Raw genomic sequence first — 72,089 nt, 5'->3', positions numbered from 1 at the left:
GGCAGCCCTGCCTGTAGCTATGGGTTGATGTGCTTGCATAGGGGTGGTATGGGCAAAGAGCAATACCTACAGTGGATTTCAGTTCACATCTCAGGAGGATGTAACTAGAAACCTGCGTTAAGTGCAGAATTTGGGCTTACTATGGGCTGTAGTTGAATATCATAGGGTATTGCAACCAGTGGTAATCTTTGCAGCTAATTGAATATATGTTTACTATCTTCTCTTTCACTTTCCTATCTTGAGTATGAGTTTCCTATCATCACTAGACCATAGTCAGACCCTAGTTAGAGATGTCTCCAGAATGTAGGGATGTTATACTGCATGTTTCTTAGTACCACTAACTCTTCTAGTAGTAGGTATGTAAGTGGAGAGTGAGTGAGTGAGTTCCAGTAGAGATGGGGAGTCATGTGGTACAAAGTATAAGGGAGTAATTCAAAGATGTATTTCAACTCTGCATATGGGTGAAAATATTCCTTTTATTATTCATTTTTAGTTCTTGCAGTTTGGAGCAACATACACTCACTTTCCATCCAACTTTGCATTTTTCCTTAGAAATTTTAAAGATACACAATTGGTATAATTTAAAACTGCCAGGTTCTTCTTATTCAGTACTGCCAAGTAGAGCACTATACATTGGAGGCTCCACATAGGGTCCTCACCTGTTTTCTGAAAATAAAAGGCTGCCAAGTCAGATTTCTACCCAAAACTAATAGCTTCCTGTATGCTCTCTTGTTAATGCCCATGGTATTTTCAAAAAGGCTGAGTGTTCATGATGGAGGAAAATTGACTGCTGCTCAATCTAAGCAAAACAAGGTGAGCATTAAATTTAGATAATAGAACTGCATGGAACCATTATAGTCACTGGAAACCCCACAGATCCATGTTCATCCAAGATAATTATAATAGCTTTTTCTAATTCAGCTCTTTGAATTAAATTTTTTATCTTGAGTGTAGTTATGGTTTAATGATAGCAGGGGTGCATATATATTATCATGTGCATATACTCCTGTGCTTTGGTTGTAGTTTTGGTTCAAATTCATCATCATATTTTGGTTAAACCACACTCAAGTTTTTTGGTTTTGAGTAATTTTTTTAGTTTGGTTTAAAAATGATGAAAAAAAAACAATAATCATAAAACGCTAAAATCATGTTATTTTTGCAATCCAAAACCCAAAATTTAGATTTAAAATCTGAAATCTGAGCCATGGGAAGTCTAAATCGGGACTCACTTTGAATGAGGTCTCCTTGGGAGATCCGGACTGGGTTTTAATTATGATTAGATTAACAAAATTCATATGGATTAGGATTTCTGAAAAACAGAACCGTACATCTCTAATTATAATAACTAAATTACAGAAATGGAAATGTTCATGCAAAAGTAGAATTAAATGGAAAATTGTAAACACATTTTCAGCAAGGCTATGTAAACAAATCCCAACTTTTGTTTAGTAGATGTATGACAAACATGATCTTTTTCAAAAGTGGTACCAAATTCTGAAAAGTATTGTGTTTTCCAGTCTTGAGTTTATAAAGTAAAACTTCAGCCTGCTATGCCTAGAGTGGCAAATTGGATGCATCAGATAGCAACTTATTTACAGGAAAGACATGCACACATAAGTGCAGTGGCAGTGGTAAGGGCAAAGAACCTTCTTCTATGAGGCATAAAACTTGTTTATTGCATATCCAAACTGTGCAGTTAATTTATAGGAAGATGATGAAAACAAAGATGTTTAACCTGCAACAATGCTTATAGCAACAAAGGTGAACAAAGAGTGTAGGAGCCTCACCACAAAAGTCCTAACCATTCAAAGGCTATGCCAGAATTGATTGGTCACAAGAGATCTAGATCTCTTGTAAGGAAGATTGATCTGGACAATTTTTAAAAACTGTGGCAGTTGTAGAGGTACAAGTACCACCATATCTGTGTGGTTTTCAAAGCATGCACATGCTTTTAGAACTACACGTGCTACCATGCCCTTGCAACTATGACTCACTGAAATATGCATGGCTTACTGTCTCATGGGAAAACTCTATAGAAATAAACACACTTTCGCTGATGAAGAGTGACATATAAACCTGTTTGTGGAGTGCATTATCTGTGAATTTACAATGTACATGCTTCCAGAACCAAGTGTAGGCATTTCACAGGCATCTTCCCTGAGGCATGTACTATACAATGGGTCTTTCTCAAGTAGGCAAAGCTAAGGCAGAGTGTGTCAACAGAACTGTGAGCTTTGCAAATGTAGTAAATATATGTGTTATATGTGTTCAGCCGAGTCATGTGCCTAGTACAGGCCACCACAACTGCACCCTGGTGTTGATTATGGTGGCAAACTAGCTAATAAGTAAGGAATATATGATTGCAAAGATACACACATAGACTCAATTCTGCAGTAATTACAGTCAGCTTGTGTTCAATTTTACATCAGGCCCACATACAGTATGCTATCTTAAAAATATATTCTTCTAACTTACACTCTTGCCATGATCATCGTGTTGAAGGTGATGACTGGTGTAACTTTAATCTGGTCTATGGCATGTTCAATATGTGATTCTCAAAATACACACACAAAGACCTAATTTGCTGCCCAAATTTTATATTTGCATTCAGACCACAAAGAATGTGCTTTATTTTTTTCCAAGGATCATTTTATAAGGAAAACGTATATGTAGTATTGTAATTCTGATTTTAATGTTTGGAAATGTAAATTGATCCCAAAGCTGTAGCCACATTGTGCTCCTCACTTTAATATAAAAAGACGTTTTATAAATAAACCAAAATAAAAAGTCTTCTAAACAAAAACTATATGTGCCTTGTGTGGGCACAGAACGGTACTGTAAGTAACAATTTGTAACATTGGGTAACATTGATGTTAGCATATGACCAACCCACAAAATGCCAAAATACAATAGCAGATGTACAAAAGAGAAAAATATTTACTGACTGTAATTGGGAGATCACAATGAAATTGCATATTTATAATTTATCATAGTATGTGGCTTGCTCTCTTAGTGACCCGCATAGCATTCCTAGTTATCCCACTGATAGCTCCTGTTAACCAAATAGAACACTGGGGGTAATTCTGAGTTGATCGCAGCAGGAACTTTGTTAGCCGTTGGGCAAAACCATCTGCACTGCAGGGGAGGCAGATATAACATGTGCAGAGAGAGTTAGATTTGGTTGGGTTATTTTGTTTCTGTGCAGGGTAAATACTGGCTGCTTTATTTTTACACTGCAATGTAGATTTCAGATTGAACACACCACACCCAAATCTAACTCTCTCTGCACATGTTATATCTGCCTCCCCTGCAGTGCACATGCAACTGCTAACAAAGTTCCTGCTGCGGTCAACTCAGAATTACCCCCACTGTTAGTTCCACAGTCTCTGGACAGTTACAACACATATCCTTCTTCACCCTGACAAATGGCAGAATAGAGCTTTTCCACATAGAATAAACTCCACTAATTTCACAATAAGCAATAAATCTACTTTATTATTTTTAAAAGGAAGAATGCATCAAAACATCCAACACTGATGGAAAATATCTTAATATTAATTGAAGGCAATTTATTTCCTTAAAATGAGTATAAAATCATATATTAGTACAAACAAGTAAGAAAAGTAATTTATAAATTAATTTATAGAATTGAAAGTGAATATAAAATGAAATTATGTTAAATAGCTGCCTCCCCCCTCACCTTAGAATTACGATCTGCAGATCTATGTGCTGCAGATGAAACCATCACTGTGCATTCTGGGCTTATCTACAAAACAGGTGAGGCACTGTACAAACTTCACCTTTGGTAGTGATAGTTCCTCCACAGTGTATGCCATTGTGGAACAAGATGTGGGTATTTGGGAGGGGACTGGTGTAAGTTCTAATACACCTTGTTTTATACAGAAGAACAGAACCCTCCAATCTAACCATGATAATATGAAGGAACGTGTACTTAATCATTGGCGATATAAAAACCAATAAAGCAATGCCTGACAGTGCCATAACTGATAGCTCTTCATCACCTACAAACTTGAATACAAGAGCAAAGAACATTCTCAATTCCAGAGATAACAGCCAGAGAAAATCTAATAATTGTATTCTGTACTTTTTTTGGGCTGAAATTATTTATTTATTAACCAGTTATTTTTATAGCGCACACATATTTTGCAGCGCTTTACAGAGAATATTTGCCATTCGTATCAGTTCTTGCCCCAGTGGAGCTTACAGTCTATATTCTCTACCACATGTACACACACACACACACACACACACACACACACACACACACACACACACACACACACACACACCCACACCAACACCCTATGGTTAATTTTTGTTCCAGTATATTTTTGGATTGTAGGAGGAAACCGGAGTACCCAGAGGAAACCCACGTAAGCATGGGAAGAATACACAAACTCCTCACAGTTAGGTCTGTGGTGGGAAAAAGAACCCATGACCTCAGTGCTGTGAGGCAGTAATGCTAACCATTACACCATCCATGCTGACATGACAATGTTTAGTAGCCTACAGTATTTCATATGTGAACAAAGGATCAGTCAGGGTTACCAAAGAACACAGTTCGTAATATTGTTCAAGATAAAGGGGCCGATGTATCAAACCATGGAGATAAAGTGCAGATGTGTTCACTTAGAACTTTGGTGCATCACATTGTGACATAGCATGCTCATTCACAGCACAGGGGCCCCCATTCAAAGGGGTAAATTTACTAAGCTCCCGATTTTGACCGAGATGCCGTTTTTTCATCAAAGTGTCATCTCGGTAATTTACTAAACTCAAATCACGGCAGTGATGTGGTCATTCGTAATATTTTGGAAGTTCAAGTTAAAAATCACGAATGAATACACCATCGGTCAAATTACGCCTGTTTAGATATGAATCTCGGTCATTTACTAACCATTCGTAATTGTAATTGCTGCCGTGAAAATGCATTTGCGGCCGTGAAAAATTACAAATCGTAAAAAATTCCTAAAAAAAAACGCGCCAGCATTTGAAAAGCGTGTTTACATGTGTACTCAATTATCCATTACTCACACCTGAATGTTTGGCCCTATAAAAGTGTTCCAGGCACATTTTGAATTTCTCTCACTCTGAAATGGCGGCTGTGGTGTGTGCCAATGAATTTATGTTTGCTGTGGGATACCTTAGACTGCTCCATGAGGCTTCCAGGAATCAGGCCCAGGTAAGTGAACATGGTCAACAGGTTGTCCAGGTGCCGCGGAGGCTGCGCCAGCCTCGTTTTTTTAGAGGGCGTTTAAACTTAAACGCATTGTCCGATGATAGGGTCATACAGATGTTCCGCCTAAATAGAACCAACATTTTCCACCTGTATGACCTTGTCAAACTGGGCCTAGACCCTGAGACAGCACGCTCTCGCTCTGTCTCAGGCCTACACAAACTCCTGGCTGTGTTACACTTTATGGCTACTGGGAGCTTCCAGGCTGTGGCAGGCGACGTCATTGGTATCTCACAGCCCACCTTTTCAAGATATTTGAATCAGGTGAGTCTAAAAATACATAGGCGGTTATGTCTAAGTGTTGCTTCTGTAAGTACAAACAACACAGTATTGTATAGAATACCTAACATGACACTCACCTTAGCTTCTTTAATGTCCACTCAGGTTTTGGATGTGTTGGATCCACACATTAATGCCTCAATCTGCTTCCCTACCGAGGAGTCGGAGTGGCGTGCTGTCAGGGTAGCTTTCTATGAGCTTGCTGGCATGCCCAATGTGCTGGGGGCCATAGATTGCACACACGTTCAGCTGAGATCACCTAGGGGCCGGCAATACATATATACGAATAGACATCTGGCACAATCAACTAATGTCCAGGTGGTCTGTGATGCAAACTTTAAAATTATGAGTGTTGTTGCATGTTACCCTGGTGGCTGCCATGACTCCTTCATCCTCAGTCAGTCATCGCTCTTCGATAAATTTGAGGCCGGACAAATGCCTGATGGCTGGCTGTTGGGTATGTTTAAAATGTTTTGTGTGTATGTCTTTTAACCACAAACTCTACTTTTGAGTAGGGGAAAGAATAATCTAACACATGTACTAATGTTGACTATATCTGTTTTTCAGGTGATGGGGGTTACGGCTGCTACTCTTGGCTCCTTACTCCATTGTCCCAACCTGATTCTCCTGCTGAACAGAGTTACAATCATGCACATAAGGCTACGCGGAATGTGATAGAAAGATGTTTTGGTGTGCTGAAGTCACGGTTTCGGTGTCTGGATAAATCTGCAGGCCTTTTGTTGTATAGTCCCTCAAAGGTGACTAGAATTGTGTTCTGCTGCTGTTTTCTCCATAATCTGTGTTTAAGTCAACATCTGGCACATGATGAGGGAGAAAGCAGTCAGCAAGCAGAGGAGTTAGAACCATCTGGTGACAGTGTGAGTACATATGTAGGGAGGCAGGTATGGCAAGAAGTGATCCAGCGGTATTTTTCTGGTAAGTTTTTGTAGGATGTAATTATCCTTGACTAAACACTTTGCAATACTTTCTATTGTGTGTTTTGTTACTTACTGTTTGTTGTTTATAGTGGTGTGTACATTGTACTTAGTTTATGTTCTAAATACATTTTCAGTCATTACCCATGAAAAACATACATACATACATAGTAGCTTCTACAATGTTTGAGACGGACACAGGAAGTTGTGTGTTTGTCAAATCAAAATTTTTATTTAGAAAATCACATTTGGCAAAATTGTTATTTTTTTCGCTTGTGTGTGCTGGGTGCTGTGCTTTGTGCTGGCTCACTGGCACGTGCTCTGGAGGAACGCCGAACAGGGGAGGTTACTGGCGTTTGGATAGGGGTCGTAGTCCCAGAGCTGGAGGTCACTTGTTGAGCTGCCATCAATGTTATGTTGTTGCTCAAATTATTAATGCTAGCATTCAGTTGTGTGTTGGTTGCAGTGTGGCTGGCTACAATCCGGGATAACGACTCATTCACAACCTGGTTGTGCTGAATGAGTTGAACGAGTGCCTGCTGATGGCGCTGTTGCTCATCAATGATGCGCGTTAAATGAGCCAGCATTTGGTTGTTGTCAGCCCTTATTTGCTCCATCGATGTTGCGATTCGGCCTACTTGTACAATCAGTCTGCCCGAGTTGCGACTAATGCGCGGTAGATGATGGGGCAGACTGGCAAGGTGTTGGGTATGTGCGGTCAGGCTGGCATTGCTTTGGGCCTGTTGGCTTGTCCAACTGGCCCAAAAGTCATCTGGTATTTGTGTTTGGGGTGGAGCTTGTGCCAGTTGTGGACTCATGGAGGCTTGGGGGATATCCTGCAGCTGTATTGGCTGGCTCGGGTCAACAGGTGTAAGTTGCAGTGTGATGGTTGCCTGTTGGTCTTGTCCCTGCTGGTCCACGTCGGCCATCAAGCTGGGCTCTGTATGGGGAGGCAAACATGCAATGTTTATTTTTTAAATAATTTATTTGCTAGTTGTACACATTACTACATTCATAATACTCCATTTTTCAAGTTTTTAGAGTTGTTTTTCTAAACTTATAATGTGTTTTTTCGCCAAAAACATATATACCATCACAGGCGTGCACATAGACAGACTTGAGTAATCCTCACCTAACTACCTCCCCTCCACAGCATTACAGTGTTATGTCACCTCCCCTGTCCACGATATAGACTGCTTACCTGGATAGTCCAGAGGAGCGGAGCAAGTAAGCAGTCTACATACCGGACAGGGGAGATGTGTGAACACTATAATGTTGTGGAGGGTTTTTTTATTTTTAAATTATTTTTGGATTTTATATTTATTTTAATGTGCACATGTGTGGGCTAAATTTTTACAAATGTATGTTCTTTTTTAAAAATGATGTTGCCGATATCAACCACTAAGACCTTGAAAAATTAAGCATTTTCACCTTTAGCAATTGAAGACGTAACATCACATTGCTTGTTATGGCAAACATGTAATCTCAACTCCAACTCACAACATAGTAACTGTACTGTGTAGATTATTGGCGATGTGTTTAGTTTCTGTTTGGACTCACCAGATAACTGAGGTGATCGGGGCTCATCACTCTGTGGACTCGCCAATAGTGCCAGTGGTGGCTGGGGTGACACTGCAGAAATGCGCCGCCTGGGTGGGGAAGATGGAGCCGCAGATTCCGTGCCAAGATGTCGTGTCTTACTTGGCCTCCTGGGTAAGTGGCCCGAGCCCTGTGATGGGCGCCTTACAGGAGGTCGGCTTACAGAAGCAGAACCTATGAGAATATATAAACATTAATATTTTGTACTTCTATGTGTTTGCAGAATATGTGACTACAGTGAAGTCTTACCTGCAATCCCAGCATCATCCTGAGTTGTCTGAGGCCTGTCTGGCCGGCTGGTCTGTCGGACTGTTGAAAAAGTGGAGCAAACATTATTACCATGCTTTGTGTAAAAATTACAACTGCAAAGCCTTAGTGTACTGTAACCATCTATTAGGTATTCGAAAATAAACTAATTTCTGCTTAAGATCTTCGTGCTTCCTTAATTTGTGGTGTATATCAAAATGTACATGGTGTTGCACAAAATAAATCTGTTACATTTGAGAATTATGCGTCAGATATTGCATAGATTGACTACTTGCAAATGTTATTAAAATGTAATTTTGAATTAATAGAACCTTTTTTAGGAAGTAAATAAATCAAATATTAAAAAATACAATTAGATACAACACCGATGTCCAAGCAATATGGCAAAATTATTATGGCAAATACACATACCAGCAGGCATTGCACCTGTTTTAGCGCAATTTTTTTTAAAAAATACAGCCAAGGCAAGATGGAAAATGCAATTTCTAAACACAAACACACCTTAAGGGTGCATAGCCCTGCAATATCTGACCAACAATTTTTGCATCCTTTACCCTTAAAAAATGATTAAAAAAAAAATTAGAGGACATTTAAATAAAAATATAACAAATCAAACTCACCATCCTGCGTGGGTCGGTCCGAATCCCGGACATGAGTAGCAGACACCACTTCTGCAGGAATCAATGCCCGCACAGGCTCCTCCCACTCCCGATAGGTTGCCCGGAAAGGGGGGCCACCTCCGGTTTTTCGGGCTGATTTTGCCTCTTTGGCCATCTTGGCCTTGACACGCCGCTTTATGTCATAGAACCTCTTGCGACACGTGTCCTCAGTCCGCCTCACCACACCCTCACTATTGACGGCAACTATTACTTGCCCCCACAGGACAGACTTCCTGCGGGAGGACACCTTGCCAGCATCCTGACCAAACAATTGGCGATGGTGCTTCATCAGCTCACGCACCAACGCCATGTTTTCAGCATAGCTGAACTTAATATTCCTGCCAGTCTTGGTAGTGGTGCGTGGCTGCGGAGCCACAACACCATCACTATCACTGGAGAATACAGCAACAGGCACCCCCTCCTCCTCCTCCTCACTAACCTCCTCCCTCTAACTACCCCCCTCCACCTCACTAACAGCCTCCACCTCACTACCAGCCTCCACCTCACTACCAGCCTCCACCTCACTAACCTCCGCCACCACACTGACCTCTGAGTCTGACATGATGACAAACGACAAAAAACACTGAAAAATCAAAACACAAAACACACTCCTCCACTACTACTACTACTACACACCACACAGCCAACACACACGCTCACTCACTCACAAACAATGACAAAAGACTTTAAAAAAAAAACAAGGACAAAAAAGTTGACAAACTGAGAAAAAACAATACTACAAATATGACAAGACTACTTACACACACAGTACAGCACTCAACAATCACAAAACTCCTCTCCAAATCCTCCAAAAACTCCACCAAACTCACCAACTCCAAATACACCTTCCTCTCTCCTCTCCACTAGCTAAACCCACGAGGTGCGGTGTGTTTGGGGCGGTTTTATAGTAATATGCACAGACACTCCTCCTTCACGAATACAACCAATCACGGACGCGTGACAAAAACGAAACTTAGGACTAAAAACGCGGCAGCAATTTCTAAATCACTGCCGTAACAGACATGTGACGCAGTCGTAATAAAAACCAAAAACGCGGCCGCGAAACTACAAACGCGGCCGCATTATACAGCAGAAAACCACGAATGACATCGACATCGGAACAAAAGAAAAACACGAATACGACAGCTTAGTAAATTAGTCGTAATCAATTCAAAAAGTTGCAATTTTACACTGTCGATGTCATTCGTGATTGAACTTTGACCTGAATCTGGAAAATACGAATCTTAGTAAATTTCCCCCAAAGTGTATGTAAAGTGGGTGCATGCATACATGCACTCCTGCTATCCCGTGATGTGCATGCCATGATGTTTACGCATCTCGCCAACAATGCAAACAGACACATCTGTACCAACTAATCAGATTTTTGGCTGACACTAATAGGAAGTAATGGGGCAAAATGAAAAAAGCAATAAAAATCCCTGTAGATATCGCTTCTCGATATGTAATAATTCTGCCTGCAAGTTCTAAGAGCAGGCTAGATTATGTTACTTAAGAAAAAGAAAGATGAAACTCTTTGTTGGGGCACACTTATAAGGTTATTATTTAAAACATGGCTTTTAATAGTAATTTTTAAGAAATGAACTCACAAACAACAATTGCGACACTGATAAGTATAACACTCTTTAAATTATGAGGTGGGTAGTAAACTCATCAATTCAAAATCCACAAAGTTAATAGAGGGCCCCAATGTGAGTACAGCCCATAGTACATTTCCAAATAGCAGTAGGATGTTGCAATCGATTTTATGTGTGGAAAAATCACTCTTGGATTATGCAAAGATAAAGCAAACAATCTGTCAGCAATATATTAATAATCCATTCCAATTCAAGATAAGATAGAATAGAATTTAAATAGCAAGGAAGTGTGCATATGGTAGAAACAAGCTTCTACTTTTGACCGTCTTATCATTTTGACATTGGATGGCCAATGAGAGTGCTTGTGATGTTTGTACCTATATACACTAAGAGAGCCGGCATCTCCTGTCGACCTTAACTTTTATGCACACCTACAGTGCTAAGAACTCAGCAATCACCCCTACCCCACAAGCTCGCTGCCTAGGTGTCATTCTTGACTCTGAACTGTCCTTTGTTACCCACATTCAATCTGTCTCAAGATCATGTTACATACATCTAAGAAACATATCCAAAATACGCCCTTATCTTACACAAGACACAGCAAAAACTCTAATCCATGCTCTCATTATCTCCCGCATTGATTATTGTAATAGTCTCCTGACCGGTCTTCCCAAACATAAGCTCTCACCACTACAATCCATTTTGAATGCAGCTGCGAGGCTAATCTTCCTTGCCAGGCGTTCATCGTCTGCAGATCCGCTCTGTCAGTCCCTCCATTGGTTACCGGTATTCTACCGTATTAAATATAAAATACTTTTACTCACATACAAGGCTATTAACCAAACTGCACCAACATACATCTCTTCACTCATCTCAAAATATCTCCCTACCCGACCTCTCCGCTCTGCACAAGACCTCGCCTCTCATCCACACGCATTACTTGTTCACACTCAAAATTACAGGACTTTATCCGGGCTTCACCCACTCTGTGGAATGCCCTCCCACGCACAGTAAGACTCGCCTCTAGTCTCCAAACCTTTAAATGTTCCCTGAAAACTCACCTCTTCAGACAAGCCTACCAAATTCCAGACCCACCCACATAACCTTCAGTGCTTCCCTATCTAATTACATCCTCTGTAGAGTATTCATAACATCACTTATCATGTCTTTCTTTAGTCTCACACCCTCCTGACACTTGGATAACTTTGTGGGGTATCATCATACAACCCATTAAGAACCTAGCAATCTGGTGGACCATTATGCAATAGGTAAGCATCAATCCTTGTGTATCTATGCCTATTTCCCTATAGATTGTAAGCTTGCGAGCAGGGCCTTCCTACCTCTCTGTCTGTTTTTACCCAGTTTTGTTCTATTACTGTTGTTCCAATTGTAAAGCGCAACGGAATATGCTGCGCTATATAAGAAACTGTTAATAAATAAATAAATAAAATAAGTATTCCTAGATGGTCTCCCATTCCCATACTGATAAAGCTTCCAAGATGAGATGTGGTTGGGCATACTCAGTGTGGTATGACTGTAGGTAGAGGATATTAACAAGATAGTCAAGGAGAGTACAGAAAAAGTTTGTGAAGATATTAAAAAGAAAAATACCATGGAGAGAATTAAAGTGGAAAGATATAAAGTACCAACCATCAGCTTCTAACTGCCCTGTTCGAAAAATGACAGAAGGTGATTGGTTGGCACTTTAGCTACCTCCTTTTTTTCTTTCTCTAAGGTTTTATACTTCCTACCCTCCAAAAAAAAGTATGGTATGGAAAATGCATAATTGTCTCCTTTGGGAGAAACACACATGACCTTGAATGCTAAAAAGTAGTTCCGAAAAAGAGAAATATCATGTTTATTGTACACCTAGCATTGTTGTTGTACAGTGGGCTGTGTGCAAATCACTACAGGATTCCTGAGACCTGTAGAAGTCCTGCAATGTCCCCCTTATCAACTGACCGAGGCCCCTGGTGGGCCCCTTCAACTAGCTGGGCCCGGGCAAATTATTACTGCTCCCCCCTTCTCAATGCCTCTGTACAGCTGGATCTTTAAATCACCTGGAATAAATTAAGTTAAATAAAAACACACACACCAAATTAAATCAAATTTTATTATAAACACACATCCACACAAAAGCTCTTTCTCTACTTTATTAGTCACCTATGGCTTGGAAAATAAACTAACCAATAAAAATGTCACCACTGAGCAAGAAGCTGCATTTCTGAGGTCAGACCATGAGGAATCACCACTGCAATTATTGAGATGCCACTTGCTTATAGCTTAGCTTATGCAATTTGCGTAAATTAAAACAATTACGCATTTTACATAATATGCACAGTTGCAAGTATCAAGATATCTCTGTATCTGCAAATTATGCAGTTGGATGTTTTTTATTGATGCAATTTCTGTCTACATTATTGGCGTAAATTCTGTCGAACTGTACATGAGCCCCGGAATGCCTTTTTTTATCTTGCATAAACAAATGACAAATGTTCCCTGTTATTGGTAAAGTACTGTAGCTCATTCCAGCAAGGTTGAACAAACACACAAACCTGTTAAATCAGTTCCACAACTAATGTAACAAGAAACAAAGGGGGTAATTCCAAGTTGATCACAGCAGGAAATTTTTTAGCAGTTGGGCAAAACCATGTGCACTGCAGGGGGGGCAGATATAACATTTGCAGAGAGAGTTAGATTTGGGTGGGTTATTTTGTTTCTGTGCAGGGTAAATACTGGCTGTTTTATTTTTACACTGCAATTTAGTTTTCAGATTGAACTCAATACACCCAAATCTATCTCTCTCTGCACATGTTATATCTGCCTCCCCTGCAGTGCACATGGGGGGTAATTCCAAGTTGATCGCAGCAGGAAATGTTTTAGCAGTTGGGCAAAACCATGTGCACTGCAGGGGGGGGGGGCAGATATAACATTTGCAGAGAGAGTTAGATTTGGGTGGATTATTTTGTTTCTGTGCAGGGTAAATACTGGCTGCTTTATTTTTACACTGCAATTTAGATTGCAGATTGAACTCACCACACCCAAATCTATCTCTCTCTGCACATGTTATATCTGCCCCCCCCCGCCCCCCCTGCAGTGCACATGGTTTTGTCCAACTGCTAAAAAATTTCCTGCTGCGATCAACTTGGAATTACCCCCATGGTTTTGCCCAACTGCTAAAAATTTCCTGCGGAGATCAACTTGGAATTACCCCCAAAGTTCTAGTGCTGTGCTTAACTAATGTACCAATAATTGTTAAGCAGCTTGTTATTTCCTTTTTCAGATTCAACAATACTTACTCTTTGTGTTAGGACTCTAGTACCTAATATACTGCAATTACAGTTAGCTACATAGAAAACTCATTTCATTGTTTTCCAGAATAATGCTGAATCAAAATTATATTGCTTTATAAACTGCATCATGTTTTACACTGTCTAAATATTTAAAATAAAATGTTTTCTATATTACATAGTTAAAAAGAATTTTGTGACAGACAACAAATTAAACTTATGTAGTTTTATTGTTTATAATGTTGCTTAATTTTTGTTCTTATTTAAATGTTTCAATATAAAGAGAAAATTACATTATAATCATTAAAGTGCTGCTGATCTCAAAAAAATCAGCAAAATCCAAACACATTATTTAAACTGAGAGGAAAAATGTAGTTATAGTGGGCAAAAATGTTTCTTTTATCCACCTGACTTTCTTCATGTCATTAAAGGATAATGCCACCTCAAAAAGTATAACAAGCCCCCAAGGTTATTATTTACAATAGAATAAGTACCCAGCAGCTAACCCATTGTCCACTTCCCACTGCAGCAACCCAAAAGGACCCTACACACTGGGCAATTGGCCACTGAGGTGCCCAACAGATAATACAGCTGCCAGAAAACGAGCCAGTACCAATGATGAACGAGTGCGAGGTTGTGCATCGTTCATCATTGGTGCATACACACTGAAAGATATGAACGATATCTCATTCATGAACGAGATTGTTCATATCTTTCAGTGTAATTGGTAAATGTTTATGGCCCATAATTCCTATCAATAAAAAGCCACATATACACATGGTTGTTTGACACCATATTTGCCCATCACCTAACTACTGACCACAAAGCAGCAGCTCTCCTTGCTACTATGTTATTTTCAATGGTAGTTACATCTATGGCTATCATAATCTATGTTCCTGCAGATATGACAATTATCAGAAATACATATAATGATCTTGCACGGGATAATACAAATTTAAATGCCTTACAGATGCTACAAGTGATGGGTATATTGATGGAATTATGGATTGGGGAGTTTAATATAAAATACAACACTGGTGCTAAAATTTGAGCTGTCATGCCAAAAATATCTTAGTCCATCCCCATTATTACATACTGTAATCAAGGAGTTCGGGAGTAGAGTGCTTATCTTCCCAGAATACAGGCACCAAATGGACCTGAATTAATACTGGAGATTGGTACAGACTTCTGCATAAACCATGTGTCAGGTTTTTTGGGTGACATTAAGAGTACCTGGCTGAAATGTACATGACATTTCTTTTGTGGAAGTAATTATCGATGACAATTGATAAGCACAGGATGCTGAGTGTAGCTTTTTCCACCGGACAGCCGCAGGGTTATCTATTTTATTCTATTTTAATCTTAACAGGTTTTAACCCATCCTTCCCCACATCAGCTCCCATTGTTATAAACTGGACTCTGACTTTTATATTGCTGAACTCATTTCTTATACTGTCCCCACCATTGCTTCAATCACTGCATTTTATGCACTGTATTCTGCTCTGCTCTTACATTTTCTTCCTGTGATACCTACTGTATAGCTCTACTGAGTCTCCATCAGTCAGCATGTGGCACCATGGTTCCAGCCTGGATTGTGTACAAACTGTAACTCTGTTCACTGTATTTACTATATTTTCTGCTTTGTATAATGTACTTCCACTCCACTGTATACTGTACCTAGTTGGGAATGATGTACTTCACGTGTATCTATTCATAACACTAAATGCCCCCTGCTGCCTAACTCTAACCCCCTGCAGGCTAACCTTAATTGCCCCCCTAGTACCTAACCCTAACCCAAGTACTTACCATCAGGATTCATTGGGATTCTGGCTGCCAGGATTGTGCTGTCAATATTCTGACTGTTGGGATCCCGACTGCCAGGATTCTGACCACATCCCCTTTTCAACTGCTCTCAATGATTTTTGTTATTTTGCAATAAACAAGCATTTCATCTTGGATCTGGGTTGCATTTCATCTTGGATTTGGGTTAAAATCTATAAGGCAACAGTGTCTAGGTTGACAGTCAAAAAGTCGACCTCATATGGCCAACTTGCATTACAGATGGAGCCACGCTATTCGTTGCTCCGTCTGTGCCTGGGTGTGCCCGCCTAAGAGTGCCCATCACTGTGTCTGGGGCATGCACATGTCAGAGACACGCACATGACCCATTCACCTTAATAGGAGCGTCTCTGTGCACTCCCGTAGTGGGGCTAGGCACCGGATTGCCTAGTCCTACTGGAAGTGCATGCCTGCGATGGAGCCGCACTAGATGACTGCAGCTTCATCTGTAGGCCGACAGGGCCAAATGGTCAACAGGTAAAAAGTATATAGTGCTTAATGATGACAGGTACAAAATGTTGACATGGTCAAAAGGTTGACATGACAATGGTCGACAAATAAATGCTTGACAATTTTTTATCATTTCCGTGATTTACTATCCATGTTGACTCCACATGGACATGTTGGAATAGTAACTCATCTGAAACGTGGGAAGCAAACACATTTCCACTAATTGTACTTAGACCAGAAGTGACGTTGCCGCTCACAACTGTCATTGGACTCCAGGTTGCCATGGTTCCCCCGGATACACTGAAAAACAGTGAACAGGATCCCCGGAGCATAGCTTAGGACCATGGGACAATTGGATGATGAATGTATAGGGTCCAGCTATACCCGGTAGTAAAGATTGGGCAGCAGCAGTTTAAATATCAGGAACAGAATCCTGATTACCACACACTCACTTTGAAATTTTCCCCAGGCAGGGATTGAAATGCGTTGGTGTTGGAAAGCTGATGATCCAGATGGCAACACGAGGGACACTAATACCTCTCAGTTGGATTGGTTGTAGTGCCCAGGATTCCTGCAAATACTAAACTCATTTACAACTGTTTTTTTACACACTGGTAATTGCCTTTTGTTCAGCCACTTTGGATACCTGCCATTCATGTGGATATTGTTTATTGTGTTTTAATGTCTTCATTATGCTATATGTTTGTGCCATAGTATATTAATTTGTACTTCACTATGTACATTATTCTCCTTTTTCATGAGTATTGATATGTAGTTGAACAAAGTGACTGCACAACAATTGTATACAACATTCGGTACACTTGAGACTGTGTCAGCACCAGTTAAGCCTATATTTTCCTTATTTTGGTATGCATGATTTAGTGATGGGTTAAGGATACCTTTTGGAAACTTGACTAGATAGGCTGCATTTTGCACACATCAGGACTTCACAACCTTCAGTTTCCAGTTGACCTAATGACTGCCTAGCTAAAATTATAGAACTTCTACCACTTAGCTCTTTGGTATGATTCCTTCATATATTTTATTTGTAAAGAATATTGCCATACCAAATGGAACTGGAAAAGCTCTTTGCTGTACTCGGATGGAATTGCCCAGAAGGATAAGCAACCCAAAAATGTATGGAATTTAACAGCTGTTAAAGTATTTTTCTTAGCAATTTCTCTAGTTTATTAGTCTTATCACTGCCTAGAGTAAACAAGGGACTCCTAGGAACACATGGATTCCATAGAAACAACAGTCTTTTAACCTAATGAAATGTTTCCTCACCTATGATCTCATACTGCAGTATTTCAACTCAGGAGTCTATTCACAAAGCAGTGAAAAGAGAGATGTGAGCTTGTGGAAAAGTTGCCCATGGCAACCAATCAGCTGCTCTGTACAAATGTACAATATGCAAATTATAGATGTTACTTCAATGCTGATTGGTTCCCATAGGCAACTTCTCCACTGGCTCACTACTCCACACTTTTCATTGCTTCATGTATTGACCACTCAATGTTGACACATCCAATAGTTTAGCATTAGCCTTACTCTCCCACCCAGCTGACAACAAGACCTTCTGTCACATTTCCACCTTATTTTCAAAGAGGTACACTTCCAGTTAAGTAAAATGTAAAGTGTAAAACTGTGGATTTGTAGCCATCTCCAATGCCCTCAGAGTTGGTGCATTTTCTAGAGTGCCAATTTTAACTCTTACCTGAACATAATAACCTTTATTTATGGGGCAGAAGTTAAACATTCAGCAAGCATGGTGGGTACTATTCCTAATTAGGTTTGGCTTTATCACTGTGCTAGCTGTTCTACCTGTTCTTCTCTCTGGAGATTCTGATTTTCACAGTTGTAAACATAAATGAGTGTTAAAAATTTGGTGAATCTTTATAGGTGTAAATTCACATGGGAGTTTCTGATTTTCATGGGTTAGTAAATCTATAGAGATGTAAATCTGAGACGTCTTAATGTAAGTAAATATTGATCCATGGTTCTTGGCGTTACCCGAGGAACACCCATAGCAGATATGGTAAAAAGTGACAGGACCATTTAGTAGTTTATGAAATTCTACACACTGGCGGTGCAATCCAAATGTTCATCCAATTGTCCATTTGGGCGTTATTGTTCACGCAACGCAAGCCACGCATTAGTAATGATGTCATTATGTCAACCCCCTTTTCATCCCCTTAAGGGAGGTTTATTAAAATTCTAATTATGCAGTTGTCCTATTTACAACCTGAAGAATACCTGTGTTAAATTTCAGCTTCCTAACATATCGGAAAAGTAAGATAATTAGTGATGAGTCAGTCAGTGACAGAGTGAGGGCATTCGCATTTATAAATATATATGTATTTATATATATATAGATAGATAGATAAATACAACATTGAGACAGATGAATTCTTCCAAGAGTTTTGTACTGGAAGTTTCTACCCAAGGGCGTTTCTACAGAGGAGGGGGCCCGTGTTCACCTCTGGGTGGGCCACCTCCTCTGTACGGTGCATTGTGCCAGAGTCTACTGCACATGCGCAGGTCTCTGAAAACATGGCGCCCGTTATGATCCGGAGACCAATTTGGCTACCAATCATGCGCGGTGGCCATTTTGCCAGCGATTTCCACTGCGATTACAGCTCCCGCGCTGGACTCCGGAAAGGTAAGTATTAAAATGGGTTCAATGGGTGCAATGGGTGCGGTGTGGGTCCCCCCAGGACCCAGGGGCCTGTGTACACCACACCCATTGCACCCATTATAGAAACACTAATGTTTCTACCTCTTCTCTTTCAGGGTTTGAAACAGCAGCACTCAAAGTGCTGAAGGTACCCAAATCAATGTACTTAGTTGTGTCCAAACCCAATATGAAAGTTTAGTCATTCCTTATCAATCAGGATAGCTTTCTTACACTCTGACCGTTGTGAAGCTGTTCTGTTGGTCTAGTTACTGTAAATTTTTCCATTCACATTGTAGCTCCTTGCATAGTATGGCAATATATTTATTTTGATTAAATATTTTTTCAGTCAGTGCTTTTCTTTTTTAAATACAGGTATTTTCAAAAATTCCAGAAGGATCCAAGGAACCATTGATGACAGTCTATATGCAAATGGAAAATGTAAATTTTCTGAAAATAAATGGGCTATATTCCAACTGCACATAGTATTGGAGTTTTGCAATAGTATGATACTATACACTACACTACAAATGTCATCATCCTCTTTTATTGAAATCAAAAATGGTGTCTTTACTCCACCTCAGTTCTGTGGTATGCAGTATGTGTACCGATTAGTGTCATATTGAGCAAGCTGCTAGCAAAAATGTCTCTAGTGATTAGCAGCAAAATTATCTCTCTGTATACACGTAGCATATGGGAACATCACTTGTGCACTATTATTAAAAGATTGGTTGTGCAAAAACACAAAATAAAAACCCTGCCCTGTTGTGACTGTTACACTGTAGTAGTAGCCAGTGCCGTAACTAGACATTTTAGTGCTATGTGTAAGATAGGGCATCGGCGCCTCCCTCTATGTAAAAAAGGGGCAGTGTGCACCGTAGGTGTGCGCAAAAATATAGGGGCATGGCTTCATGGGGAAGGGGTGTGGCAACAAAATAATATCAATTCACTTTACATATTATAGTAGTCTCCATTATTCAAATTATGCCACATTGGTGGCAATTAGCGGCACTACACCAGGTACACATTACGGCAGACAGATTCCCTTTTTACACAATACGGCAGACAGTGTCCCCTTTTTAAACATTACAGCAGCTAGTCCCCCTTTTTACACAATATGGCAGAGAGCATCCCCTTTTTACACATTACAGCAGACATCGTCCCCTTTCTGCACATTACGGCAGACAGCATCCCCTTTTTACACATTACGGCAGACTGCATCCTCCTTTTTACAGATTACAGCACATAGTCCCCCTTTTTACACATTACGGCAGACAGCGTCCCCTTTTTACACATTACGGCAGACACCGTCCCATTTTTACACATTACGGCAGCCAGTCCCCCTTTTTACACATTACGGCAGACAGCATCCCCTTTTTACACATTACGGCAGATAGTCCCCCTTTTTACACATTATGACAGACAGAGTCCCCTTTTTACACATTATGACAGCCAGTCCCCCTTTTTACACATTACGGCAGCCAGTCCCTCTCTTTACATATTACGGCAGATAGTCCCCATTTTTACACATTACGGCAGACAGAGTCCCCTTTTTACACATTACGGCAGCCAGTCCCCCTTTTTACACATTACGGCAGATAGTCCCCCTTTTTACTAGAGATGAGCGGATTCGGTTTTACTCGGTTTTACTCGGTTCTCAAAACGGCATCTAATTGGCTCACGGATGTCACGTGTTTTGGATAGCCAATAAGATTCGGTTTTGAGAACCGAGTAAAACCGAGTAAAACCGAATCCGCTCATCTGTACTTTTTACACATTACGGCAGAATGCGTCCCTTTTTTACACATTACAGCAGAGTTCCCCTTTTACACATTAGGTAGACAGACCGATAGATAGATAGATAGATAGATAGATAGATAGATAGATAGATAGATAGATAGATAGATAGATAGATAGATAGATAGATAGATAGATAGATGATACTTACCATCTCTCAGGCAGTCAGACTCCTCGGTGCTGGCAGCAATGGGTGGCAGGAAAGGAGGAGGAGGGAAGGAAAAGGAGGGAGGGGGAGGAGGGAGCCGCAGCAGTGCACTGTAACTACCGGCAGCGCCGCATGCAGCTGTACCTCTCCTTCAGCATTGGCTGGCCGCCACCGCTGTGAATGCTGGGATGAGGGAAGCGCATCCCAGCAGCACCGGGCCAGCCAATGTGGAAGGAGAGGGACTGCTGCAGCAGCGCCGCTACCAATTACATAGCGCTGCTGAGGCTCCCACTCCCTCCTCCTTCTTCTCCGCTGCTCCCTCTCCCTCTTTGGCACAGGCAGCTTGTAATGAGTCAAATTTACTCATTACAAACCACTGCCAATTGCGCCCTCAGTGCGACTGCACTGTGTGCCAGGTACATCTGGCACACACGTAGTTACGGCACTGGTAGTAGCATACATGATTGATCCACCTGCCAGGGATCTCCATCCACTGCTACAGTATTGTAGTTTTTATCAGTCAACATTCACCACCCAATGGTTAAATTGTGTATTGCATGCTGTGGATTCCCCAGCATCTTATGACGCTAACATGGATATTTACATGCTGCGACTAGGACCTTGAATGCCACGCTCAGAGGAATGATGTAAGAGGATACACACACATATATTTATATATATATATATACAGCATATATATATATATATATATATATATATAGTGTAGAGAATATATATATATATATATATATATATATAAACTGCACAAAATAATAAAGGGAACACTTACACAACACATCCTAGATCTGAATGAATGAAATATTCTTGTTAAATACTTTGTTCTTTACATAGTTGAATGTGCTGACAACAAAAACACACAAAAATTATCAATGGAAATCAAATTTATTAACCCATGGAGGTCTGGATTTGGAGTCGCACTCAAAATTAAAGTGGAAAAACACACTACAGGCTGATCCAACTTTGATGTAATGTCCTTAAAACAAGTCAAAATGAGGCTCAGTAGTGTGTGTGGCCTCCACATGCCTGTATGACCTCCCTACAATGCCTGGGCATGCTCCTGATGAGGTGGTGGATGGTCTCCCGAGGGATCTCCTCCCAGACCTGGGCTAAAGCATCCGCCAACTCCTGGACAGTCTATGGTGGATGGAGCGAGACATGATGTCCCAGATGTGCTCAATTGGATTCAGGTCTGGGGAATGGGCGGGGCCAGTCCATAACATCAATGCCTTCATCTTGCAGGAACTGCAATAAATAGTGGAAAACTGCTCTAATCAAGCTGGTAACAATCCCCAGGTGCTGCGGGAGGGGGTTACTCTAGACAAGAAATACAAAAGGGATTTTTCCCACGCACTCTGCTGGCTGTTAGTAAGAAGAACTATATACTATGTAATAATAGGAAATTTAGAGCTCTTCGTTACATATGTTTTGCAAAAGATATGATAAGCCTCCAGGCCACTTCACGGCTGCTCTATTGCTGGAGGTCCCTAACTAAGCATAGGTCCAAGGCTTGGACCCCACAAAGTCGGCTCAGGCCCGACCACCCCAGGGCAGCACACCATTGAAATACTAAAGTGTTAATATGTGTTAAGAAAGAAGCAGAAGCTATGGGTTAGAAAGTGCTACAAAAATAAGGGTGTTAATAAAATACTCAAAAGAGTAATATTAGTGAAAAAATAGGAGTGTTACATAAGTGCTAAATAAATAATATGGCATGCTACCCCAAGGTGGCCCAGCCCCACCAGACCCGGGGGGTACCACTCCCCAAACCCATACACAGCATAATAATAATAACATCCACTATGGGTCATACACTTGCTTAATATATGGCCACATGATAATGGCACATACAGAACATATCCAGATTGAGAGCTAGTTTACCTGGAGGCACCCCTGTATCCTCCAAATGGCACTACAGGACCCAGCATGCCCTCCTAATGCTGGCTCCATCAATGCCTCTCTGAACTGCAATAAATAGTGGAAAACTGCTCTAATCAAGCTGGTAACAATCCCCAGGTGCTGCGGGAGGGGGTTACTCTAGACAAGAAATACAAAAGGGATTTTTCCCACGCACTCTGCTGGCTGTTAGTAAGAAGAACTATATACTATGTAATAATAGGAAATTGAGAGCTCTTCGTTACATATGTTTTGCAAAAGATATGATAAGCCTCCAGGCCACTTCACGGCTGCTCTATTGCTGGAGGTCCCTAACTAAGCATAGGTCCAAGGCTTGGACCCCACAAAGTCGGCTCAGGCCCGACCACCCCAGGGCAGCACACCATTGAAATACTAAAGTGTTAATATGTGTTAAGAAAGAAGCAGAAGCTATGGGTTAGAAAGTGCTACAAAAATAAGGGTGTTAATAAAATACTCAAAAGAGTAATATTAGTGAAAAAATAGGAGTGTTACATAAGTGCTAAATAAATAATATGGCATGCTACCCCAAGGTGGCCCAGCCCCACCAGACCCGGGGGGTACCACTCCCCAAACCCATACACAGCATAATAATAATAACATCCACTGTGGGTCATACAATTGCTTAATATATGGCCACATGATAATGGCACATACAGAACATATCCAGATTGAGAGCTAGTTTACCTGGAGGCACCCCTGTATCCTCCAAATGGCACTACAGGACCCAGCATGCCCTCCTAATGCTGGCTCCATCAATGCCTCTCTGAACTGCAATAAATAGTGGAAAACTCCTCTAATCAAGCTGGTAACAATCCCCAGGTGCTGCGGGAGGGGGTTACTCTAGACAAGAAATACAAAAGGGATTTTTCCCACGCACTCTGCTGGCTGTTAGTAAGAAGAACTATATACTATGTAATAATAGGAAATTTAGAGCTCTTCGTTACATATGTTTTGCAAAAGATATGATAAGCCTCCAGGCCACTTCACGGCTGCTCTATTGCTGGAGGTCCCTAACTAAGCATAGGTCCAAGGCTTGGACCCCACAAAGTCGGCTCAGGCCCGACCACCCCAGGGCAGCACACCATTGAAATACTAAAGTGTTAATATGTGTTAAGAAAGAAGCAGAAGCTATGGGTTAGAAAGTGCTACAAAAATAAGGGTGTTAATAAAATACTCAAAAGAGTAATATTAGTGAAAAAATAGGAGTGTTACATAAGTGCTGTGTATGGGTGGGCCTGGGCCACCTTGGGGTAGCATGCCATATTATTTATTTAGCACTTATGTAACACTCCTATTTTTTCACTAATATTACTCTTTTGAGTATTTTATTAACACCCTTATTTTTGTAGCACTTTCTAACCCATAGCTTCTGCTTCTTTCTTAACACATATTAACACTTTAGTATTTCAATGGTGTGCTGCCCTGGGGTGGTCGGGCCTGAGCCGACTTTGTGGGGTCCAAGCCTTGGACCTATGCTTAGTTAGGGACCTCCAGCAATAGAGCAGCCGTGAAGTGGCCTGGAGGCTTATCATATCTTTTGCAAAACATATGTAACGAAGAGCTCTAAATTTCCTATTATTACATAGTATATAGTTCTTCTTACTAACAGCCAGCAGAGTGCGTGGGAAAAATCCCTTTTGTATTTCTTGTCTAGAGTAACCCCCTCCCGCAGCACCTGGGGATTGTTACCAGCTTGATTAGAGCAGTTTTCCACTATTTATTGCAGTTCAGAGAGGCATTGATGGAGCCAGCATTAGGAGGGCATGCTGGGTCCTGTAGTGCCATTTGGAGGATACAGGGGTGCCTCCAGGTAAACTAGCTCTCAATCTGGATATGTTCTGTATGTGCCATTATCATGTGGCCATATATTAAGCAATTGTATGACCCATAGTGGATGTTATTATTATTATGCTGTGTATGGGTTTGGGGAGTGGTACCCCCGGGTCTGGTGGGGCTGGGCCACCTTGGGGTAGCATGCCATATTATTTATTTAGCACTTATGTAACACTCCTATTTTTTCACTAATATTACTCTTTTGAGTATTTTATTAACACCCTTATTTTTGTAGCACTTTCTAACCCATAGCTTCTGCTTCTTTCTTAACACATATTAACACTTTAGTATTTCAATGGTGTGCTGCCCTGGGGTGGTCGGGCCTGAGCCGACTTTGTAGGGTCCAAGCCTTGGACCTATGCTTAGTTAGGGACCTCCAGCAATAGAGCAGCCGTGAAGTGGCCTGGAGGCTTATCATATCTTTTGCAAAACATATGTAACGAAGAGCTCTAAATTTCCTATTATTACATAGTATATAGTTCTTCTTACTAACAGCCAGCAGAGTGCGTGGGAAAAATCCCTTTTGTATTTCTTGTCTAGAGTAACCCCCTCCCGCAGCACCTGGGGATTGTTACCATCTTGATTAGAGCAGTTTTCCACTATTTATTGCAGTTCAGAGAGGCATTGATGGAGCCAGCATTAGGAGGGCATGCTGGGTCCTGTAGTGCCATTTGGAGGATACAGGGGTGCCTCCAGGTAAACTAGCTCTCAATCTGGATATGTTCTGTATGTGCCATTATCATGTGGCCATATATTAAGCAATTGTATGACCCATAGTGGATGTTATTATTATTATGCTGTGTATGGGTTTGGGGAGTGGTACCCCCCGGGTCTGGTGGGGCTGGGCCACCTTGGGGTAGCATGCCATATTATTTATTTAGCACTTATGTAACACTCCTATTTTTTCACTAATATTACTCTTTTGAGTATTTTATTAACACCCTTATTTTTGTAGCACTTTCTAACCCATAGCTTCTGCTTCTTTCTTAACACATATTAACACTTTAGTATTTCAATGGTGTGCTGCCCTGGGGTGGTCGGGCCTGAGCCGACTTTGTGGGGTCCAAGCCTTGGACCTATGCTTAGTTAGGGACCTCCAGCAATAGAGCAGCCGTGAAGTGGCCTGGAGGCTTATCATATCTTTTGCAAAACATATGTAACGAAGAGCTCTCAATTTCCTATTATTACATAGTATATAGTTCTTCTTACTAACAGCCAGCAGAGTGCGTGGGAAAAATCCCTTTTGTATTTCTTGTCTAGAGTAACCCCCTCCCGCAGCACCTGGGGATTGTTACCAGCTTGATTAGAGCAGTTTTCCACTATTTATTGCAGTTCAGAGAGGCATTGATGGAGCCAGCATTAGGAGGGCATGCTGGGTCCTGTAGTGCCATTTGGAGGATACAGGGGTGCCTCCAGGTAAACTAGCTCTCAATCTGGATATGTTCTGTATGTGCCATTATCATGTGGCCATATATTAAGCAATTGTATGACCCATAGTGGATGTTATTATTATTATGCTGTGTATGGGTTTGGGGAGTGGTACCCCCCGGGTCTGGTGGGGCTGGGCCACCTTGGGGTAGCATGCCATATTATTTATTTAGCACTTATGTAACACTCCTATTTTTTCACTAATATTACTCTTTTGAGTATTTTATTAACACCCTTATTTTTGTAGCACTTTCTAACCCATAGCTTCTGCTTCTTTCTTAACACATATTAACACTTTAGTATTTCAATGGTGTGCTGCCCTGGGGTGGTCGGGCCTGAGCCGACTTTGTGGGGTCCAAGCCTTGGACCTATGCTTAGTTAGGGACCTCCAGCAATAGAGCAGCCGTGAAGTGGCCTGGAGGCTTATCATATCTTTTGCAAAACATATGTAACGAAGAGCTCTAAATTTCCTATTATTACATAGTATATAGTTCTTCTTACTAACAGCCAGCAGAGTGCGTGGGAAAAATCCCTTTTGTATTTCTTGTCTAGAGTAACCCCCTCCCGCAGCACCTGGGGATTGTTACCAGCTTGATTAGAGCAGTTTTCCACTATTTATTGCAGTTCAGAGAGGCATTGATGGAGCCAGCATTAGGAGGGCATGCTGGGTCCTGTAGTGCCATTTGGAGGATACAGGGGTGCCTCCAGGTAAACCAGCTCTCAATCTGGATATGTTCTGTATGTGCCATTATCATGTGGCCATATATTAAGCAATTGTATGACCCATAGTGGATGTTATTATTATTATGCTGTGTATGGGTTTGGGGAGTGGTACCCCCCGGGTCTGGTGGGGCTGGGCCACCTTGGGGTAGCATGCCATATTATTTATTTAGCACTTATGTAACACTCCTATTTTTTCACTAATATTACTCTTTTGAGTATTTTATTAACACCCTTATTTTTGTAGCACTTTCTAACCCATAGCTTCTGCTTCTTTCTTAACACATATTAACACTTTAGTATTTCAATGGTGTGCTGCCCTGGGGTGGTCGGGCCTGAGCCGACTTTGTGGGGTCCAAGCCTTGGACCTATGCTTAGTTAGGGACCTCCAGCAATAGAGCAGCCGTGAAGTGGCCTGGAGGCTTATCATATCTTTTGCAAAACATATGTAACGAAGAGCTCTAAATTTCCTATTATTACATAGTATATAGTTCTTCTTACTAACAGCCAGCAGAGTGCGTGGGAAAAATCCCTTTTGTATTTCTTGTCTAGAGTAACCCCCTCCCGCAGCACCTGGGGATTGTTACCAGCTTGATTAGAGCAGTTTTCCACTATTTATTGCAGTTCAGAGAGGCATTGATGGAGCCAGCATTAGGAGGGCATGCTGGGTCCTGTAGTGCCATTTGGAGGATACAGGGGTGCCTCCAGGTAAACTAGCTCTCAATCTGGATATGTTCTGTATGTGCCATTATCATGTGGCCATATATTAAGCAATTGTATGACCCACAGTGGATGTTATTATTATTATGCTGTGTATGGGTTTGGGGAGTGGTACCCCCCGGGTCTGGTGGGGCTGGGCCACCTTGGGGTAGCATGCCATATTATTTATTTAGCACTTATGTAACACTCCTATTTTTTCACTAATATTACTCTTTTGAGTATTTTATTAACACCCTTATTTTTGTAGCACTTTCTAACCCATAGCTTCTGCTTCTTTCTTAACACATATTAACACTTTAGTATTTCAATGGTGTGCTGCCCTGGGGTGGTCGGGCCTGAGCCGACTTTGTGGGGTCCAAGCCTTGGACCTATGCTTAGTTAGGGACCTCCAGCAATAGAGCAGCCGTGAAGTGGCCTGGAGGCTTATCATATCTTTTGCAAAACATATGTAACGAAGAGCTCTAAATTTCCTATTATTACATAGTATATAGTTCTTCTTACTAACAGCCAGCAGAGTGCGTGGGAAAAATCCCTTTTGTATTTCTTGTCTAGAGTAACCCCCTCCCGCAGCACCTGGGGATTGTTACCAGCTTGATTAGAGCAGTTTTCCACTATTTATTGCAGTTCAGAGAGGCATTGATGGAGCCAGCATTAGGAGGGCATGCTGGGTCCTGTAGTGCCATTTGGAGGATACAGGGGTGCCTCCAGGTAAACTAGCTCTCAATCTGGATATGTTCTGTATGTGCCATTATCATGTGGCCATATATTAAGCAATTGTATGACCCATAGTGGATGTTATTATTATTATGCTGTGTATGGGTTTGGGGAGTGGTACCCCCCGGGTCTGGTGGGGCTGGGCCACCTTGGGGTAGCATGCCATATTATTTATTTAGCACTTATGTAACACTCCTATTTTTTCACTAATATTACTCTTTTGAGTATTTTATTAACACCCTTATTTTTGTAGCACTTTCTAACCCATAGCTTCTGCTTCTTTCTTAACACATATTAACACTTTAGTATTTCAATGGTGTGCTGCCCTGGGGTGGTCGGGCCTGAGCCGACTTTGTGGGGTCCAAGCCTTGGACCTATGCTTAGTTAGGGACCTCCAGCAATAGAGCAGCCGTGAAGTGGCCTGGAGGCTTATCATATCTTTTGCAAAACATATGTAACGAAGAGCTCTAAATTTCCTATTATTACATAGTATATAGTTCTTCTTACTAACAGCCAGCAGAGTGCGTGGGAAAAATCCCTTTTGTATTTCTTATCTTGCAGGAACTGCTGACGCACTCCAGCCACATGAGGTCTAGCATTGTCTTGCATTAGGAGGAACCCAGGGCCAACCACACCAGCATATGGTCTCACAAGGGGTCTGAGGATCTCATCTCAGTACCTAATGGCAGTCAGGCTACCTCTGGCGAGCACATGGAGGGCTGTGCGGCCCCCCAAAGAAATGCCACCCCACACCATTACTGACCCACTGCCAAACCGGTCATGCTGGAGGATGTTGCAGGCAGCAGAATGTTCTCCTTGGCGTCTCCAGACTCTGTCACATCTGTCACATGTGCTCAGTGAGAACCTGCTTTCATCTGTGAAGAGCACAGGGCGCCAGTGGCGAATTTGCCAATCTTGGTGTTCTCTGGCAAATGCCAAACGTCCTGCACGGTGTTGGGCTGTAAGCACAACCCCCACCTGTGGACGTCGGGCCCTCATACCACCCTCATGGAGTCTGACCATTTGAGTAAACACATGCACATTTGTGGCTTGCTGGAGGTCATTTTGTAGGGCTCTGGCAGTGCTCCTCCTGTTCGTCCTTGCACAAAGGCGGAGGTAGCGGTCCTGCTGCTGGGATGTTTCCCTCCTACGGCCTCCTCCACGTCTCCTGATGTACTGGCCTGTCTCCTGGTAGCACCTCCATGCTCTGGACACTACGCTGACAGACACAGCAAACCTTCTTGCCACAGCTCGCATTGATGTGCCATCCTGGATGAGCTGCACTACCTGAGTGACTTGTGTGGGTTGTAGACTCCGTCTCATGCTACCACTAGAGTGAAAGCACCGCCAGCTTTCAAAAGTGACCAAAACATCAGCCAGAAAGCATAGGAGCTGAGAAGTGGTCTGTGGTCACCACCTGCAGAACAACTCCTTTATTGGGGGTGTCTAGCTAATTGCCTATAATTTCCACCTGTTGTCTATTCCATTTGCACAACAGCATGTGAAATTGATTGTCAATCAGTGTTGCTTCCTAAGTGAACAGTTTGATTTCACAGAAGTGTGATTGACTTGGAGTTACATTGTGTTGTTTAAGTGTTCCCTTTATTTTTTGAGCAGTGTATATATATATATATATATATACATATACACATACACATACATACACACATACACACATACAGTATGGGGAATATTGAAAATATGAAAAAAATCCAAGTTGCAGCTTTGCATAATTCTAGTTCAGAAATTGACTTACAATAAATAATAAATTAGATGTCCATTACAGAATGCATAACCTGTGAGTATTTAACAGTATCCTATTATGTTTTTAACTATTTTTTACATTGCATTTATACATTTTGATTTTGGTACGGAAATCTTCTTAATTAAAGCTTGATCACTATTACTGCAGTATATGTTACCTATCATGAATTTTTTTTTACATTGTTTCATTGTTCCAGATTTCGTAGTCTCCTGAAGGACTGTAAATTTCGTAGTCTCCTGAAGGACTGTAATTACCACCTTTACAGGTTTCTGTCACTGTGATGTCTTTTATTTGGCTTGTCTTTGTTCAGATAAACGTGTTTGTATAATTTCACTAGAAAGTGAAGTGAGAGAAGCTCATTTATTTAGTAATATATTTAGTTACTGAAGCATGCTGAAACACATTTCACCTTTCTTTAATGTCTCTATTATGGATTTCTCACATCACAGTGATAGACCTTCATTTGCTAAAGTATTTTGACACAAGATTATTGTTCCTCCAGTTTTCAAGCTTGCTTTGATTTCATAGGGAAAGCAATTTCCTACATGTTTAATACTTTAATTGTTTTTAAAGTCTGCTGTGTATAGAATAACTATACATGGATAGCTGAAATATTGGCTAGCTCTTACAATGTAATATTTAACAAATTATAGGAATGCACAGTGCGGTGCACCATAAACTCTTCCAAAACATACCTTCTAACACATGTTATGTAGGCATGTATACATATTTACATTTCCTTTGGTGTACCTATCACATTTGCATGGCATGTAGGTTCTATGGAGCCAGCCTGTTCTATAGGACCAAGCCAAATAGTACCTGTACTGTAATTGTCAAAGCTAAGTTGCTCAATGGTTAAGGGTATGTCACCTGAAACGCATTGGTTTAAGCTCACTGTACACGGAGCCACAGAACACCAGGAGATGCGGCAGTTACCAGCCGCCGATGGGCACACGGGAACAGCAGCACAAGGGATCCAGCTTGGAACACGCAGGTACAAGATTAGGGATTGATAGCTGCTGTGAGTATCCACCTCTGCTCTCACTGACTCACCAGCGGCTTAGTACTTGTTCATGCTCCCACACAAATCACCAACGGCAAAGATAACAGAACCAGTTTTTACACATTGTGGACTCCACTTTTTGTGAAAAAGTCTGTAACCATACAAATTAACCAATTTTTTTCACTCCACAGGTTTTGCGTTCACATACATAGTATTACAATCGCTCTATTTGTTTATATTATTGTCTGTACTACATTTTCTCAGAGAGCTACTCACACAGAAAACTCCATTTTGCAGCACAGTTTTTATACTATTTTCACATGCAATGCCAGCTATAGTGTAGATGGGTAAAAGCTTTGGAAAGTTTCCCTTTCTGGAGCTTAATACATATGGGGGTGACATCATACCTGAAAAACTGTGCACTATGGGGGTAATTCCAAGTTGATCGCAGCAGGAAATTTTTTAGCAGTTGGGCAAAACCATGTGCACTCAGGGGGGGCAGATATAACATTTGCAGAAAGAGTTAGATTTGGGTGGGTTATTTTGTTTCTGTGCAGGGTAAATACTGGCTGCTTTATTTTTACACTGCAATTTAGATTGCAGATTGAACTCACCACACCCAAATCTATCTCTCTCTGCACATGTTATATCTGCCTCCCCTGCAGTGCACATGGTTTTGCCCAACTGCTAAAAAATGTACTGCTGCGATCAACTTGGAATTACCCCCTATGCACGTAATGTTCTTGTCAAAGTGGGTAATTCAGAGTTGATCGCAGCAGCAAATTTGTTAGAAATTGGGAAAACCCATGTGCATTGCAGGTGTGGCAGATATAACATTTGCAGAGAGAGTTAGATTTGGGTGGGTTATTTTGTTTATGTGCAGGGTAAATACTGGCTGCTTTATTTTTACACTGCAATGTAGATTTCAGTTTGAACACACCACACCCAAATCTAACTCTCTCTGCACGTTATATCTGCCCCCCCCTGCAGTGCACATGGTTTTGCCCAACTGCTAACAAATTTGCTGCTGCGATCAACTCAGAATTACCCCCAAAGTCCTCTCTAAATTATTAAAGATGTGTACTTACCCCTGTGCTTTGGTTTTGGTTTTGCCAAAACAACCCTCAGGGTTTTGTTTTTGTTTTTAGGTTTTTGCAAAACCACCCTTATGTGTTTTGTTTTTGGATCTGGATTTTTTTTTAATTGCTAAAAACAGCTAAAATAATGTCATTTGGGCCTTTTTTTGTTCCTTCAGTATTACCCTCAATAACATTCATTTCCAGTTATTTGCAATCAATTCTGACAACCTCACAGCTCATATTGGCCCTAGACTGTCCGGCTTTGTGAAGTGACAGAGCAGTGGCACAAACACACGTCAGTTTAAAAGAAAATAGCACATTGCAGCACAGCAGTGGCAGACAGGATGGCAATTTTATAAACTATATGACCCTGTAGAAAGAATGTTTTCTAAAGAACAGGCCCCAGGGCAATATAGGTAAATAGAGGAGGAGTATATAGTGATAAGTAGTTAAATAATTGAATGAATGAATGAAGGAATGATTGATTGATTGATTGATTGATTGATTGATTGATTGATTGATTGAAATTGATTGATTTAAATTAATATATGTATATAAATTTAAAAGAGAAAATGCCAAAAAATAAAACAATATTAATAGGGTTGAAGACAGAAGCCAGGAAAATTAATAGTTGCACATCGCAGAGCTGCAAACTCCAAATCAGTCTATCTTACACTAGCAAATATTAGGAGGCTTACCTGAGAGTCTAAGTATGTAATACCATGTTTTTTTCTCCTAAATCTTGACCACAAGTGGTGCAAGATGGTATTGTCCTTGGGCCCTCCTACCTATCCTTATGTTGGATTAAAATTAAAATGGAACATGTCAGACGGAGCAATATGGCTCAGCGATTTTGACTATATAGTAAAAATCGCTAAGAAGGTTAGTGCATATTGCTCCATGTGTACACAGCGAGCGATAGTGATGCGCGTCCCCGCCAGGTCGATATCGCTATGAAAAATAGACTGTGCAGGCAGGTCAATTTGGAGTATGTTGCTGGAAAAATAAAAGCTTCCCCCTATTTAAATGAGTTAGTTAAAATCACTCATAGCCAAAATCGCTTGCACACTTAGTCAAAATCACTGGTAAAGATAGTCAAAATCGCCTACTGCCAGTTCAAGGTAAATCACTCAGTCAAAATCGCTCTGTGTATGGACCATTAGTGTTCATCTATTTTTAGTCACAGATTTGTCTGCTTTAAAGGTAATATCTGTACTAGATTGAGAGTGAGAAGGTATTCATCATCATCATCATCATCATCAAATGAGGTTACAGAAGATGCCTGACTGTGTTTGACCCCTGCTTCCACAATAGGTATTATGCTATTAGCACTAGCACTAGCAGAACCACCAATTGTAAACAAAGGCTGTGGCCTAGCATTTCCTTGACACTGCATGTGGTGAATGATATGTTGGCAAGTTTACATTTTTTGGTAGTACACTTTCCCTTTAGAGGTGATGTTTTCTTTTTCTTTAACACTGTGAAATTTTGTTTAAATTTCAGGTGCCCTTTCTTAAACTATGGACCACTTTTAGTACATGTTGAAGTACTATCATGAGCACTAGTACTGGATTGCTGCACTTGCTTTTCTGTCGACTGATCCTTATCAACTCCCAGCGCTCCTAGTAATGGCACCCTTATTACATTATTTTTTAACACAGTGTCTGAACATCACACAACAGTTTTTTTTGGGGGGGTTACATGGTGCTTAAACACACAACAGTTTTATTTTTATTTTACATGGTGCTTGTACTCACAACACTGCATTTTTTTAGTGACTCAAAGTCCACAGTCCCATACACTCTCCTCTGGTCATAGCCATTGGTGTGTGAAGTGTCCTATTTGTGCATTTTTTTACAATGTAATGTTTCCTACGTGTGCATTTTTTACAATGTGATGTCTCCCATGTGTGCAGTTTTGTTTTTTTGTAGTGCCACAGAGCCCACAGTCCCATACACTCTCCCTCTGGTCATTGCCACTGGTGTGTGGTGTGTCCTGTCTGTGCATTTGTTTTTCTATTTTGTGCTTCATAGCCCACGATCCCACACCCTCCATGTCTTGTGTAAAATTGTGCCAGAATCACAAGGGAGGGACTTTATGTAAATCAAAACACATGAGAACCGATGCAGGGAAGATGATGCTTTGCCTCGTTTTCAGATGAGAGTTTGGTGGGAAGATCCGAGCTGGGATCTACTTGTAATGCTGTTTGGGTGTTTTAATACCAAACCGCACGTCTTTTAAAATTATATACATATTCTGCCAATTGATAAGCCCCAGAGTAATATAAATGTCTGGGCAATTTTCTCTGAAACGTTTTGAAAATGTTGTCTGTGCAGGTGCTGATATTGCTAAGATCAGCGGATGTCTTAATATAGCACAGTTACTTAACCGTTGGTTTATTAAAAGATAGCAGGTACAGATGTACTCACTGTTACACACAGGTTTGTATGGAACATAGCTTCAGCAGAACAGGGTTTCATACAGCTCACCAGCTGGTGAGGGTATAATGCAAACTGGATGCTATAATAGCTTTATAGCAGATTTTATTGCAGGTCTCTCATAGAAGCTAAGATGGAGACTACTGTCTCCAACAGAGTCACACTACACAGTTGAAAAACAAGATGACTCCTGTTCATGCTCATTAGTGGTCTCGATGGCCATCTTGGTATAGGGCATACAACCTCCTTGGAGAACAGGTAGCTTGGAATATGCACAGTAGTTTGCTGCTCTTTAAACAATAAATACATAAAGAGGTTTATAAGTGAATAAAGGACAGTTTTAATTATTGGTTATGCCAAACTTTCCCACTGTATTTTGTTCTTGCTGTAGTTAATATTAAAGGAATTGGGGATACCTGTTCAGTGGAGAACTGGCTGTAGCCATTAGGTGCTCCAAAACACTCCTTATATTTTTTATTATATATTTTGTAACAAGTACTGTAATGGGCTGGATCAAGCATGCACTGATAATAATAAGGTCTACTGTAGGTATTCAAACTATGGATATGGACAGCCTAGCAGCAGAGATGCATTCTCTCAAATTATTGGCAAATATATGCATTTAGTTCCATGCATGCAATGCAGAAGCAATAATGTTCAACTTGAGTTGAACTCTGTATTAGCCTATTGTTGAGGATTGCTGAATCAGCATGGTTGTATGTGTAAATCTATCACTGTGGATGAAAGCAGATTAAAAGCTACAGCAGAGTTGTGGTATTAATATTCATATTAGTATAGACTGTTCATGTAGTATACTGTCTTATATTTTAAAATTATATATTAAATCTATCATCAGTTTTGGTTTTAGATTTGGTACTAATTTCAGTGTTGTGTGTTGGTTTCAGTTTTGCAAAACCACCTTCAAGTGTTTTGGTTCTTAATTCAGATTTAAAATATGAATCTTAGGTTTTAGATTTCTTTAAAATGGATAAAAATAGCTAACCTGTAATTTTTGCAATCTAAGACATGAAATTTGGATTTCAATTTTGAATTCCGAACTGAAGGAAGATCCAAACTAAGACTAGGTTCAGTTCGGATCCACAAAATTCAAGTGGGTTCAGATTTCTAAAGAACTAAAATGCACAACTCTATATATAAGGTGCAGGGCAATTAGATACAGATCCATGAAAATATGCTTAGTACAAAAATATTATTTTGATTATAATTGTTAATCTATTACTATTACTACTACACTTAATACAAACACACCATTAGGGGAACTTATAATGGGAAACATTAAACTTATAATAAAGCCTCTTTGGATATAATGTCCCTGTAAAAAAGAGAGCTCTACTTTTACCTTCATACGTATAGTGTGGCATGCTGAAAGCACATGTATAGTTTTTGAGGGCAACACGTGGGGGTACATTTCCTAAAAGTCGATTTGGGTCAAAGTTGATCATTTTTCTGTTGGTGTTTTGTCAGGGTCTAAATCACACATTTATTAACAGATGATTTTTTACATTTTTTAAATAAAATGTAAAAAGTTGTCTGTTAGTAAAAGTAAATATACCCCAAAGTCCCCCAATTTACTAATAGAAGTTTTACATATTTTTTTAAAAGGATGTCAAAAAAACATTTGTTAGTAAATATGCGATTTAGACCCTGAAACACAAAATCAATCAAAAATTTACAAAAAAATCGCCCAAAAATCGACTTTGACCCAATCAACTTTACTAAATATACCCCAAGGTGTAGGATCCTTTCGAATGAAGATCAAATAAATTGATTTAAACACATTTTAACTTACAGTAACTTGTGTACATGAGGATATCTTAAAATTTGTCATGTGTTACAGATTACATAATTTTTTTTTCTATTTTCTCACTCAGTAATCAAAAGTGAACTTTCATTGATCAGGTCAAGAAAAAAGAGTGATGTTCTACCTAATGCAATAGCCACAATTGTTTTCAGCAACACCCAGAGTAAGGCTAAAATGGGAGCTTGTGGCTAGGATTACTAAAGTTTCAGAGTGTTATTTTTTATTTTTATTTTCCTCTGCCAAAGATCTACTTTAATATTATCCTTGGCACTACAAATGGCTCAGCATATTATATTTGTGTTACAGCAATAATAATGATTTCCAATGTTCACTTTGGATGTTGTGATGAGTAAGATGGTTTCAGAATGCAGAGCTGCATATCTTTTAAAAACATTAGATTTCAGAAAATAGTCTGAGCTCTAACAATTAGGCACAGTATTTTATACAACATACAAAAAATTATTGATAAATCTCTATCATAGAAATAGGTTATTTACTTCATATAGCCTTTCAGGAATGAATTAGTAAGGATTCCATCAGATCCGACTTTTTTCACATTAATGCAGTGGTTCTACAGTGTTTGATCAGGACTTAAGTCCATATATAATAGTCATTTATTTAGTAAACCTCTAACTGACAGACTTTTATTTCCAATTGTTCATTCACAGTCAACATTAGATCTCCCTGCACCACACATGGCTTTGGCTATTGTATAGTGGAATGTATATTATGATCACTATTACACATTGCCCCTTCGCCCTGAGTTTCTTGGGTGAGCCCATTACATATATATCCAATACAGCGTGTTCACAATATACTTCATGACACTCTTTATAGTTTGGTATAAAGATATTGATTACTTGGGGTTTGCATGGTGCACTTTGTTTTGTTTTTCCTTTCTTGCAGAGCGGGCGCAGTGGCAGTGGCAAGCAGCATGGATAACTATGGTTTTACCATGAGGCAGACACTGCACAACGTCAGTTCCTGGAGACACCGGAAGAGACCCGGCGGTCACAGGAGACAACGGCATCGGCCCTGCTCCTCCTCACGTGTGGGTTTAATAGGCTTTTTAAGGTAAGTGGGTCTTTCTTCACTTTGTTCAAGCCTTGACAAAGGGGCTAAGGGCCCTAAAACATTAGTCAGATGTGATATATATATATTATATATATATATATATATATATATATATATATATACTGTATATATACTTAGAGACTGAAGAGAGAAGAAGAGGTAAAACATCTGTGTTTATTGTCACAGTTTTAACGAACGTAACCTTTTCTTCAGGACATACATAGTGAAAGTGAACAAGAATCTCACCTAAGTATCTTCAGAATTGCCCTTCCTGTGTGTGCTGCATACAGTATTGGGCATTTACCAGTAAAGCTAATTCAGCAGCAAACCACCCACTGTGTTTAATTACTAACATAGCACTCAATTACTTGTAGGGCTCGCATAAAGGTGTTAATAAAGACTACAACATAACAAAAACAAAAATGACACAACAGAAAACTGCAAAAATGTGCAAATAAAGAGCAATACAAAACAAAAACAAATATACAGATACTATACATTGAATATAATAGAATGTATGTACAGAGTGATATCAGTTTCTACACACAGTAGAAACATGGAGCCTACAGTGAGTGCATGGACCAAGGCACCTATCTATATGCCAAATATTCAGCATTTTCACATTTTTAGTGCTGTTTTTAATCAAATAATGTGGCTAGCAAGAGATGATACTTTATTTCACAGAGGAATTACACAGGTGGTATTGGAATAGACTTTCTACAGCCTGATCAGTGTTGTTTAAATATGTTTACCAATGAGACAGACAGGGCCATAGAGAGGATGGTTGGGTCCTCAGACTTTGAGGAGGTGTGGCCTAATGTAAGGAGACATTGCCATGCATTTGTAGCATGGCATATTGGCACTGCACACTCCACAGGGTGTGCCATTGTGCCCCTCAGCTAGAAGTAGATCAAGAGTAAGGGCAGGATCAGTGCAATTGCTTCCACCTGCACAGCCAGAATAGACTACTGCTGCTCAGTGGCAGCAGGCTCCATGCACCCACCGCATCCCAGCACATGGCAGTATGTGCTGTTTCTGTATGGTAAGGAATGGGGTGAGGTGAGCAACAGGCTCTGGTAATTAGTATCCACCCCTCCTCTCTGCGCCACTGGAGACAGATACTGTTGAGCCTTCTCTGCAGTTGGTTCAATTAGAAACTGGAGAGACTTTTAGCATTTTAACATTAAAGCAGTGTTTAAGGAGAAGTTGTTTGACCATATTCCCAACAAAAGCAGTGAGGAACTTTATATGGATTTACAAAATTTAAAGAAGAGAGAACTGTTATAGATTTTCTGTACCATGGCATAATGCTTTTTGATTACTACAATGAAAAACATATTGGGTTGGCATACACAGCATTCTCTTCTTTAAAAGTTGAATAGCAATTTTAAATAAGAGCTGAATGTAGAATCTACTAGAGAACTCAATATTACTTGTGATAAAATGTAACAATTTGAAAGAGAACAACAGGCTGTTTTAACAGCAGATCCTCAAACTAATTGGATCGAGAAAATATCCATACAGGTAGAATAATATCATACATATTTTATAGAGTATATTGTATAAAAAGAACAAATTGATTAAGAACAACAAGTTTATGAACAACATAACTTGGCTGGCTTAACAGCAACAATGTGCCACAACCATAAAAATGTTTCAACAAACATAGCACTGCTGTTATGTACCATAGGATTCAAGACAGACAAGAGAAGTCCCTTTAAGTGTACAGACCCAGGCCTACAACTCAAGCACCACTTCAGACCCACTAGTAGGGGGTGCCAAATGCAAAGGTATAATATACAGAAAACCACCCATGGAGAACCTTATTTTCAATTTTCCACTACAGAACTTCCACCTTTAGAAACAAAAGTGCTTGATAAAGAACTTTTTTTTTATTCCTACAAACAGCCACAATACTTTTTAATGGAAGATATGAATGATATTAGCAAATTGCTCACAAAATTGTACCGGGACGTGACAGATTCATGACAGATCCAGAAATAACGATTGGTTGGATATACCAAATTGCAACTGAATAAAGTTGCAAGTCAGATGCAACAGGCAGTTTAAGCACTGCTGCAGATGGCCAACAGACATTTCCCTGGTTCCTTCACAGTGGAGGAATGGGGAAATGTCACATCCACAGGGGAGGAACCTAGATATCATGTGGCCTTTCACTGTGTCTCACATTATATGGCCATGATATCTGATGGGTGTCAGGCTGTCATTTAAATGTCTGTTGGTCTAACATTTTATTTAAGTATGTACAGTATACCCTGAATTAGAGATGCAAGACTGTGAAATTTAAAGTAGTACACGTCATTTGGGTTTTCCATCAAAATCAACTGTAAAATCAGTTCATGACTAGTTATTGTAAGCTATAGGCACACACAAATGCATACTGTTATATCATTTTCCTCACATTTACATTTTAATTGATACAGCGTAAATTATGTTTTTAATATATTGGAATGGCTTTATTTTTTTATTATCTTCCTATTGTAGGTGATAAAAATACTGTAATTGAATAATTAGCAAGTTGGGAAATGTTTAATGTATTGTAAGAATATTTAGCAGTCCTTTTTCAAAATATGTTTATTTTGTATTTATTGATTGAGCAGTTTTTATTTTCAGATAACTAATTTGAAAGGAACAGTTTTAATTCATTGAATTGAATTCACTGTTGTTGGGATATCATGTATTGAGATATCACATATCAAAAAGTTACATAACATACTCTCCACTCACACTAGGAAAAAAAACATTACATTATATGCTAAGAGTTTGATTATTCATTCTCCATTAAATGCAATTGATTAAAACAAAAGTTAAATCCTAGCTTGAAATTGAAAGATCGAAATTTGTTTGTATATGTGTCTGTCTCAACTGGAGGATTCTAAACATATTTTAGTCCAGAAAGATGTCATTGTATTCAGTATCTTTTTTGCATTGGTTATCAACAAACTGCATAATTGGCTAGCCGTACAGTATGTTTTGTTACTCAACTTAATTGAATAATAGTATCACATGTAAATAGCAGATGCTAAGTCAAATCCAGATCAATATTGTAGTCTTCCTTCGTAAACCCAATTAACTGAATGATTGCTACAGTTTACTAGGATTCCAAGATGTCAAGATGATGTACTGCAGACCACACGCTGTAATTTTCCAATAGTCTATTTCCTTTCAAAGGTACAGTACATATAGTACTGTGGCATTGGAGCCAGGAAATTGTAATTGAGATACAGTAGGAAGTTAAATGTGTCATCTCCTAGGATTTATATCTATATGACGCAGTCTTGGTATCGTAAGAAAACAGTTATCTGCTAATATTGAACCGGTTTGGTTGTTTTGCTATCCTCTATCAAGAGGAGAGCATACTGACCAGTCATCTGTTTTCTCAAGAACATTTTTAGGTATGCATTTTAAGCATTTTAGAGACTTTCCTATGAATACATGTTGTACAGGTGGACCATGTCCTTAGCGAACATCTCACAATTTGATTTCTGGAAAGTTTTGAAGAGTTAAGTAGTTCAATAGTTTAAGTTTTAAAAAAAGTACTTTTTTTAAATTGTATTTTTTTTCAATAAAATCACATTTAAAAAACGTTTTTTTCAAATCTAACTCAACTTTTTCAAAATTCACAGGACATCCACCTCACAAATACAGTTCATGTATCTTTTCTCATCATCAGAGAAAGGATACTATAGAAACAGACTTTATAGTAAGTATTAGTTCCTAAACATAATTCTTAGTGAAACATAATTGTATCCCTATTTGTAAACAAATACAAAATAAATCAGCCATTTAGCCAAAAATAATGAGTAATACATTAAAAATTCAAAGGCCTAAAGAAAATATTACTCATATGAATAAGAGCTTTAGAGATTTACTACAATTTTTTTAGTGTACTAGTAGTACACTAGTACACTTACAGTAGGGGTTGTTATTGCACAGACAAGACACTATCTGAAGCTAGCACTGATTATGTCACTGCATTGGTGCTTGTGTATGTGCACTATGAGCCTAATGCATGCGTGTGTGTGTGTGTGTGTGTGTGTTTGTGTGTGTGTGTGTGTGAGAGAGAGAGAGAGAGAGAGAGAGAGAGAGACTACAGTATGTAGTATTTTTAAACTGTACAAAAGGTTAGTGTAATTATTTTGTATTTGTATAGGAATGGAGAGGAAGCAGGATATCAGGGTTCTCAGAGTGTGAAGATTTTTTTTTAACAACACTCAGTGGTCAAAGTGCACCAATGTGATGATATAAATGTTATCAGCACTTAAATTATTATATATATTATTCTTAGAATTACTTTTAGTCTTTGCATGTTTACCACTGTACTTTTTGAAATGTTCTTGCTTTTTGTCTTAAGTATGTAGATTGTCTTGTACATTATTTCATTTAATTTAAACCGGCTTACCCTTCAGAAAGATGTAAATGAAAATTGCCAGTATTTGTTTGGCTTTAAATAAAAATAGCATAAAAATAAAATAGCACAATGTCAAATAAAAAAGCATAGACTATAACAAATATAATCCTGTAAACACTGCAAAAGGGAAATATTTATTTATATTGTTTTTCTTGTATCATCATGTTTTGTTTTAGAAAACTGTTCTAACTTTTATTGGGAAAGTAAATTGCAAGAAAACATTAGCAATTGAATGTAATATCTGGTCATTATCAGTTAAAAGAAGTAAGAAAAAATCAAGTCATCAAAATCAAATCATAATATTTGGTCAGTGCTTACAGATAAGGAATAATAGTGGTAGGATACATGCAGCACTTTAGTGTGCCATTACTCTGTTACTGTGAATGCCTTCCAGTTACACAAACCTCTACTTAAGGTGTGAAGGCTTGGAGTAGCAAAAATTATTGAAGTGTCATACAGTATCTATTTCATGTCATGAGAATAGAAATATTTTACTTAGATATGGAAGCAATACTGCACTAACTTAAATTCAACTGTTAACATTTAAGAATATGTATAAAACAACAAGAAAGAAAGAAAGAAAGAAAGAAAGAAAGAAAGACAGACAGAAAGAAAGAAAGAAAGAAAGAAAGAAAGAAAGAAAGAAAGAAAGAAAGAAAGAAAGAAAGACAAGACAATAATAAAAAGTATTGTTATCAAAGTTTTTAAGATAATTTGAGATTTGGGGAATTAAATGCATCTTCTGTGTGCTTAAGATGTTTGATAAGAACAATACAGTACAGTTTTTGTATTTACAGGATTTAATAAACCATAGTATGCGGACACAATTATAAAATATATTTGTATGTTCCTTTATAAAATGCTACTAGCTCAATATAAATACATAAGAGGTATGCATTTTGTGTAACAAGATATAGAAATATACACTTGGCGCTGTCACCTACAATGTGAAAAGCCGCTGGTCTCGGGACACTGATCCCAGTTATCCCAAAAGTTAAAGAAACCAAACAAAGAATGAGACAGCGCTATTCACGTTGTATATAAAAAGTAACCTTTACTTTATATTTTATGCAAAGTACATATATAAATCTTACACATATAAATAGCCCTCTATGATACCGGCCAGTATCAATTTATCTAAAATATACAATGTATTAAGACCAATTCCACATTAAGAAAAATTATCCAATTTTATCCAGCTGAAATAACAGATATCTTGTAACTCTATAGATCTCTTAATGAGGCTCTAAAATAAGATAATCTATACTCTTAATATAGCATGATATGCGTAATTAGTAAGCAGGTAAGTCTTTCAGAAGCTCCACATGCAGATGTTAGTCAAGCAAATCGGATTTTGAAACAAATAGATATGTCCACAAGCAAACTGTTTATTAGTGCACTATAATTGTAATTGATGATGCAGCTGTTAGTTGGAAATCAGCTGTTATTTCTTTTAGTCAAGTAGATGTATAGATATAAACTTCTGTTAGGTTAAATACCGTCCATAAATCATACCAAGCTCAATATTATGATGTTAAACATTTATCGCTGTTTAAATGCAGTCAGCTGTCATGCTAAAAAGCAAATGAATATAAGAATCTAAAAACTGAAAGTCCACACTTCACCACGAGTACAATATACTATGTACTCTATTTGATACCTCTCCTCACAGTGCTTGTGGGTGAAGCAGCCTCTCCAGCACTAGGCAATGGTGACTGGGGTCCGTGTCCCCCTCTCCGGTGTGTAGTTTAACTCCTTAGTGCAGCATATCCTGATGCCCACTTCAAACAGCCGCAGCCGCGGCGTGCAGCGTGATAGCGGTCACAGGGAATCCCGGCTTTCCTTAGCACAGCCTGTGCTGATCGTGGCACTTCCATCAGCCGCAGCAGCAGCAGCAAAACGTGTTGTGGTTTTATCCACAGAGAGTGTTCCAAACGCGTTTCTCCGCCAACCCTCTGGCTTCGGCGGCTTCCTCAGTGTTGAACAGGATATGCTGCACTAAGGAGTTAAACTACACACCGGAGAGGGGGACACGGACCCTATGCCTAAGCTCCTCCCACCTATACTCTGATACCGTTACTGCTACACTGATTTGGCTCACTAACGGGGATGCTCCCCGCTACTTATTAGAGGACTCTCCTAATCACCACAAGCCGCTCCGGCCAGCGCTATCACGCAGCACTCTTCCTTACTATCAGAGGCTGTTTGCTCTTGCCCAGAGGACATCTTCGGCAATCAACGGTGACTCCGGCCAGGGCTAAGGTATAGTCCATCCTCCTGCTGTCAGCAGCCATTCATTCCCGGTAAGAGGATATCCCTGGGTACTTACGGCAGCATTGGCCAGCGCCATATATAGCGCATTATTCTACTGCCAGTTGCCGTTACTATTTGTTACTAACGAGGACGCCGGTCAGCAATATTATACGGCACTTCTAACCACCAGCGTTTGCCGACAACATCTTCCTCTGGGTCACCAGTTGTTAATTTCCACCCCTCCATCTAAGCAGGCACACTAAAGGATTTTTCACCAGCCTGCAGGGGTTAATTGGAATGCTTGGATAATTAACACATAGGAGCAAAACAGCCTAGAATAACTGTGTTGTTCTCTCTCTTTCAACATAATCAGTGGGCTCTAGTGGACTTCACCGAGGACGCTCTGTGTAATTAGCCGAGGAGAGGTAACTATATATATTCTCATACATACTAATTTATTTGCTGCCGGGACTTCCATTATGTGAGAGTTTCTTAGTATCATCCATCTCTGCTTTTACAAGAAAGCCTGCAGGACACTTAATACATGTATATTAGAGTGATACAGTTTTAGTGAGCAATTACAATAACTTTACATTCTTAAACATTGTTGCCAGTTTCTATTGTATCTATTGAATGATTTTAGACACCAGAATAACAAATTGATTTGAAGATACTATGTTTAGTCTATTGTAACTATGTACGGTTCTTTCAGAGCATATATAACCTTTTAATTTTCTATACATTGTGTATAAAGTTTTATTGGTGTGTCATTATTTTAATAAAAATTTTTTTTTATAATTACCTTGGTTGTTAGCTCTCCACAATTATGTTCTATTAATGACACCATAAGCGCAGCCTTTTTCGTTTTCTTCTTCATGTCGCTGGCAAGTCTGACGAGTCCTCTCCTGACTGGGATTCCTCCGATGGATCCTTGAGTGTAACGCCTACTGCTCCTGGCTCTGCTGTTGTTGCTGCTAAGAGTCGATCATCATCCAAGAGTGGATGTCAGAAGACCACTTGTAATACTTCCAGTAAGCAATTGACTGTCCAACAGTCCTTTGCGAGGAAGATGAAATATCACAGCAGTCATCCTGTTGCAAAGTGGATAACTCAGGCCTTTTGCTCATTTAAAACCATAATCTCCCAGCTGAACCATCAGCTTCACTCCCCTACCTCCCTTCCAGCGCCAACTCCCGACACCCACACATCTCTTTTTTTAGCTCTATCTTTTTGGATTATTTTTGGGATTAATCCAGTGGTGTAAGGGAGAGGCAGCAGGTCATTTCACTTATCAGGAGCGCCTCTATCTCTCTGCCAATTTTTTGTTTCAAATTGTTCCATATCCCAGTGTGCAGAATTGAGGCAGCACCATGTTCAGCCATCGAGAAGAAAGAAAGAAAAGAACAGAAGAAGTCTTCAAAATCAACTTCAAGGAAGACGATATAGAAATGACCGATGATAACCTGGAGACCGCAATGGGAAGATTAGAAGAATGGCTGTTGAAAGAGAATAAACTTTGGTGGGAAGTAGCCACTTTAAAAAAATATGTAGCAGAACAGATCATCCCTAAAGGATTGAGGATGAATAAACCAGCCACTTTCCAGGATGCATCGGACTCTTTCTGGACAGATTGGGAAAAAATCCTTGAAACCTGCTCGTTTCATTAATGGAACTTATCCTAAAAGAACGGACGGCTAAACTGAAGGAGACCAGTGAAAGAATAGAAATTCTGCAGAGTCTTATTCAACCTTTCAATCAAGTTTTCATATACGCAACATTAGAAAAAGAAATAACAGAAAAAATTAAGAAAAATACAGAATTTCTGATTAAAAAAAAGCAAAGTAAATTACAAAGAGATTTTGATTATTACAAATTAGGAATAATCAGAAATAAGAAGAGACGGCAAAATAATCAAATCACATCTGACCGGCCAAGCTCTAGAGAGAGGGAAGTCAGGACACCAGTTACAGACAGAAGATACCACAACCAAAATCAACGTAGGGAAAGAAGAATCACCCATTGGCAAGAAAAATGGGAACCAAAAAGAACTTTTGACCATATACAAAGACCCACCATTAATTTTGGACGGGGACACCAACATAGAAAAGATGATTTGGATAACCATCAGAGACCACCAAGAAACTCTCGACCTGAGAGGCATTATACTCCTCGAAGAAGATCTTACAGCAGAATCAGAAACCCAGCATTTCCGAAAGATTCGGACCACCGAAGGAGGAATATCCTAGAATCAAATAACATCTACCAGTCCTCAAGATCACCTTTTTTAGAAGAAAGGCCAAGGAGGGACAGGCATTGGACCAACGGGAACTGGGACGAAGGAAGGAGAACACACAGGAGATAGAGGTCACCAACCACCACACGAACCCCAAAAAAGCCACCCATAAAAAGAGAGGATGCAGAGCAGGAATAAAAAAGAAAAAACCAGTGAAAAGGAAGAACAACCAACTAACAATTTCTAATGGAGACCCCATAACAACTAATAATGGAACCACAGAAGAAGATAAAAACCAGATCTTCAATTTGAGTTGTAGGATCCTAACCAAGGATGAGGAACGGATATTGATCAAGGGCCTTAAATTTGCCCCCACTCATACACCAAAGAGTTTGATAAATTCATCGATGTCCAAAAGTTCGTCAGAAAAATAACACTACGGAAATTCTTCGCTATGAAAGAAACTTGTCCCCAAACCAATAACGAAGAACACATCGATCAGGGAGTCATTGAGGAGAAAAAGAAAATAATAAGAAGAAAAAAATCAGTCTTCTATCCCACCCACATTAAAGGCAACTTTGTGGAAACCTTTTCAAAAGTTGTTTTAGAAGAAATAGAACACCTTAAAAAACCCAAAAATAGGTCCAATTTGACGAAAAAAGAAAGAGAACTTCTACAGAATCTTGCAGAGGATGACCGAATCATTATAAAACCTTGTGATAAGGGAGCCGGGATTGCCATCCTCAATAAGGAAGATTATGTCAAAGAGGTCTATAGACAATTAAAAGATGCAAAGACATACAAAAAATTGAAGAACGACCCATCTAAAGGAATCACAGAAAATTTTCAACACCTTCTACAGAAACATCTGGAAAGTGGGGGAATTACACAAAAAGAATTTGAGTACGTTAACATCTTAGAAGCTCTTACCCCCACTATATATATACTCCCCAAAGTTCATAAAAGTGCTACCCATCCGCCCGGCAGACCAATCATTGCCGGAACTAATTGCTTGACCTCCAATCTCTCAGCACTCATAGATTCCCTCCTCCAGCCCTTTGTCACCCAGACTCAATCGTATCTTAAAGATACGGGAGATATTCTCAGAAAATTAAGGAAATCCAAGTGGGGACCCAACATGTTTTTAGCAACTGCGGTCGTAACTTCCCTCTATACCTGTATAGATCACACAAAAGGCTTGGAAGCCATTACATGGTTTCTTGACCAATCGGAACATTCACAGGAAAGGAAGAATTTCATCCTTGAAAGTATAAAGTTCATTCTTGAAAATAATTTTTTCTTCTTTAACTGAGAATTTTTCTTGCAATGTAAAGGGACCGCCATGGGGACCAAGTTTGCCCCAAGCTACGCCAATTTATATATGAGTTTTTGGGAGAGATCCCATGTTTTCAATAGCGTAGCTTGGGGAACCAACCTGACGGAGTGGCATTGATACATCGATGATGTTTTTTTGTTGTGGGCGGGAGGAGAAGAAGATCTCAACACTTTCTACAGAGAACTGAACACCAACGATTTTAATTTACATTTCTCATTAATTTACAACCAGGAACAGATCAATTTTCTTGATCTGACTATATACATAGAAAGTGAAACCATTCATACCAAATCTTTCAAAAAACCCACTGACTGTAACACCTATATACCCACCGACAGCCAACATCACCATCTGTGGCTGAAAGGAGTTCCTAAAAGCCAATTCCTTTGAATTAGAAGAAACTGCAGTCAGAAAGAGATCTGTAAAAAACAAATGGAAGAAATGAAATCAGACTTTATGAACAAAGGGTATAAAGAAGAGATTCTTGATCATATCATAGAAGAAACACAGGATAAAGATAGAGATACTATATTAATTCCAAAAACCTCCTCCATTGACACAAAAGATGATTTCCAATGGTCATTCATCACCCAATTTGATGCCCAACATTCACAAGTAGAACGCATCATTCGTAAAAACTGGCACCTACTACAACGCGACCCAATACTGAAGGAAATTATTCCGAAGAAACCCACCTTCATATATCGCAAATCCAAAAACTTAAAAGATCAACTTGTTACAAGTGCTTTACCAATGCCCACTAAGAACCTAATACGTAGCAAGGGCTTCTACAGATGTGGGATGTGCATCGGGTGTAGAAATATCAGTGATACCACCAGCAAACACACAGAAATACAAATCAATAATAACAAGTTCAAGATTAGAGACTTCATTACCTGTAACACGTCCAACGTGATCTATCTAGTACAGTGTTCCTGTGGTCTTTCATACGTGGGAAGGACCTCAAGACCGTTGAAAACGCGAATTTCGGAACATCTTAGAAATATTAAAAAAGGTCTCATCACGCATCATCTTTTGAATCACTTCAAAAACGTCCATAGTTGCTCTACAAGCCACATAAAGAGATTTGTAGGTCTCAAACATGTAAAAGCCACATGGAAAGATAAAAATATAGAAAGAAAGTTGGCACAAACAGAAATGCGCACTATCTTTGAACTAAAGACATTAAGTCCGCAAGGACTTAACCATGACTTCGAATTAAAATGGTTCCTTTACACCACTTCATGAAACCAATTCAAATCTGTATTATTGTGTTATCTTTTTTCATGTTTTTTTCTCTTTTTGATTCATGCACTTTTTTTTTCACAGTTCACTATTAATTTACTGTCATCTCAAGAAGACTCATCACAACAGAGAAAATAATCTATTCACATTATCAAACAAAAACCACCATTAAGACTAAATTTCCCATTAATCTCAAGGGCCATCTTTGGCTGAATGATTGTCTGATATATCTCCTAAGAAAAAAGAAACTCAGTGACAGCGTTGGATAGAGTCTTCCATCTAAAGACTACATCTCCCACAAATCCTGGAGGCACTTCCGGCTGAGAGACTTCCTCTCATGCACAGCTGCAGCCTGTAAATAACTTTTGGCTGCAATATCGACCCAGCTTCTGACGGAACTTCCGGCATTCGAGACACTACATCCCCCACAATGCCCGGCGGTGACTTCCGGTCGCGGCCCGACGGGGAGCTTAGAAACTACATTTCCCACAACCCCCGGCGGCAACTTCCGGTCACGGCCGAAAATATACATTTTCCTTGACAGCGCACACCTCGACTACACTCCCAGTATTAACCAGACATACAGTCCCCATCACAAGGGACTTTGGTTCATTAACTTTAAGATGTTTTTATACAGTCAAAGAAGAACTTTTAATGACGACACGTCACTTCCGGTCAGGTCCGGAACCGGAAGTGATGTAATTAGAGGACCCTTGCATTTACTATTAATATGCACCATTTGGAATGTACAACCAGCCTTGATAAAGAGAGTTATCTCGAAATGCGTTGGCTGGGAAGAGGATTCTTGTCACTTGGATTGCCATCTGCACGACTGGGGAAAGGTACGACCGTCTAGATTCATTTTTTAAGTCCTATTGGTACCAGGCCTGGTGGATCTGTTTATTGATGGTCCTACAAGTTCCCCTGTCTGGCAGCTCTCCTTCCTTGTGGTCAACATTCCCTTCGTGTGTAAACCCTTTTGTTTTTATCCAATAAATCCCTTTTTTACATACATGGGTGCCTTAATAAGAACACGCCTTGGATAAAGATACCTTGATGTGCAGACGAAATACGCATCTTTCAGTGAGTACCGGTACGCAGCTCAGCATACAAAGATACCATGATGTGTTTATGTCACTATTCTTTATTGTAAGTTAGGTACGCCACCTATTTGCATGTAAAAGAAACCTTTATATGCTGTATACCTTGCTCACTTTGTGTAAGTGAGGTACGATCATCTTACCTGAAAACCTCACATATTTGTCATCACAAAACGCATATATTTTGTTTAAATTTTTTTTTGAGGATCTCCAACTCAAAAAACATTTTATTTGTGTTTTCCATACCTCTACGTCGTATGACCTCACGGTTCCTGGAGGAAAGATATCTTCCCCTAAAGGTCCAGGAACTTACTGAGAAATAATTCAGATAAGTATTCATTTTGCTCATTTAAAACCATAATCTCCCAGCTGAACCATCAGCTTCACTCCCCTACCTCCCTTCCAGCGCCAACTCCCGACACCCACACATCTCTTTTTTTAACTCAGGCCTTGGCAGCTATGTTGGTGTTAGATGTGCATCCGGTATCCGCCGTTAGGTCACAGGAACTTAGAGAATTTCTTGAGGTAGTGTGTCCCCGTTACCAAATGCCATCTAGGTTCCACTTCTCTAGGCAGGCAATACCGAGAATGTACACAGATGTCAGAAAAAGACTCACCAGTGTCCTAAAAAATGCAGTTGTACCCAATGTCCACTTAACCACGGACATGTGTACAAGTGGAGCAGGATAGACTCAGGACTACATGACTGTGACAGCCCACTAGGTAGATTTACTGCCTCCCACAGCAACAACAGCAGCGGCGGCACCAGTAGCAGCATCTCGCAAATGCCAACTCGTTCCTAGGCAGGCTACACATTGTATCACTGCTTTCCATAAGAGGCACACAGCTGACAACCTCTTACGGAAACTGAGAAACATCATCGCAGATTGGGGGTAATTCCAAGTTGATTGCAGCAGGAATTCTGTAAGGAATTGGGCAAAACAATGTGCACAGCAGGGAGGCAGATTTAACATGTGCAGAGAGAGTTAGATTTGGGTGTGGTGTGTTCAATCTGCAATCTAAATTGCAGTGTAAAAATAAAGCAGCCAGTATTTACCCTGCACAGAAATAAAATAACCCACCCAAATGTAACTCTCTCTGCAAATGTTATATCTGCCCCCCCCCTGCAGTGCACATGGTTTTACCCAACTGCTAAAAATTTCCTGCTGCGATCAACTTGGAATTACCCCCATTGTCTTACACCAATTGGACTTTCATGGGGATTTGTGACATTGGACAACGCCACCAATATTGTGCGTGCATTACATGTGGGCAAGTTCCAGCACGTCCCATGTTTTGCACGTACAATGAATTTGGTGGTGCAGAATTTTTTTGAAAACCACAGGGGCATGTAAGAGATGCTGTCGGTGGCCTGAAGAATTGTGGGCCACTTTCGGCATTCAGCCACCGCGTGTCGAAGACTGGAGCACCAGCAAACACTCCTGAACCTGCCCCCAAAATCAGTTGAAGCAAGAGGTGGTAGCGAGGTGGAATTTAACCCTCTATATGCTTCAGAGGATGGAGGAGCAGCAAAAGGCCATTCAAGCCTATACATCTGCCCACGATATAGGCAGAGGAGGGGGAATGCACCTGACTCAAGTGCAGTGGACAATGATTTAAATGTTGTGCAAGGTTCTGCAACCCTTTGAACTTTGAAGTCAGTTCAGACACAGCCAGCCTGAGTCAGGTCATTCCCCTCATCAGGCTTTTGCTGAAGCAGCTTGAGAGATTGAAAGAGGAGCTAAAATGGAGCGATTCCGCTAGGCATGTGGGACTTGTGGATGGAGCCCTTCATTCGCTTAACCAGGATTCACGGTTGGTCAATCTGTTGAAATCAGAGCACTACATTTTGGCCACCGTGCTCGATCCTAGGTTTAAAGCCTACATTGTATCTCTATTTCCAGCAGACACAAGTCTGCAGATGTTCAAAGACCTGCTGGTGAGACACTTGTCAAGTCAAGCAGAACATGACCCGCCAACAGCTCCTCCTTCATTTTCTACCGCCACTGGAGCTGCCAGGAAAAGGATCAGATTTCTAAAATCACCCGCTGGCGGTGATGCAGGGCAGTCAGGAGTGAAAACTGTCATCTTGTCCGGACTGAAGGACCTGCCAATGATTACTGACATGTCGTCTACTGTCACTGCATATGATTCTGTCACCATTGAAAGAATGGTGGAGGATTAAAGGAGTGACAGCATCCAAGTAGGCACATCAGACGTATACTGGCAGGAAAAAGAGACAATTTGGAGGCTCTTGCACAAACTGGCTTTACTTTACCTAAGTTGTCCCCCCTCCAGTGTGTACTCCAAAAGAGTGTTTAGTGCAGCCGGTCACCTTGTCAGCGATCGGCGTACGAGGTTACTTCCACAAAATGTGGAGAAGATGATGTTCATCAAAATTAATTATAATCAATTCCTCCATGGAGACATTTACCAGCAATTGCCTCCAGAAAGTACACCGGGACCTGTGATGGTGGATTCCAGTGGGGACGACTTAATACTATGTGAGGAGGGGGATGTACACAGTGAAAGGGATGAGGAATTGGAGGATGATGATGAGGTCGACATCTTGCCTCTGTAGAGCCAGTTTGAGCAAAGAGAGATTGATTGCTTCCTTTTTTGGTGGGGGCCCAAACCAACCAGTCATTTCAGCCACAGTCGTGTAACAGACCCTGTCGCTGAAATGATGGGTTTGTTAAAGTGTGCATGTCCTGTTTATACAACATAAGGGTGGGTGGGATGGCCCAAGGACAATTCCATCTTGCACCTCTTTTTTTTATTTATCTTTGCATCATGTGACATTTGGGGCCAATTTTTTTTAAGTGCCATCCTGTCTGACACTGCAGTGCCACTACTAGATGGGCCAGGTGTTTGTGCCGCCCACTTGGGTCGCTTAGCTTAGTCATCCAGCGACCTTGGTGCAAATTTAAGGACTAAAAATAATATTGTGAGGTGTGAGGTGTTCAGAATAGACTGGAAAATGAGTGGAAATTATGGTTATTGAGGTTAATAATACTATAGGATCAAAATGACCCCTAAATTCTATGATTTAAGCTGTTTTTGAGGGGTTTTTGAAAAAAAACACCTGAATCCAAAACACACCCGAATCCAACAAAATTCTTAAAGGAGGTTTTGCCAAAACGCATCTGAATCCAAAACACTGCCACGGAACAGAATCCAAAACCAAAACACAAAACCCAAAAAATTTCCGGTGCACATCTTTAATACATTCTAGCATTGTACAGGTAAACCATGGGCCTGTGCAATGATTTTTTTTTCTGATCGTACACAATGGACAACAGTACCAACAGCTTTATTTCCATTTTTTATTTTTATACCTAGTTTGGGAAACCATAATACAGTAAATCAGTGAAATGATTTTGCATATTAAGTATCTTATGTCTTTTGCATAATATGGAAGCTGCTTTAACCACTTAACTGATGATTTTTCCCCCCAAAAAAATGCTTTGAAATTGTCAGGCTGTTTTATGAGTGAAATAGGTGAAGATCATTAATTTAACCTTATCTAAAATGATTTTAGTTAAAAAAAAAGGGGGAAAAAGCTTTTTTTTTTTAAATTATATTTTTCTCAAACATCGGAACATCAGTTAGGAAGATCGGTAACATCGTAACAACGGTAACATCGCGACCATCGCGACATTACTTTTTACTTCCAAGTCAGCTGCCAGGTACATGGGGTGGGGGGAACTGGAGGTGGCTTTGTTTTTTTTTTAACTTTCCAAGCTGCTGCCATTTTCTGCAGCCGTTGGGTGGGGGGTTCTGCCATGCTGACCGAGCAATGATTGGCAGCAAGGCAACACTGAGGGGAGGGTGCAGGGAGGTAAAGGGACCTTTTACGGTTCCTCTGACAGCAGCAGCGGAGGGAAGTTTCTCTTCCCTGCCGCTGATAACACTGCTTATCTGACTGGTCGCATTCTGTGCGACCAGGCCAGATAAAACACTCCCTGGTGTGGTCGCATCTGATACGACCATGCCAGGCAAGTGGTTAAGTCTTGTATCAACTTGTAGCTTCAGGTGAATGCCAGCAACTGTTTTTAACTGACCTTAGGACAAGCTAAGCTAGCTATTCAGATTTGTTGGGTGGGTATTACTGTTCTTTTGTTACTTTACTTGTTGTCAACCTCGGTGACTGATTGACAATTGTATGAGATGCAGCATATATTACTGTGCTTCGTGGGAGCTGTGCCCCTGCAGCTACACTCCAAAATCATAAAAGTGGAAAAAAAAAATGTTTTTAATGGTTTAAAAAATGTCAAGTTTTTTAATTAAATTTCAATATTCAAGGGAAGATTGTGTGTTTCTGAGAGGCAGTATATATCATGATATAGTAATTACTGGGTGTTGTGGTGCTGTCAGCTACACTTTAAAAAAAGAAAAGCTAAAAGAAGATTTTTTTCTGGTTTAGAAAAAAGTACTTTAATAATACTGCATGGTAAAGGTAACAATTCCTGATTTCCATATCTCATTCTACATTCGCTTGGTGTAGTGGCAGTCACAAATTCAAGTACATTCGGTTTACTCCTATCCTGGTGTTAATCAATCATGCATCAGTCTACAGAAGAAAATAAGCATCCCAGTACTAGTGCTGGCAATACTGCTTCTACAGCTACTTTACCATTAAAGAAGAAGGGGTAAGAAGAATGTGTAATAAAAGCGACTCCAAATCCAAACCATGTTTAACAATCTTTAATAACTATGAAGGAAAGAGATTCTGCTAAATATTGTCAAATTGCCAACATGCCATAATCCACATACAGTTTCAAGGTAATGCTGAGACCATGGACTTTATATACAAATGGCAGTCCTACTGCTGCACTTTCATGCACTAGAATGCATATTGTTAAAGCCAGGGCAAAATATACTGTAGTTAGGAATCTTCTGTAAGTGCACATGCACCGCATTCTTGCTGTGAGTCTAGATGTGTCACCTCTCAAACAGGTATATCAGTATCCAAAAAAAAACACTAATACTGAAGAACATACTGTGTGTTCACTGTGTGTTCACAAACCATAGATTTCTGAGGAGAGTCTAAGGGTATCCACAAGTGTTATCTGTGAGTCTGAATTTTCTGATTCTTAAACTGTAATCCTAGAGGAGCCTCCTTCCACCATTTCTGAACCTCTGCAAATGCAAGGATGAGTAGAAGTAAAACTAATAGTAATTAAAGTATGATGATTATTTAGAAATATAAATGTTAGTGCCAAAGTAAGCAGAGGTAGGTATCTATACACCTCCACAGCAAATTTCTTCTGGACGTTTAGCAAAATTTGGAACATCATCTAAAATTATTATTATTATTATTATTAATATTATCCTTTATTTATATGGCACCACAAGAGTTCCGCAGCACCCAATTACAGAGTACATAAACAAATAATCAAAACAGGAAAACAGCGATTTACAGTTGAAGACAATATAGGACAAGTACAGCGTAAATAAACAAACAGTACAGCATCAGCCACTATCATTATGGATAGTTACTAGCACTTGCAATCTTCATCACCAACAACTTGATCATCAACCACATCAGTGATCGATGGTAGTACTTATTCCAATTTGTGAAGGCAAACTGGATCCACTATGCACTATTCCCAAGAAGAATTATTATTATCCTTTATTTATATGGCACCACAAGGGTTCCGCAGTGCCCAATTACAGAGTACATAAATAATCAAACAGGAAAACAGCAACTTACAGTTGATGACAGTATAGGACAAGTACAGGGTAAATAAACATAGTTACATCAGCAGATGATACTGGAATAAGTATCAGGTGGCAGAAGACTGCTGGAGTTGATGCAGTTGAAGATTATTAAAGTAAGAAAGGATAAGCACATGAGGGAAGAGGGCCCTGCTCGAGAGAGCTTACATTCTAAAGGGGAGGGGTAGACAGACAGGGGTGACACAGATGGGGTACATAGAGAGTGTAGAACAGAGGGTTAGGATGAGATTTGGCTGGGTTTGGTGAAGAAGTGGGTCTTGAGAGCCCGTTTGAAGTTTTGTAGAGAGGTGGAGAGTCTGAGGGGGAGAGGTAGGGAATTCCAGAGAAGTGGTGCAGCACGCAAAAAATCTTGCAATTAGGAGTGGGAGGAGGTAATCCGTAGGCAGGAAAGTCGTCATGCATTAGCAGAGCGAAGAGGATGGGTGGGAGTGTAAAGGGAGATTAGATCAGAGATGTAGATGGGAGAGGAGTGGGTGAGGGCTTTGTAAGCGAGTGTGAGAAGCTTGAAATGGATTCTGAAAGGGAAGGGGAGCCAGTGAAGGTCTAGTAAGAGAGGAGAGGTAAACGTAGTGCGTTTGGTGAGGAAAATGAGCCGGGCAGCAGCATTGAGGATAGATTGGAGTGGAGAGAGGTATTTGTCAGGAATGCCAGTCAGGAGGAGATTACAGTAATCCAGTTTGGAGATGACCAGTGAGTGGATAAGAGTCTTAGTAGCATCCTGGGTCAGAAAGGGTCTGATCCTGGAAATATTTTTTAGATGAAAATGGCAGGTTTGTGAGAGGTGCTGAATGTGTGGTTTGAAGGAGAGGGAGGAGTCAAGGATTACTCCAAGACAGCGCACTTGGGGGCTAGAGGAGATAGTAGTGTCATCAATAGATAATGAGATTGTAGGAGGTGAGGTTATGTGGGAGGGAGGAAAGATGATCAGCTCGGTCTTAGACATGTTAAGTTTAAGAAAATGCTGGGACATCCAGGAAGAGGTAGCAGAGAGACAGTTGGAGATACGAGTGAGGAGAGCAGGGGAGAGGTCTGGAGAGGAAAGATAGATTTGGGTGTCATTAGCATAGAGGTGATATTGGAAACCAAAAGAACTAATGAGCTTACCTAGTGAGGATGTATAGAGAGAGAAGAGGAGAGGACCAAGGACAGAACCTTGGGGTACACCTACAGTTAGTGGAAGTGAGGGGGAGGTGGAGTCATGAGAAGAGACAGAGAATGAACAGTCAGAGAGGTAGGAAGACAGCCAAGAGAGGGCAGTGTCGCGCAGACCAATGGAGTGAAGGTTTGCAGTAGGAGAAGATGGTCCACAGTGTCAAAAGCAGCAGAGAGATCAAGTAGAATAAGTAGAGAGTAGTGTCCCTTAGATTTAGCAGCATGGAGGTCATTGCATACTTTTGTAAGGGCAGTTTCAGTGGAGTGGAGAGGACGGAAGCCAGACTGGAATGGGTCAAGTACTGAGTGTGAGGAAAGAAAGGAAGTAAGGCGGTTGTAGACAATACGCTCAAGGAGTTTGGAGGAAAAAGGGAGGAGAGAGATGGGTCGGTAGTTGGAGAGAGTGTTTGGATCAAGGGTAGGTTTTTTAAGAATAGGAGAGATGAGTGCATGCTTGAAGGCAGAGGGGACAGTGCCTGATGAGAGGGAGAGATTGAGAAGGTGGGAAAGATGGGAACAAGCAGAAGGAGAGGGGTAGCGGAGGAGGCGGGAGGGGATAGGGTCAAGTGGGGAGGTGGTGAAGGGACAGGAACGAATGAGGACCATGACTTCCTCTCCAGTTGCATGGGAGAGAGAGGTCACAGTAGGTGGGAGGGATGGGGAGGGGTGGTAAGGGATGGGGGAAAGCTGGTTACTGATGGTCTGGTGTGATGTGATGTCCTTATGTATGGAGTCAATTTTGGATGTGAAGTAAGTGACAAAGTCAAGAGCAGAGAGTGTGGAAGGGAGACGAGGTGGAGGTGGGCAGAGGAGTGAGTTGAGAGTGGCAAAGAGGCACCGGGGATTGGAAGACTGGGAGGAGATGAGGTTCTTGAAGTATGACTGTTTAACAAGAGAAAGGGCAGCACTGAAGGATGAGAGCATAAGTTTGAAATGGAGGAAGTCTGCCTTAGAGCGTGATTTCCTCTAGTGTCGCTCAGCAGTACGTGAGCATTTTTGCAGATATCTGGTGCATTTGGTGTGCCAGGGTTGAGGTGTTAATTTGCAATGGTGAATAGTGGTTGGTTAAGTAACAGAGTCAAGAGCAGAAGTAAGGGATGCATTGTATTTGGAAGTGGCTTGTTCAGGGCATGAGAGAGAGAGAATAGGAGAGAGAAGTGAGTCAAACAGGGAGGAAAGGAATGTGGTGTCAATAGCCTCAATGTTACGCTTAGTGATGGTAACCTTGGGAGGTAGAGATGGGGAAGTCGAGAGAGATAGGTTAAAGAAGAGCAGGTGGTGGTCAGAGAGGGGAAATGGGGAATTGAAAAAATCAGAAATATCACAGCGGTGAGTGAAGACCAGATCCAGTGTGCTGCTGTTGGGGTTGAATCTTCATCATAGAAATGGACCAAGTAGACTGATAATGTCTCACAATTATCTGTGAAACAATAATTTGTAAGAGGAATTAAATATAGCCACCTTACTGTTACACAGGAGATCACTGAAGTGATCATGGCTATGTTAGCAATAGATCTGCATCCAATATTTGCCATCAATGCATCTGGATGTAGCTGATTCACTGAGGTCATATGTCCACAATATCAAATTTCATCTCAATTCTATTTTGACCAGAATAGCAATACCTCACCTGTACTGGGACATAAAACAAAATGTTATTTTTTGCCTATAACATGGCATTGAACTGACGTGGTTGCATGTGATGCAACCACACCAGGCAAGTGGTTTATCTGCATCCTGTCTGACACAGCTATGCCACTGTGTTTAATACCTGTAGGTGTGCTCTATTTTTATTAAACTGCCATGTGTTTGTGCCTCTGCTCTCTAGCTACATCATCTTTTCTCAACTATTCTTAAAAAACAACCTTGACCCTTCCTCATCCGCAATCTACCAATCCATCTCTCTTCTGTTCACCTCCAAACTACTCGCATAGCTGGTATACAGCCATTTCACCAGCTACCTCTATGACAACTCCATATTTGATCCTCTTCAATCTTGCTTCGACCCACTCCACTCCACTCCACTGAAACTGCCCTGGTCAAAGTCACTGATGACATGCTTTTGGCCAAATCCAGGGGTCACTTCTCTCTGCTCATCCTCCTGGACATCTCTGTTGCCTTTGACACTGTTGATCAACCTCTCCTCCTCTGCACCCTTCAGACCTTTGGCCTCTCTAGCACTGTCCTTGCTTGGTTCACTTCTTACCTCACTAACCACTCCTTCTTATTGTCTGCCTCTGGCTCCACCTCACCTCCTTCCATCTTCCCTGTTGGTGTCTCCCAGGGTTCTATACTTGCCCCCCTTATCTTCCCTGGGTGCACTCAAAAGCTCCTTTGGCCTCAATACCACATCTATGCCAATGATACACATCTATATATATCCTCTCCTGACCTCTCCCCCTGAGTTCTCTCTTCGGTATCCAGCTGCCTCTCCACCATGTTCAGCTGGACATGTGAGTGCTCACTGTAGCTCAACATGGACAAAACTGAACTCATCCTCTTTCCCTAATCCAGAGTCTCTATTCTCCCATTATCTCTATGATTGTTGACAACATGATCATCTCACCCATTCCCAACTCTGCTGCTTGGGCATCACTCTTGACTTCTCCCTCTTCTTCACAGCCACATCCGATCTCTGGTTCTGCAACATCACTCCCATAGTGCAACTAAACTTATTATTCACTCACTGGCAATCTCATGGCCTGACTATTGCAACATTTTCTTCACTGGCCTCCCACGCTCCCAGCTCACTCTCCTCTGATTTGTTCTTAACTCTGCAGCTAAACTTATTTTCCTCTCCTGCCACTCCACATATTCCACTCCCTTTCGACAAAACTTGCACTGTCTCCCATTCCCCTATAGAATCCTCTTCAAATTCCTCACACACACAGCCCTTTTTAACTCCTCTGCTCCCTACATCTCCAACCTCATATTCCTATATACAACCTTCCCACCCACTCCAGTCAGCCACTGACCATCGCCTCTCCTCTACCCTGGTCACTGCATCCCATGTGTGAATCCAAGATTTTGCCCACGCTGCCCCACTTCACTGGAATGAGCTCCCTCGAGGTCTCCCTGTCCTTGCAAAGCTTCAAACTCACACTAAAAATCCACCTGTTCATCAAAGAGTATCCATCCACATAACCTAGTCTTGAGTCCACTCTCCCAACCACCTGCCTTATGCCTTGGCCATCTTTACCTCACTTACCTCCTGCCATCAGGCCACCATCCACTTGCTCACACCTCATGCTGCCTGTCTGTCTCCCCATCCGCCAAAATTTTAAGCTCCTTGGAGCAAGGCCTTCTTCCCTCCTGTTGCCCTCTTCTCTCACACTTCACTTACAACTCTCTCTTACTTAGCAACCATCTATACCCACATCTCCTCTCGCTCATAAACATTTATCTCTTCCATCAGCTGCCTGACCCTAGTAGTATGCCGATTACTCCTTTGCTTTCTTATATCTCAGCTGTATTTTGTACTGAGAATTTGAATTTGGTGCTAATTGTTACCTTTGCTCTGTTTTAGTTTTTCAGTTACTGTAATGTTAAGTTCTGTGAACCCTGTATTGTTCTAATGTGTGCCGTATGTACGGCGCAATGAACCACTTGTACCACTTACAAATAAAATGTAATAATAATAATAATAATAATAATAACAACAACAATAATAGCTTATTTTAGCAGCCAGCTCTTTGCAGCCTTTGGCCAATATTGGTGAAAAAATATTGTGAGCTGTGATGAGATCAAAATTGATTGGAAAATTACTGGAAATTAATGTTATTGTTAATAATTCTATAGAAACATAAACAGGTCCAAATTATATGATTTTCACTGTTGTTATGCATTTGTAAAAAAAACAAAACCAAAAGAATTGATGGTGGAACCAAAACCAAAACTAAAATACGGTTATTAACTAGAACCAAAACATAGGGGTCTGTGCACATTTCTCGTATATACATACATAAATATAAATATATATATTGTTGTGTGGTGAGACAGGGTTAGTTTCACCAGGAAATGCAGTATTTCCCTTGTAACAACTTCCCTGTAGAGGGTTAAAGAAAAGCATTCCAGCCTCAGAGAAAGTGCTTTGCAGCCAGGTAAAAGAACCTGGTTCAGTGCAAAACCCGGATAGGGACTCTGAGGTGTAGTTGAGGGAGAGAAGGGTGTGCTCTCAACCACACGGCTCTGGTCCAGTTTTTCTGACCTTCCCAGCCACAGCTGGGAATTGGTCTAATTGTACTGGCAGGGATTTAAACCTTGTTAAGACTACTGCTCAACACACTGGTGCCGATAAGCGGCCAGCGAGTAGGGAATGTTTCTACTAGTGCTAGGGACTTTGACCATCAGTGCCCGGAGGCACTGAGTGGCCATGCATATAGTTAGTGGATTGGACAATGTATTTTTCTTTTGTGTGGTGTGAAGTTTGCTTGCTGCTGGTATGAAATTAAACACTCGCACAAACTCTGCATACTGCCTGCTGTGTCCTGACTTTGACGGCAACCTTGTTACTAGGGAAGCCAATCCCGGGCAATTTTTTTTAATCCCGGGTATCGGGATTGAATAATGTCCAATCCCGGGATTCCCAGGATACCCAGGATTGGCTTTTACCCAGGTGGCCACCCCCTCGCCCCACCCCGCCCCGCCCGCCATGCACATATAACTTACAATATACCGGGGGTGAGCGGGAGGGGAACATCCTGTGAACGCTGCTGGCGGCTCTCATGCTGTGCTGGGGACCTGATCCCTCAATCCCCAGGATTGGAGTTTCCAATCCCGGGATTTAATCCTGGCCATTTTTGGGCCTAAATCCTGGGATCCCGCCGATCCCGATCCTGGGATTGGCCACCATACTTGTTACTATATATATATATATATATATATATATATAGTACACAGGTTTTGGCTGTGAGGAACTCTACTCATAAATATGTACAATATGTTGGTTTGGTCAGACTACATGGCATCTACCTAGTGAGGTACTACTGCTATATATTTTACATCAGTGTTTTTCAGTAAGTGTGCTGCAAGTGATTCTCTAGTGTGTTGGCGGAGATGCCTGCCAGTGCACAGCTACTGCCAGTTCAACTTTTTTACTGAGCTGGGTGGCTCAGATGTGGCACAGGCTTTAACTTATGGAGATACAGTAGTGTGACATCATAGTGTGACTTATTTTGGTTTCTTTATATGAAGTATGGGTATCCATTACATATCCGTTAAATTATGATTTATAACTGATATGGACCCCATTTTTTTTACACATTTTTTACACATTTTTTTTCTATGGCATTTGCAGACCTAGGGGCTAATCCAGGTTGGATTGCAAATTGCAATCGGTGGGGAAGAGGAGGCATGGCAGCATAATTGGGGGGCATGGTGTGGGCGTTATCAGGGTGGCTGCGTGTCATCACATGCAGCCACTGTGATATGAAAAATGGAGGCAGGCCTACTTCTGTCTCAGCCAGGCTGCACCAACAGGAGGCTTCCACAATTCAGCAATCACGCAGAAATTGATACTCAAATGCAATTTCAGCATGATTGCATAAATAGGTGGGAGTTTGCATGCTGGGGGCCTTGCTCTGCAATGGGCAACCCCAAGCATGCGAGTCACAGGATTGCAAATTCTGTTAAAAATCTGAATTTGCAATCCTTACTGATGAAGGTCCTTAGTGTGCTCTGTGACCATTTCAGTTGTGTGGCAGGCAGATCTTGGTTCCCATTTACTTTTAGAGAACACCTGCACAGAAAACTGCCTTTGAAATCAGCAAATTAGCATGTTCATTCATTCTCACTAGGCAGGCAATTGTTGGAAATTTTAATTGGAAAGGATTTACAGAAAGATAGAGTATTTTTACTTTGCTTTCTTTTAATGATTCCATTATCCTTAACTGTTACTGTATATTTCTCTTTCCAGTGTAAGTCTTTACTGAGTCCCATCATTTCTTCATTCATAGATTATTACAGTTAAATACTGTACTAAAATACTTAGTGATTAAATGTCTTTATTTTCATACATTTTCTGGTGTCCATGGCCTGCAATTTAATATTCATTTTTTGAGAATGGACTCCTTTAAGGTACTGCCACATCTGAAAATCTTGTACTTTCTAATGGGATGTTTGCGTTGATACAATATGCAAGTACCAGACATCAACCAGAGGGAACACGCTAGACAATCATATAATGTGTGCAGTGGATTTTCACACATTTGTAGAATTTACTAATATTACTCCAAGTCATTCAGCATAATGTTTTTAAACATTGTGCCATACTGTAAATCTTGCATAATTATTGTTTTGTTTACTACTATTATTATCATAATAATAATAATAATAATAATAATAATAATAATTATTATTATTATTATTATTATTATTATTATTAGCAGTGGCTGAACTAGAAAGTGGTAGGTCCAGGTACAATAATATGCTTTGCCCTACCCCCTTCTCTACCCCTGGCACCCCTCCCTCTATTCCTGCTGCACACCCCATCATTGCATACCTTACACCACACACCTCCAGCACACAACCACATAAATGCTGCCTCTCTGTTCTACAGCAGGATTGCATAACGTTATTCATTCTGAGGTCACAAATATATGCTACACATAAAATGTAAATCACACCCATTCCATAATAACTTATTTCTTGTTTTTTGAATTCTCTATTATTGAAGCATCACATATGTAGAAATAAAGATAAGCAAAAAATAGTAAATGTTCAAGATAAACTGTATGAACAATGATTATGCAAATGACAAATGAAACAAAAATTTCACAGCAGAGAGCACTGAACAAAATTAATACATGTGTGCAATACCAGAGGTCAATATTCAAATTACTATAGACCATATTAATGTTGATTATAGAAATGACAAGTGGACAAACCTTCTCAATGGAGAGGACATATAGTATGTGAAATCAGAACACTTAAATGCAAACACAAAAGTAAAAGAGTCCCCCAACATTGAGACAAAAGGCCACTAATAATGACTTATTTTCTACATACTGTATATAGTACTTAGAGTCTTCTTGTAAATTTCTCATGATGGGAATTTATGCAAATATTTTTTTTGCATAAATATGCCCAAACATGCTTCCCATGAAATTTCTATCCCTTTTTCAATGACCTAATGTATGTACAACCCATTTTCCTTTCCTGCCCTGTCTTACAGTATCTCTTAACCAATTACATTTTTTTGGAGCATCCTGTTCGCCCATTCTCATGATAGCTAGACCCTCTTTTTTCCCTTACTTTCCTGCTCTCCCAGAACTTGCAGGAGACTCACTATTTTTCAAGTAGTCCCCTGCACCTCCAGAAGAGTGGGTACTCCTCCCACATCCTGCCGACTTCCTAGTGAAATGGATATAATGTGGATAATAATAGTGGGAATCTGTGGTCCATGAGAAAGGGGCAGGGCCAAGTGATGTGTTTCTATGATATTTGCATAATTTTGGCCCTGGCACCTATTCAAAGTATTATTAACCTAAATAACATTAGTTTCCAGTAATTTCCAGTCAATTTTGACCACTTCAAAGCTCACAACATTGTTTTCACCAATATTGGCCAAAGGCTGCAGCAAGTTGGCTGGTTACTAAGTGACAGAGCAGCTGTACAAACACACATCAGTTTATAGCACATTTATGAAACATTGCTACAGTGTAGTGGGGTACAGGGCACAGAACAATACAAACAAAAGAGCTATATATTTTTTTATTTTTTGAACTCGCAGCTCAGTTCAAACTGCCTGGATCACAGGGCTCATAGATGAACGTGAACAAAGCACACCAAACAGTACAAACAATTGATATCTATTTTTTATTTTTCTGTTATTTAACTGGCAACTCCATTTCAAATTTGGCAATCACAGGGCTCTAGGGTAAAGCGCACCAAACAGTACAATCAATAGAATTTTATAGTATTTTTCTGTTTTTTAACTTGCAGCTCAGTTAAAACTGTGTGGATCAAAGGGCTTATAGATGCACATGAACAAAGGACACAAGGGTGAAGTGCACCAAACAGTACAATTTACAGCACAGTATAACGCAGCATACAGCAACATGCCACTATATACAGTCACTATAAAGCACAGCCAATTGAGGACATGGGGCCTTATTCAGGTTTGTTAGCAACTAAAAATATAGGCAATTGGGAAAAACCATGGGGTAACTTTACTAAGGTGGGAGTTCTATTAAGATGGGATATTGCCCATAGCAACCAATTAGATTCCAGGTATTATCTTCTAGAAGGTGCTAGATAAATGAGAAGGAGAATCTGATTGGTTGCTATGGGCAACATCCCATCTTAAATAGAACTCCCATCTTAGTAAATTTACCCCCATGTTGCACTGCATGTGGATTGATGTAACTTGTGCAAAGATATTTAGATTTGGGTGGGGTATGTTCAAACTGAAATCTAAATTGCAGTGTAGAAATTAAGCAGCCAGTATTTACCATGCACAGAAACAATATAATCCAACCAAATCTAAATCTGCACATTTTACATCTGTCTCACCTGCAGTGCAACATGGTTTTGCCCAATTGCTTACTTTTTTGGTTTGCTTACATACCTGAATAATCGCCACAGCACAGTTAATACAGCTGCCTAAAGCTCAGAATACAGAAGCATGCAGTTAGCATGGCCCTATGTACAGTCACTAGAGGACAGCCACTTGTGGGTACAGCACAGCCAATACATTAGAGTACAGCACAGCAAACAGCAGCGTGCTTTAGTGTGTAATTTTACAGAGTCTTGGCCTTGGCACCTTATATAGAATCCGAGTCCTGTGAGAATACGATGCCGGGAGGTTGACGTTTGGCCTCGAGGTGGGATCCGAGTTTGGCAAGAACACTAATGTTTGTTAAAAAACACACACATGTACCTGTAAGCTTAAAAATATAATTCCAATCATTACATCACCCCTATATTCCTGTCCCACCTGTCGTTATTGGCAAACTCATACTAATTAAATACTTTTCAGTGCCTTACATTTTTAACTTAAAATAGGCATTATCTCTAACTTTCATCTGTTCAGTGGTTGCAAGCAGAAAGCCTTATTCCTATGGAGCTGTAATGCAATTGATGTGAGTGTCTAATTGAATATTTGTGTCTGGCCATGTTAGTCACAATTAGCCTAGTTAATCCATGTAAATCAGTTAATGCTCCTAATTGGCTTTAGCTCTAAGTGGACTTGTTTGACAGAGGCCACCCTCTTTACTTTGTGAGCCAAGCCACAATTTAATTGTCTACATATGCACAGATATATGAATGTTTTGTATAGCTTAGCCCCATATTTATCATGGCATACTGGGGCTGTTTATCCTTCAGTGATTAATTACTGTATGTCTCTCATGTTCATCTCATTCATTCCTTTGCAAATAGTCATTTGATAGTGGGTACTTCTCTAACTGAGTTCCATGGGACTGTTAACTTGGCAGTTTTTATGTATCAGTAAAGCTAGACCCATATAATATACAGTCATGTTTGGCATTTACTCATTTCAGGATCTGAACATGGTGGGGAGATATGAGCCAGGACTTGGATTCACTCATAATCAGTAACTTCGGGTTGGTTTGGTTTCTTGGAAACCGACACTGCTCATCTCTAATTTAGGCTAAATATTCAGAAAGACCTATATATGCTAAATATTAACAAAGGCCATAATCATAGTATGAAGTTAAAGCAGGATTACACAGCCCTCTAACAATATCACAACCAGGTAGGTAGCCTATGGTACATACACATGTGTAACTTTAAACCCAAGGCCGTAACTAGGTGTGTTCCAGAGGTGCCTGGCACACAGCACATTTGCCCTGTGGGCGCAGGACCGTCGGCAACAGCAGCAGCAGCAGGTCTGTGCCTCCTTATGTGCCCACACTAGTTATCTGCAGTGCCCAGCTACTTGTTACAGTACAACATAGAACGTTAGCTGGGTAGAGCTGCAGCTTGTGTCCACAGGCTCTGCCCATCCTGGTTTCCTGCTGTGTGGTTGTATTGTTGCAAGGTAAAGTTGTGTGCTCCAGTGTGGTGGAGGGACCACCACTCTCTCTCTCTCTCTCTCTCTCTCTCTCTCTACCAACCCTGCATAATGTGTATCGGGTTCTACCTGGCATAATGTGGGCTCTACTTGGCATAATGTATATCAGCTCTATCTGGCATACTGTGAGTTCTTCTTGGAATATTGTGGGCTCTACCTGGCATAATATGTATCAGGGGCTCTACCTGGTGTAATGTGGGCTTTCCCTGGCATAATGTGTATCAGGGGCTGTACCTGGCACAATGTGTATCAGGGGCTCTACTGTGGTGTAATGTGTGTAAGGTGTGCTACTGTCTGGTGCAATGTGAATTATGAGCACTACTGTTCTGTGTAATGTGAATTGGTGTTATTATTTGGTCATGCCCCTTCCCCATAAAGCCACGCCCCTATATTTTTGGCATGCACCTTCAGTGTGCACTTTCCCTATTTTAAATATGATGGTAGAGGGGGCACCAATTCTTTTTCTGGCACAGGGCACCAAAATGTCTAGTTACGGCACTGGCCAAGGACAAATGCTAAGGAGAGAGTGTGCAATAACCAATGGTGCCAAACCGTGAACTAAATAATATAAAAACAAATTACTTTTCTCTTGTAGAACCCGGTTTCAATAAATTGGTTATTTGTGTATATGGGGAGAGATAAAACAGAATCTGTGATATTTTCACAGATAATTAAATGTATTAACTAAAATCAGTTAGCTGCGGATATGGAGAAATAAACATAGACATAGATGACTCCATGTTGGAGTGCAAAATAGTCCAACAATGAAATCAATCAGCAGTAAAACATAAGCAGTCAATTGCTAGAAAGCCTCCAAAATTAGTAAAGTAAGCAGTGAAGCAGTACTTACTGGACTCTTGGAGTGTCTGTTATAGAGACTTTCTAGCCATTGACTGCTTACCTTTCACTGATGATTGATTTCATTTTTTGGACTATATTGCACTCAAACATGAAGTTTTAACTTATATGTCTGTTTACTACTTTGTATTAGAAGATAGCTCATCTTATTTAATAAATGTTATCATCTGTGACACTATCACATTATAATCTGGTTTATCTCTCGCCCCATATGCGAAGGTACGCGCCCAAAAATTGGCATGGTCACACCTATATGGTGGTTTATCACAATGGGGTACCTCTGAAGAAATGTAACCTCCCTGGTCAGATAGAGTCTTCAGTCTATATTCACTATTCATGTAGGAAATCACATGGTCTGGAAGATTCCTGTTTGTATAGGAATATAGCCATAGTCATCATCATGCAACAGAGGTTCAACCAGACTCATGGCTGTCACCTGTGTCTCACGGCCACATCATTATCTTCCCCCCCCCGGTGTCTCTCAGCTACACAATCTACTTCCCCCTGCATTTCTCAGCTACACCAAAACCTTCCCCACTTTGTCTCTCAGCCACACCATCATCTTCCCCCTGTATCTCCCAGCCACACCATCATCCTCTACTTTGTATCTCATAGGCACACTGTCACCCCCTGCTACTCTCAGCAACACTGTCATCTCCTGCCTGTGTTTCTCAGCCACACCGTCATCTCCTGCCCGCTTCTCTCAGCTACACCATGATCTCCCCCTGCATTTCTCAACCACACCATCATCTCCTGCCTGCATCTCCCAGCCATACTGTCATCTCCTGCCTGCCTCTCTTAGCCATACTGTCATCTCCCTCTGCTACTTTTAGCCATATTGTCATCTCCTACCTGCATCTCTCAGCCACACCAACATCTCCCATCTGTGTCTCAGCCACACCATCATCTCCCCCACTACTCTCAGTCTGCCCCCTTTAAATCTGTGTGTCTCAGCATACCTCCTTTAAGTATGTGTCTCTCAGCCTGCCTCCCCTTCACTCTGTGGGGGTAATTCAGACCTGATCGCTCGCTAGAGTTTTTTGCAGCATTGCAATCAGGTCAGAACTGCGCATGCATATGAATTGCAATGCGCAGGTGCATTGCACAGGTACAAAGCTGTTTGTTGCTCTGCAATGGGTTTGTGCGAAGAATCCATTCACAGGGGTGATCGCAAGGTGACTGACAGGAAGAAGGAGTTTGTGGGTGTCAACTGACCATTTTTCTGGGAGTGGATGTAAAAACGCAGGCATTCCCAAGCGTTTGCAGGGCGGGTATCTGACGTCAATTCCGGTCCCAGACAGACTGAAGTGATCGCAGCGACTGAGTAAGTCCTGGACTACTCAGAAACTGCACAAAATGTTTTTGTACACCTCGGCTGCACATGCGATCGCACACTTGCACAGCTAAAATACACTCCCCGGTGGGTGGAGACTATGTGAACGCAGGACTGCAAAAAAGCTAGCGAGCTATCAGGTCTGAATTACTTCCTGTGTCCGCCAGGGGCTCAGGCACAGATAAGACCAGCACACTTCTCCAATGCCAATAATTGAATTGCTCAAATTGTGATAGCAGCACAAAAGCATATGACATAGTTCCAGCATAACATACTTTACATGCCATTAGCATCAGTGCTGACCCTGATGATGGTTGGAGACTGAAACAACTGTTGGGATGTGCTGCATACTGTATGATGTTTTACCTCAGCACTGATGTGGGATCTAAAGGCATGTAAAGTATGATATGATATTAGTTAGCATGATGGTGGGCATGATTTATTTTATTGGGAACTTTGCATGGAAGGAAAGAGTGGCAGCCCAGCATTGACCTTGATGCAGCATGGGGTTTGCACTCCCCTTCAGTACACTGGGTAGGCTGATTTCTCCCAACTGGGGTCAGTGGCAACTCTCAACCGAACCGGCATCGCTGATGTATTGGTATGAATGTTAAATACCTCACACTTGCTTAAAGGGATAGTTGCACCTTGCAAGTTTGTGAACTTACACTTGCCGTTGATAAAGTGATAGTTGACCCATGCAGGTTATGGTGTTTGCTTAAGTCAAGTGGAAGCTGAATTGCTGGCCATTCTTTTTTCTACCACCATAAGTTTAGTAAATAAAACTGACTCTTTTTAAATGCCACATTGGTGTCTTGTGTCTATTTTAGCTAAGTTTTAATAAAGTAATTTATGTGTTATATGACCTCTGATGATTTGAAGTTTAATGTTATTGATGCAGAGGAGTTTACTAGAAGATAATAAGCATATCTAGGTAAGTATTAACATTCCAGTTATCCAGTGATGCAAATCATTTATCTTATATTAATATTTATTACTTGTTCTTCAATGTGTTACTCTTTTTATCTATACATATAATAAAACTGTAAGGGTTGTGTCTGTACATAGTGTTGTTGTTTTTTGTTTGTTTTTTGAGAATTATACTTCAGTTTATGAACTATGAAGATAAAAGAAAAATCATATTTTTTGTCTGTTTGTCTGTCTGTTATTTCCGGCATCATGCAAAAATTATTGGATGAATTTGGATCACATTTTTACTATTGTATAACTTAGTGACCTAGAAAGAAACTAAGATATGTATGATTTTGATGTGACTTCAATCAGGGATATGAGCATAAAAGGTAAAACCAGATGCTTGACACTGAAAGTTGGTGTTCTGATCATGCTTCAGCGGAACTTCACTCCGTCCAAGTTATGCAATGGAACCCGACTAAAAGTGACTGTTCTGCAGAGGAAACTATTTAAGGCAGATATTATAATGGTATGTGGTGCAGGAGAGACTGTGTTTATACCACATATACCCCTTATCCTCAACAATTTTTCTTTTCAATTCAAGCATCTAAAGTTTCCTGTAAGCATCTGCTTCGCTATAACGATCAACAAGTTGTAACTAAAAATGCTCAGGGCTGCAGGAGAAGATCTCAGGACCAGCTGCTTCTCCCATGGGCAGCTTTACATGGCTTGCTCATGAGTTAGTAACTCCCAGGCATCTTTTTGTGTTAATCCCTGTAGGAAAAACTGCAAATATTGTTTACAAATACATTTTGTGATCAGTGTTTACAATATAAAATATACATCACAATATTAGATGCCACTAGTGTCTTTGTAAATTGAGTTCAACTGAGCAATAACAGACATCCACGCGAGTGAAGCCACGGGCAAACACTAATTATATTTATACTTGCATAAAGGAATTAGAGAAACTTACAGCTACAATACTTAAACTTCGTCCTCTTTAGAATTCATATCTGTACAGTATTAATCTATGATATCTCTTCCAGTTACATATTTGATTAATTTTACTATGGTAATTGCCAATTGACATTTGCTATTAAAGTATTGTGACCAGTGCTTAATTTCACTTACGCTACTGGAAATTTTTTTATTAATTATTCTGTACTAACGGGCACCTAAGCCTTTTTTTTCTCTTTTTATCTTATGTTATAAAATCTCCTCATATAAAATATTTAAAGAATAAATGAAAAAAGATGCTTGCAGGAGCAAATTTGGTGTCACGCAACTTTCAAAGGAAAGATTTTCAGTTGTAAGAGGTAGTTTTATGAGACGGCAATTCTGTCCATGCATGTTAAAGTACTAGAAATAGAATAGAAATGAATGTTCCCCCATCTTGACACAGGGCCGGATCTAGGTGGGGGGGGGGGCCGAAGGGGGCGACCGCCCCCCCTAACACAGTCATAGCCACGCCCACTTTTGAGCAGAAGAGAGCTCTCCTGGGAGAGACTGAGGCAGAACGATGTGCTGCAGCTTATGCCACAGCAGCACAGAGGAGCCAGGAGAGCAAGGGTTACAGAGCATTTGCCCCTCACTTGCTGGTGTGTGGGTACTAGGGCTAATAAATACAATTACCCCATAGCAATGTCACATGTACATAGAAAGCTCTATCTCAGTCTCGCTCAAAAAGTTCAGTCAGAATTGAGAGAGGAGGAGTTAGGATTGCAGATTGGAGGAGTTGGGACTGTAGAGGGAGGAGTCAAGATTAAACAGTAAACTGCCCCCCCTAAAGAAAGTCTAGATCCATCCCTGTCTTGACATACTGTACAACCCACAATGAGTACTGCATGTGAGTAAGTAGTCACAGCAAATGAGAGTACATTAGCAACATACTATTAGCCAACTCATTCCTCCATTTACAAGCTAATTACCAGTGCTGTAACTAGGCATTTTAGCGCTGTGTGCAAGAAACGGCATTGGCGCTCCCCATGCAAGATAGGGGCAGTGCGCACCATAGGAGTGCGAAAAATATATAGGGATGTGGCTTCATGGGAAATGGCGTGGCCACAAAATAATACCAATTCATACTACAGTGCACAGTAGTCTCCATTATTCAAATTACGCTGCACAGTAGCACCAC

This window comes from Pseudophryne corroboree, chromosome 1 (genome assembly GCF_028390025.1).
Source record: "Pseudophryne corroboree isolate aPseCor3 chromosome 1, aPseCor3.hap2, whole genome shotgun sequence".
Lineage (NCBI taxonomy): Eukaryota > Metazoa > Chordata > Amphibia > Anura > Myobatrachidae > Pseudophryne > Pseudophryne corroboree.
This window is presented reverse-complemented; position numbering follows the sequence as displayed.